This window comes from Nicotiana tomentosiformis, chromosome 1, assembly GCF_000390325.3.
Source record: "Nicotiana tomentosiformis chromosome 1, ASM39032v3, whole genome shotgun sequence".
Classification (NCBI taxonomy): domain Eukaryota; kingdom Viridiplantae; phylum Streptophyta; class Magnoliopsida; order Solanales; family Solanaceae; genus Nicotiana; species Nicotiana tomentosiformis.
The window spans coordinates 44,948,950-45,021,038 of NC_090812.1; the positions used below are offsets into that span (position 1 = coordinate 44,948,950).

The 72,089-nt window shown below is 40.7% G+C and overlaps 1 non-coding gene and 2 pseudogenes across 1 annotated transcript; 1 reads left to right on the top strand and 2 right to left on the bottom strand.

Annotated features, from left to right (window-relative positions):
• Window positions 1–8,316: 8,316 nt before the first annotated feature.
• Window positions 8,317–8,390, top strand: TRNAM-CAU (transfer RNA methionine (anticodon CAU)). The gene has a single exon. It is a non-coding gene; the product is annotated as a tRNA-Met (tRNA).
• Window positions 8,391–13,752: 5,362 nt separating this feature from the next.
• On the bottom strand, window positions 13,753–21,838 carry LOC104087309 (uncharacterized; annotated as a pseudogene).
• A 9,369-nt stretch (window positions 21,839–31,207) lies between these two features.
• On the bottom strand, window positions 31,208–31,818 carry LOC138904159 (uncharacterized; annotated as a pseudogene).
• Window positions 31,819–72,089: the final 40,271 nt, after the last annotated feature.

Here is a 72,089-nt window from a genome sequence, read left to right on the forward strand (position 1 = left end):
TTATATGGTGTAATTCTAGATCTTATTCATATTCTAGTGGTTTGGGCTTAGATGTAGCCTTTCATTCCTTAGGGAGTGAGAAGGTAAAGGGGAAAGGCTGGGTAGCCCCCTACAAGTTCTTGAAGTCGGATGGAACGAAAGCGCATATAGGAAACGAAACTCAGACCTATGGTGCCATAAAAGATAAGCATTTCCTGATCGGGGTAATGATTTCGAGATTGGAATTGAGTGAGGGCAGCGGTTCCTCCATAATAGCTATGAAAAAGGGAAGTGGAATTTCACCACGAAAGGTAAGAAAGAACTGTGGTTCAACTCCACAACGGGGTTAGAGTAGCACCACAAGCCAATCAACCAAGAAATAGATACGCTTCACAGAAGGAAGAGATAGAATCCAGTTTTTGGCCTATCGCTAAAGGTTGCTGACCTATCGCTAACTCGAACAGACAGATGCAAAGCTTTTTTTGCAAGTTTTAGCAGAATTGTGCTACGTCCAGTAGCTACACCCGGTTGGCACTCACAAAGTACCCCATATAGTGGTACTCCTCCAATAACACATTGATCCTTTCGGCCATCTTCCCTCACGGAAAGGGTGATGAAGACTCGTGGAGAAGTTTAGCTTTGATTTGACCCCAAGAGTTTGAATACTTATGTTTAGAATCTTCATGTGAACCTGAAACATTAAGTCGTTCAGTCGTGTTGCATCATGAGTCTACAAGCCTCATGTTGAGGAAGAAAGATTAGTTTCAATTTGGCATGGAAGCGAAGGAAGCATTTCAAGAAATCAAGGATGAGCCCTATTTGCCTTTCGCCCAAAGATTTTTTACTATTCAACTTCATCAAACAAATTGGAGTTAGGCCAACTTTCTTTTCTGGGTATGGCCACATCCGTTGGTGCCATATTTTTCCTTATGCTCGGTGGGTTCCATGGGTGTTGTTTTGATTCGAATTGATTCTCATGTCCCTTCCTTGCGTTGACAAAGATTTTGACCTTGTTGGCCCAAAACTATAGCATGGTCTTCTATTTATCGAGTAATTCTCCACCCGCGGTCATCAGCTCCGCGGGACTTCGATAGTGTTTTGCTCCCGTTAGTGTGTCTAGAGTGCTAAAAGAAATAGATATAGTTCAAAAGAAGGTGGTGAGACTTGTTAAGTCATCAAATGAACTTCTTAAAAATGAATCCTTTCTCATTGGGAGCTGGCTATAATAGGACAACGAGCATTTTGACCCCTTTTGAATCAAATAGGCTCACCCTTTCCGAATGGTGAACGTCCTGCTTTGCCAGCAAATATATAGCCCCCTCCCCTTTGAGTCGTTGCGAGCAGGAAAGCATACCGGCTGTTTGAGTCATGAAAGGAACACACAACGGATTGATTAAGCGCTAACGTGCTCAAGCCTATAGCGTTAGCCTCGCGCATCCGTTTTCTTGCTTGCTTAATCTTAATATTAATATTAATATATATATATATATATATATATATATATATATATATATATATATATATATATATATATATAAACAAAGAAGAAAATCTTTTTTTAATCCAATTGTTCATTCATGGGAAGAGAAAGAAGTAGATAGAGCAAGGGTCGCTACAATTGCTTTAGCGTTAGGTCTCTCGAGCCTTGCTTTTTTCCATGTCTCCCAAAGAAGATTAAGAGCTGAAGCCGAATTCCCAATTATCTGACACTGGATCAGTAGAAAAACCATTGTCATTATAATAGGAAATAGATGCGAAGCTGTTCATTTATCCAGTTGAGACTGCAATAATTTCTTTTGCGAAAAACGAAACAAGAGCTTGAACAGGAGCTGTTGTCGATATTGGCAACGTTTTTAGGAAGCTCTTTGGGAGCAAAATGACCGACTCGCTAGGAGTGGTCTTTAAGAGCCTGCTTTCGAGTCACCCGGTGAATTTACCAACCCTGTTCGACTTCATCGCTATGACCCTTATTTGAACTCAAGTTTCTTTTATGTTATTTGGAGCAAAATTCACTAGAACTAGAAGGACTGAATAGCTACAATTGTTGTAGTGAGTCTTAGGACCCTAACTGGAAATACACTATTTGGACTACAATGACTTTTGCACCAACTCTTCTGGAAGTATGGGCCGAAACAGTGCTTTAGCGATAGGAGCGGAATCCCCTTTTGGTTTAGAAGGTTGATATAGCAGAAATTCAAGTTTTAGACCTCTCCCTATCAGTCCCATAAACAGGCCTTTAAACGCGATTTTATGGCCAATGCTAAGATTCTTTAGTTCGACAACCCAGGCTTTGTATCGGAATGCTAAGATTGAGAACACTCCTAGCCCCACAGCTCTTTGACCTTCCATCTGTTAAACAGCTCAGCAACTTGGGAAAGAGATTGCCCATTGCACACTGATTGATCCGATAAAGCAAAGCAACCTGGCCCACAGCTCTTTGTGTTGGGGCTTGATTCCCAGGCGAGATAACCATTTCATACCTCCCCCGATCCTTGAAATTGCCAGTTGCCAAGGTTTGCTTGCTTGCCTTCTACATCTTAATCCGCAAGCGAAGGAGCAGCAGAAGAGCTTTTGCAGTAGCAGGTCTCAAGGGATATTAGCTCTACCGAGCCTTACTGCTTGGGATAATGTGCCATAAATGGGAATAGGTCCATACGATCGAACAGGGTCTCTGCCAACCAGTGAGGAGGGCTTTACGACTGTCCTTGAAGGTTTTCAGTACCGGTAAGGAAAATGACCTCCACCTTTGTGTCACCCTTTAGAGAAATAAATACATTTAGGTTAGCTTTCTTTCTCTACTCTCATTGCCCCTCTTCTTATTTGTAAAGTGCCATTCTTTGCTCAGCGCAGTCTGGGCCTTTCTGAGTTAGGGAGGTTTCTTTCCCTCTCTTCGAAAAGTGATTCAATGCATTGTATCTCTCCTTAATCCTTTATAGAAGTAGGGAAGATATAATAGTTGATGCTACGCTTAGGATAGGTTCCTCTTTGCTTAGCTTGGTCTATTCTAGCTAAGCATTCACGGTGCCATCCTCGTCTGTAGCTCCAACTGCATTGTGTGACTAGGCTGCTTTGGGAGACAGTGAGGTTGTTATGCTTGGGGAGTAGCCCGTCAAAGAGTCTTTCTATCTACTAAAGCATGTAAAGGAAAAATCTAAGATTGAGGTGAGCTTATAGGTGTATTCAGAATCGTGGAGTGCATTAGCTATGATATACTCTATTAATAGAACATCCACTCTTCGTATTGGCTAACATGATGGAGCCCCTGTTTAGTGACTTGGCGAGGGTGTGATTAAATAGAATCGTCTTTCCTTTTGCTATAAGCCTCGATCTGTGGAAGCCTTAGCGACTTGTTTGCTTGATAGGTTTAGTGTTTAGTTGATTAGCGTCAAGCTTTTCTTTGTTCCGTTTCTGCATTCTTGCATGACCTAAATTTCAGGTATGCCCTTTGCCTTGAAGTAACTCGCGTCCTTCTCTCGTGACTTCAGGAGCTCAAGTTTGCGTCATTCATCCGGTGCTAACGAGTCACGTCGTCCACAGCCTATTGCCCTACCTATGCCGTCATTCTTATGCTTCAGCTTAAACAGGACAAAAGTAGATATCTGGCACAATCGGGAGTCCTCAAAGTATGAGTCCATACACTTGCTAGATAAGACTAGATCGTCTAATACAATATTCCTTTTCTTAATACCTTCCTTATCTCTCCTAATGGTCTTGCCCTAGGAATAACCTATATACAAAGAGTTCCAACTATCAAATCAAAGTAAAGAGGAACCTTTCCCTAGTTGAGGAGAGAAAGAAAGGAAATGAGCCCATTGATTCACCTATCTGAAGCTCAAGGAATGAAAGAGGCCAAGAGTGACTACTCGATAGAAAAGGTGCTCCCCCTATGAATAAGGGAAGTGACTAGCCTTCTTTCTTTGTCCAGGGAAGGAATGCATAGTAGAACTAGCGTAGCGGGACATGACAGCGGTTGGGGAGAAGGAAAAGCTATCAAACATCAATCTATTGAACAGAAAAAGTGGCTTGGCTGAAGGGTCAGGAAGAGAGAATGACTATACTTTCTGATTTAGAACATTAGGAACCTTACACCCAAGAAAACAGCTAAAACATTAGAGAAGATTAGAGAAGGGTTTAGCGAGAAAATTATCTCACACCTATCTTTGATGAAAGAAGCCGCAAGTTTAGGTAGAAAGAACAGCCAGTGTCAGAGAGATGACTTCTGTTGAACTCTTCCTTTACATGAAGGGAATGAATGCCTTAATGGAAATGGAATGGAATATGGGATCAAAGTATATTAGGTTAAGGCAAGTATGAGTTCAACCCTTTTCTTATCAGGCCAGGTTCGATAGCCATTCGACCTGAGGAAAGTGCGGTCAGATTCAGAATCCCAAATGTCTTGGTCTTTACCTTCGCTTCGAGGGAAAAGCACCGCATCTAGGTAAGCGACATCTAATTGAATTTATTCACCGGATCTTCCATCTACGAAAATGGAAGAGATGTCTGTTAAGGTCGGCTTCATGAAACAAGAAAGGAAGCAAGTTTAGAGAACATAGAGATCGAAAGAGATGGTTTTTGCACAACTGTTGTAAGATCAATTCCCATTCATTCTTTAATGGAATAGGGAACGGGCAGAGCTGCAGCTATGACTAAAACCACCGACTATCTATGAATGACCAGGATTGGAATGCCAATCGACGAGATGAGCCTATGAAAGATTTAAAGTCCAGACTATGATGACTGGCATCCTCACTTACGCAATGAAATTGAGTTGATGGTGTAGCTAGTGCCCTTGAGTTATTCTCTTCGGTATCACCTTCTCTCATCGTTAAAGGCGCCACAAGGCACTCGACTAGAAGCAGTGGATGTTAGGCATGGAGGAAAGACTCTTAATATGCGCTGGCACTAGGATTCTTCTTTGATTGAATGAAAAGGACAGAAGAGAACCAGAACCATATCCTTCACACATTCAGTCTGATCTTATCTGCGCTATTGCCCGATCATAGCTGCACTGTATTAGATTAGTTATCCATCTCCCCTGCCCTGTTAGAATAGTCTGGTCTGTAACAACACAACCTGAAAGGAAGCCATTCCTTACAGGAAGTTTCTAGCCGTCTTTCTTGAGGAGCGAGAAAAGAGAGGAAATGGACTATATGGTTTGGCCATTATATTTTTATGAAAAAGGTATAGATGAATCCCCAAGAGCAGAAAGATCAGAAGGAAGTAGGCTCTTGATAGGGCATTCTCGCTTAGCCCCTGGCTTACCTAAACCGATGTTAGCATGTTAGCGCGAGAGTGGATCGGGGAATCGAAAATACTTCTTTGATTGTTGAGTAATGAAGCGTAGTAGGGGAAGGGGATAGCACCGGTCTTGACTCTAAGACTATTCTTTTTTAAGTAGATGTCGGCATAACCACTACTATTTCATCTGTAGCTCTTGCCATTGAAGGAGTAAGTATTGCTTTGGCTTGATTGCTTTCACCAGGTCTAGCTAGGCTGGAAGTCAATTAGCCCGAGTTGTGTTACGATAAGTGGCACTTGAAATGGAAGTAGCCATTAGCCCGGTCTTGGATAGCTCTCAAGCGGGCTTGAACTGCTTTATTCGGTCTTCAGCTGGCCTACGAGACTGCTAAAAGAGAAGAAAAGGAAAGGTGGTAATAAAAAGGGACTGCTACCAATTAGGCTAGAAAGAAGACAGTAAGCGCCGGTTAAAGTGACTTACATGAATTGTGAGCTATCCTATAATACTAAGAAGCGGGGAGAGAGAAGGATAACCTCTTTTAAAAGGATAGAGCCGCTTGGCCGCTACTTACACATCTTCCGTTCCGGATTGAACTAGGGAACGGAATTTAAGGGCAACGAAGGCCCTTAGATAGGTCTTCATCTATGAATAGAAGAGATTTTCTTTCTAGTAGAGCTCATCACGACCATCATAACCTAACTCCAAGACTGATATGGGCACTAATCATTCTATTCAAAATTTCCTTTCTCCTCTTAAATGTAGTTTGTCCTACAGCTCGCTAAAGTGAAAGTTATTCAGCAGTGTAAGCAAGTGACTCTTAACCCTATAGTGAATTCAGATATGTTGCGGTAGGAGCTAATGAAAGTCATCCATGTCATCTAACTAAATAAGCTACTGGTGCTTATTATGTTCCCAATCTATGAAAGAAGAGTTGAATTCACCAAAAGAAGATTCGCCGAACGGAGAATAAGCTGTAAATCATAGTTCTCAAAAGCGAGTGAATCAGTGTTCGTTATAGCTCTTTCCTCCATTTGCTTTGTTTGTGTTTAACTTCGGTTAAACACAAAGAAAGGGTTGTTTAGCTAATAGTAATAGTTTAAGCGGGTAGCAGTCTGAAAGCGAATGAGCTAACTAATATATAAGTATATAGAGCTGAGAAAGTAAGCAAGAAGAATATATTGATTGTACAAGCATTTCCCCTTCTTTCATCACCATTAAAAGTGCTTTGTCCCGCCTATCAGAAAGGCCCCCACCCATCTCTCTGACTTCGAAGAGCTGCTAACTAATGAGGATCGGCATCTGATTGAGCAACAATAGGAAAGGTTTGATTCGCTCGGTTTAGATAATTTCCATGGGCCAATAAGACGGTGTCTAGGATGGCAGCCAACTTTCCGTATGAATTATCATTTCCAGTCTAGCTCTCGAAGACTCAATATCAGAGGAAGGTTTTTAGCAAATTAGTCCCGCATTAGTATTTGAATTAGTCGAATAAAATTCTAAAATAATAGAGTATGGTTCGAGGCTCACAATCATAGGCGGATATAAAGTCCTATCTTGTTGTTACCGATGAAATAGATTTATCTTTCTCTTTGAAATCAATAGATGTTGAAGGTGCAGTTGACTTCCATCGAGTAGCTTTTGTTCTCTATTGTATTCCGTTTTCCCTCGTATCCTTGTGTTGGCTTCGATTCCAGTGATCAAGCGAGCAAGCACGTAAGAAATTATTTTCATTGAGATAGGAACAAAACTGATTTGGTTCAAAGAATTTCAACGCCAAGGTTCATTTTTTAAGAACCCTAAGTCTCGCATGAAGAATTCTTGTTGCAGCTTTATGATGAGAGCTTGAATGATAAAATTGGACGAAATAAAAAGTTGAAGCGTATTATAAAGAAAAGGGGGTTTAACTCTCAGCTGATTCAACTCAAGCTTTTATCTCTTCTTCTAACTCTACTCTTCTTGATGCAACTCAGTGTCTTAAAGAAGCTTCTTTACCAGCAAGGGTCGGGATCAACTACTATGCCATTCCTTTATTGACTGGTCTAATGAAATAAAGTTTTTATCATATTTTAAATCGTAAATAAAATGAACCGAAATGTTTTAGCATTCAGAATGCTCTTATGTGTAGGATTCAATTCCAGTATAAAGAGCTTCTTCAATAATTCTAGTTCCTGGAAAGCTTAGAAGTACTCTTCCTCTGGTGGACCCAGACTCTTCCTTATTAGGCTTCTGAGTTCATACCAGATCCATACCTATCTACACTGATAATTCATGAATCAATCCCAATCTCTGAGTTAACAAGGACAAGTATGGATGGATTTTGCTATGGAGTTAAAAGAGAGACACAAGCATCCTTATCTTATAGAGGGGCTGAACAAGTCTACCTCTCTTTACAAAAATAGTGGAATCCAGTGGTAGGGTACTTTATTCCGATATCTCCCCCCGAGGGTGAGTTAGACTTCCCTATCATTAAGGATAAAATAAGATATCTTGCTTTGTCTACAAGCCCTACTAGCGTAGCAAGTCTGGTCGCAGGTGTGTTGTTTGTTCTAGCAATCGGCTCCAAGCGCGATTCCGATTCTAAATTCAGTTTTCTGTTCTTGAATGAATTTTTTCTAAAGAAAGACCTGCCTATAATAAAGAGGGGCTGGTTCACGGTAATGAATGGTGGTATCGGTCGGGGCAAGCACAACACTCGTTCCCGCAGCCCTTGTTGCAACTGATAGACTCAAAAGTAAGTAGGGCTACCCTACCCTAAGATAAGACGGTTCCCGCCCTCAGGTCGGGGAATAGAGCTTACTGCATCAGATAAAATAGAAATTCCTAGTCCGAATCATGGACCTGGTTCACACTTGAAAGCAACAATTCTTCTTCCAATTTCGTACATCAAATTGTGTATATAAAGAAGAGTTCGTCCTTCTTCAAAGAGATAAAGTCACGCGACGCCTCAAGATAGAGGCTTTGGTCATCGTTAGAATCCCGGGGCAGGCCAAATTACATAAAGAAAGGAGACTTATTTCAAAGTGGTTCAGGTAGCTCAGTTGGACTGAAAATCCTTGTGTGGTTCGAATCCACATCCACTTCACAACAAAGAAAAAGAATGCGGGGTAGAGGAATTGGTCAACTCATCAGGCTCATGACCTGAAGATTACAGGTTCGAATCCTGTCCTCGCCTAATCAGTGGAACATTGTTCACCGGGATAGAAGGCCGGTCCCAACTCATCTAAAAAATGAGCCTAGTGTTCAGTCTTGGTTGGTTCCACCTCTTTGCAGCGTGATGACACCAGTAGCTGTTACGCACAGATGACCATTTCTTAGACTATTGAATTCCAACTTAGATCTCCTCTCCTTACAGTCAAGAGGCTTTCACTCCTTTTACTCTAAACTACTATGTGCCTATTTTCTGCTTTTCACAGTTAAAGTCAAAGGTTTGTTGGTGGCAGAATCGGCATGCCTTCTAATTGTTGTTGACTTTAGGCACACCTGAACTACCCATAGTCATCTATTTACGGGCTTGCACTCAATAGTCAATCAATTCATTTTTTTTCTTTCTATATCATGCTTCAACTATTTGTATATATGTGTGTGAAGTCTAACTAATGTAAAGTGCCTATGAATTAGTTCCAAGAAAGCGGCCATTCACGTCAGGAATAGAGGCCGGTAAGGATATACTTGCTTTTCCTTTTTTACGTCGAGATTGGGTTGGTGTTCTGTGTACTGCTTGTGACGCCTATGCTTTGCAAGCCTACATAGGGTACAAGATCGAAAAAATGCATTGAATGGATGCCCGGACATTGAGAAGGAAGGACGTTTTCAGAGGTGAAAGGCCATGGGGAGATACCGTCTGTGATCCATGGATCTCCGATCGGGAAATTGTATCCAAGCATAGTGGCTAGTCTACGCTCTTTGGACTTTACAAACTTAGCGAACTGAAACATCTTAGTAGCTTAAGGAATGGAAATCAACCGAGATCCCGTTAGTAGTGGCGAGCGAGAGCGGATTGGGGGTTTGAAGAAAAACAAACACGAAGCTTCATTCCTCAGCAAAGTGATCACTTCTTTTTCACCAGGTTTCATTCGATTTGTTATGGATTGGATGATGGAAAAACCAGCAAGCTACGGCTTCAAAGCTTACCTTATTTAGAAAAGGTGAAAGGGCTTTTTTTATAGATGTTAAGGTTGAGTAAGGGGTTGGAGCTTGAAAAGCAAAGCGAGCCGCGCTAGCGTAGCAATGATTTTCAGCAGCAAGCTACGGTCTAACGATCCCCTAACCTAGGTTGGGGCAAAAACTCCAAAATATAAAACATTGGTTAGGGTTCCAAACCTTTCTCTAATAATAAGGTAAGCTTTGAAGCCGCCGCCCTTTAAAGGAGCGGGCACAGTGAAATGTAATTGTTAAAAGATTGGAAGATCTGGCCAAAGAATGTGATAGTGTAACTGTAATTGTGAAAAGATTGGAAGAGCGGGCGCAGTGAACTGTAACTCGGCGTGTTTGAATTCTGATCGCTTTAACGCGAGAAAGGGGGACCACCCTCTAAGCCTAAGTATTCCTCAATGACCGATAGTGTACAAGTACCGTGAGGGTAAGGTGAAAATAACCCTATTTAGGGAGTGTAATCAATCGAACGAGCAGAGCTTAGAGCCTTTACTTTATGTAAAGCGCACTCACTCTAACAGCGTACCTTTTGTATGATGGGTCAGTGAGGAAATGGGGACCGATTTGACCCAAAATCGATCGATCTAGCCATGAGCAGGTTGAAGAGAGCTCTAATAGGACTTGGAGGACCGAACCCACGTATGTGGCAAAATACGGGGATGACTTGTGGCTAAGGGTGAAAGGCCAACCAAGATCGGATATAGCTGGTTTTCCGTGAAATCTATTTCAGTAGAGCGTATGATGTCGATGGCCCGAGGTAGAGCACTCAATGGGTTACGGTGGCCTAATTTTGCCTTACGAACCCCAGGGAAACTCTGAATACAGGCCTAGATCGTTTGTACAGACAGACTTTTTGGGTTCTAAGATCCAAAGTCGAGAGGGAAACACCCTAGATCGTACGCTAAGGTACCTAAGCAATCACTAAGTGGAAAAGGGAGTGATCGAGCAATGATAACCATGAGGTGGGCTTGGAAGCAACCATCCTTTGAAGAAAGCGTAATAGCTCACTGGTCTAGCTCCATGGCACCGAAAATATATCACGGCTCAAGTGATTCACCGAAGCTACGAGACCTTGAAAGCTGCTTTTTCAAGTGTTAGTAGCGGAATGTTCTGTCAATCGGGGAAGGTTTTTGGTGACAAGACCTGGAGATATCAGAAGTGAGAATGCTGACATGAGTAACGAAACATCCTGTGAAAAACACGATCACCTGCCACTGGAAGGTTTTTTGCATTTAATCAATCTACGCAGAGTGAATCGGTCCCTAAGGAACCCCCGAAAGTGTTGTCGTCTGATGGGTACACGAAAGTGACAAAGTTGCTTTGACTACAGAACCATGCCTGTCTGTTGGAGCGAATTGGATGATTGGGCCGAGGGCTGCCCCCTCTTCCCCTCACTCTCCTTTCCCTAATCTGAACCTTGAGTCATCAAAGCCTTTCTGTCTCGGCCTGGCCCGATCGCCGTACGTGACTGGCGCTTCAAAAGGCGAAACTCTCGGTCGTATTTTGGCGACCTATCTTTAGTAGGGGCCTTTAGTCTTTTGATTAGAGTAGGGGTCACGATAGAGCCGAGCGTACCGCCCTGCCATAGTCTCGAGTCTGTTTATAGTCGCGACTGTTGTCATAGTCAACAAGGTTGAAACTTCCAGGAAAAAACTTCGAATTGGGAGGGCGATCCTCCCGCTGAACTGACCGTACCCCAAACCGACATAGGTGACCAAGTAGAGTATACTAGGGCGCTTGATAGAACAATGTCGAAGGAACTCGGCAAAATGACCCCGTAACTTCGGGATAAGGGGTGTTCTCCTACCTTTTGATTAGGAAAGAGGCACATTCCAGGGGGAAGCGATTGTTTATTAAAAACACAGGACTCTGCTAAGTGGTAACACGATGTATAGAGTCTCACACCTGCCCGGTGTTGGAAGGTCGGAAGGAGAATTGTTATATTCTTTGAATGGAAGCCCTGGTAAACGGCAGCAGTAACTCTAACTATCCTAAGGTAGCGAAATTCCTTGCCGCATAAGTAGCAACCTGCATGAATGGTGTAACGACTGCCTCAATATCTCCGACATGGACCCGATGAAATTGTATTCTTCGTGAAGATGCGGAGTACCAACGGCTAGTGGGTAAGACCCCGTGCACCTTAACTATAGCTTCGTAGTGACAACCTTAATCAAATGTGTAGGATAGGTAGGAGGTGTTGACACACAACAACCAATCTTGAAAGACCACTCTTTCATCTAAGGATGCTTAACCGCCGCACCGATCATTTAGGGGGATGCGGGACACTACGAGGTGGGTAGTTTATCTGGGGAGGATGCTTCCTAAAGAGTAACAGAGGTGTGCGAAGGTAGGCTCAAGCTAAGATTCTTCTCGTTAGCGTAATGGTATAAGCCTTCCTGACTGTGAGACCGACTGGTCAAACAGTGATGAAAGTCGGCTATAGTGATCCGGGAGTCCCGTGTGGAAGGGCTCTAGCTCAATGGATCAAAGGTACACTGGGGATAACAGGCTGATGACTCCCAAGATCTCTTATTGTCGGAGTCATTTGGTACCTCGATGTCGACTCATCACATCCTGGAGTTGAAGAAGGTCCCAAGGGTTCGGTTGTTCGTCAATTCAAATGGTACGTGAGTTGGGTTTAGAACGTCATAAGACAGTTTGGTTACTATTTACCGTTGGTGTTAAAAGGAGAACTGTGAGGAGCCAACCCTAGTACGAGAGGACTGGGGTGGGCTAACCTATGGTGTACCGGTTGTTATGCCAATAGTAGTGCCGGGTAGCTAAGTTGGTACGGAAAAACTGATGCGAAGCGGGAAATCCTTCTCTATACAAGTTCTCGGATGAGGTTTTTGAACAAAATTTTGATAGGCGAGAGGTGTATGCACCCCGAGGTATGAAGCAATCTCGTACTAAACGAAATGACTTTCACTTTCCATAACAAAAATGAAAGAAAGTCAACCTATTCTTGAAATTGCGTTCAGTCTCGCTACCTCTTTAGTTGCCGCCCCCTACTTGCTCATTCGCAATTACTACCACAAGAAAGTTTCCCCTATATCTAAAGGGGCTTATGAACTCCACGACTTTCTTATGTTATGGGGTCTCGAAGACTGAATTTAGCTGCCAACCCTAGTCAGCAAGCTGAAAAAATCTCTTAAGAACATGGAGAGCGAGGACTCTTTAACTTGGCAAAATATAGATAAAGAAATGAAAAAATAGGGGGGGGGGGGGGGGGTCGTGGTCTATGCTGAATTTATTTTCTTAGATAGAATGAATGGAAAAGGGGTGCTTGTGTTGTGGTTTTCGTAGTAGGAAGAATTTTATTTTCGAGAAAAGGTCCCCTCCTTCAACATCATGATTGGGTCGACCAGGCCAGATCATGAGTGAATAGAAAACAAAAATGTACATAGCTGTTCTAGCTGAAATACTTTAAATAATTCTACCACTTCTACTAGGAGTAGCCTTTCTAGTGCTAGTTAAATGTAAAGTAATGGGTTTTGTGCAACGTCAAAAGGGTCCTGATGTAGTGGGATCGTTTGGATTGTTACAACCTCTAGCAGATGGTTTGAAATTGATTCTAAAAGAACCTATTTCTCCAAGTAGTGCTAATTTCTCCCTTTTTAGAATGACTCCAGTGGCTACATTTATGTTTAGTCTGGTCGCTCGGGCCGCTGTACCTTTTGATTTTTGTATGGTATTGTCAGACATGAACATAGGGCTACTTTATTTGTTTGCCATATCTTCGCTAGGTGTTTTTGGAATTATTATAGCAGGTTGGTCTAGTAATTAGGGGGCGGCCATTCGGTCGCTTATGATACTAGGACCAATAGGTTCAAAACTGGTTTGTGCCGCAGGTGTTGAATTATCTACTCTACACAGGTGTGGGCTTACAGGACTAGGGATCATAAACCCTTTCTTTCATTTATCAATAGGGCCCTGCCCTGATAGGTCACTTTTCTAGGCTGGGATCGATAAATGGAAGTCATAAAAAAGAAATCTTTCTCTTCGCACCTCAGATCAAGAGGAAGGGTTGCTTGTCAAGCTGGCCTATGTATAATAATAAGAAATTTCTTTCTATTTTATATTATTAAATAATTATAAGAAAAATGGAAAGATTTGCTTTCTTTTAACCGACTCCTTCTTCTTTGTCAACGCTACTAAAGACCTATAGGTTTGCCTACTTTACTTATTTAAGATAATGAGAATGGGTTATTCAAACAAAAAGGAAAAGGTCCTACTTAGTTGACTGACAATGAAAAAGGCTTGCGAAACTAAGTAGGGCCCGAGATCCCCTGCGAATCCGTAAATCTGAGTAGCATGCCGCAACGAAAATATGGTCCCCTATGCATTTCATTTTTTCCTTCAGGGAAAAAAAAGTACCCCCATCATAGTGAACCTCTCCTTGTGATCGGGATGAGGTAGATTCCTCTCAGCCGGGGGGTGGATCGAATTGGAATTTCCTTAGGTAGCCACCAACCTACAGATATTCTTAAACTTCTGTGCTTGGTGAGGAAGAAGCGAACAAAAGTACGCTTGCTTGCTGTCTTGTTCTCTGTCGCGAACTGGGATCGCTTGCCAGCTAGGTCAGGTTTACGCAAGACATTATGAGAACATATTCCCCATATTTTGGGACAAGGGGTGGAACAACCTCTCGATCTACTTACTACAGCCCAGGAAGAAAAATGACATCTAGGCGTTCCCTGTTGCTCTGATCTCCCCTATGCCTATGACGTTATCTGGGCCAAGAGCCATTGTTAGTTGTTGTTTCCATTTGGTTGTTTCTTCCTCATTGTTTATACCAGCAAGACCCAGCCAGATGATGTCTGCCGGTTGGTAGTGAGAGGACTCTTAGTACCTACATACCCAAAAGAAGGCGCTTGTTAAAAAAATAATCATTTGATTTTCTTTCTTGCTCTCGCTTAGTAGCGGGAAATGAGTCTATCTATCAGACGAGCTTTGGTAGATTTCCCCCAACGCAATCAATATAAATTCCACGAGTCCCTTGGTGGATAAGTCCGACGACTCAGCAGTAGTGCGGAATTGAGTTTCTTGTCCGGTGGATCTGATCTATAGTTTGGGGGCAATGCATACCAAAAGGTTCGAAGAAGGAAGGCACAAAAGAGTATATTACCAACCTACCCTTCTGTATAACCTATTCACATTAGTGAAGCGGTTGGATGCATAAGGAAAGTGCACGTTTGTGAGACCTTAGTCGGGATGCATAGGTGAGTCAACCTACGAGCACGAAAGAGCATGGTACCGCTACCCCTCTCTAAGTAAAGGTATGATTCTTAGCCCTGTAGATGACTCCATCTAAAATACAATAGGGACAACCATTTTCGGCTACTCGTTTTGTATCTTGAAGAAAGAGTAGGCTTAAGTAATGTAATAAGGGTGATGTCAATAATAGTTATGCTATTGCCCTACTGATTTAAGGCCTCCGCCCGATCCTGAATGCACATTTTTTCGGGTTCATCTTCAATTGATGTTTTCTTAACCTTTTGAAGACTTTGCATAAATTTTCGATGTGGTCGGTTCTTTCTTTTGAAAAAACTACCAAATAGTCCACGTAAGGCTCGCATATGTTATGTAGGAGGTCGTTGATAATTTGTGTCATCGCTATTTGATACGTTGTACTTTCTTTTTCTTTTTTTGGGCATATCGTAGTAAGGAAAGGAAGTGAGGGCACTGATTCGAATCGAATAGCTGAAACTACTATAACTCATATTTTTCTGCTTAAGAGAAGGCTTCTAGCTCATTTTAAAGCGTTGAAGAGAGATATAGGACATTCTAAAGATAGTTGTTGAGGAAGCATCTGATTTCTAACTACGAGTCCATTTTCAAGCTAACTGAATGCCTATCTGCTGCTAGTTCTTTTCTACTATCTGCTCTTACTGCTCTCGTTGTCGGTGTGACAGTCTGAGTAGACGGTGCTCTCTTTCCGATTGTTTTTGGGGTTCATAACTGGTGCTATTGAATCTGCAGTTAAGGGAATATCACCAGTTCTTGGAATAAGAGCTCTAGGATTTCATGGCTTTGAGGTAGGTTTAGCCTAGCCCTAAGCCTTTTTCAGAATTGAATGCTACTTTGACAGAGCTTCAAGCAATAAGTAGGAAGGCTCTCTTTTCGCCAATGGATTACTTAGTCGGAATAAGAGGGCATAGGTTGATGCGGAATAATCCATTTCTCCCTGTTTCCATCGAAAGGTGTCGAATGAATAGGCACATTTAGAGATGTGGGACTTGAAGGAATAGAATGCCCCGTTAGAATGGGCAGGGACAGTCGATCATTGGCTTAATTTACTGGGAGACTGACGTATCAAAAATTCTCGGTATTTCGTCGTGAAAGTGTCACATTTATATTGTTCTTATTAAATGAAATAGACGAATAGACAAAGGATTCACATGACCGCTCGCTTTGGACAAGATGCCATAGTATAATAAGAAGGCCTTTGTTTGCAAAGATGACTTTCCCGCTTTCCTTTGTGAGGGAGGTTTGTACACATGAATTAATAGTCTAAGTATAAGGACGATGGCATAGAGCATAGAATGAAATTGATGCTTCGAATGCCCAGTTTTTAGGGGTTGTTATAGAAGGAGCTGTGGCACTTTCGGAAGGGGGAATCAGACTAGGCTGTCACTGTTCTAGAAGAGGAAGAGTAGCTGGCACGTTGAACCATGTCTGTCAACGGTGAAAGATAGCCCTAAAGTGAGGTCCCCGGAGGCAGTATTTCTCAACTGTCGATCGATGTTACAATCATTCCTGCTTGACAAAGACTTTTTTATTCAGTCTCCCAATAAACAAAAAAGGATTTATGGTGACACGAAAGTTGTGCTCGACGCTATCTTTCCAATTCCACTGCGTTAAGTGGTCTTTCCCTTTCTTACTTGATGACTACTATGTAAAAAGATAACGACTACTCCCAGACTCTTGTCAATCCATGTTGTCGGGAAAATGAGGCTGTTGCGACCAAACACACTCACGCAAGTATACGCGGTCGTCAAGTAATAAAGTGACTAAAAGTCGGATGTCGAACCCACTAGGACTTATGATTAGCTATTAACTAAATTAGACTATCCTAATTATCTAAACAAGAATTAAATCTAAAAATATTTTATTCTAACTAATTAAATAAGAAAAATATAAATAATAAACTTTGAACAGAGAAAGAGCAGATTTTAATGATATCAATGTAATGAAAACGATCTAGGGTTATGGGCTATCTAACAATCCTATTGTATTCTTCAATTGAATTGACCGACTAATTTATCTAGCTTATTGGTTGACAGGGTTAATGCTCATAAGAATCTGTCGAGTTCTTACTCGCCTATTCAAGCTAACCTAACGCCTATATGTCTATGGAGTTAGAATCAACAAGAACGCATTTATAATTCCTGTAAATCAACCAAGCAAGGCAATTAGGTATATGTCTATCCTAACCACGAATCCGTTCCCCGATGCCCGAGTTCAAGAACTTGCCCTACTCAATCCTATATGCAATATAGAATTCCCACTTTCGAGTTCAATTCTAGATTCGTAGATAATATTCAATTGGTGATCAAGCAATTAAATAATTAAGTGCAAGATTGAATAAATAAACTAATATGATAAATCAAGAAGTCAAAATCAATATCCGAATAACAATAGTCATGAAAGAACCACAACCCTAGAACGTGAAGTTTAGCTCCACATAGACATGGTAGCCAAACAACAAATCATATAAAGAAACATAAAAATTACTAAGTTTGGTGGGAGAAAGATGGAACTTGATGAATTCCGGCCTCCACAGCTTTGTCGTGGCTTTTTTTCCTTTCCAATATGTTAGATAACCTAAAAGAGGCGTTTTTAGCTTATATATTGCGTACAAAAGTCGTGGGCCAAAGCTCTCCTATTCCTAGTCCAAATCGGCTTCAGGGATTGATGCTAAGGTGGATGCAACGCATCCACCTTGTCCTCCATTTCAATTTTTGCCTGCGAAGGTGGATGCGACGCATCCACCTTGTCCTCTATTTCTCAGCTTTGCATGCGAGGGTGGACGCGACGCATCCAGCCTTCTCTTCTACTTCCCAGTTTCGCACGCGATGGCGAACGCTATGGCCCAACTTCACTGCTAAGGTTGCATGCAGGATGATGTTTTCCTAGGTTGGATGCGACGCATCCAACCCTTCTTCCTCTGGCTAAACCACCTTTTCTTCATATTTTGCACTCCGAACACCTTAAATCGTCACACATAACTTAATTAGTCATCAAACCAATAATTACACCATGTTGGGCGTTTTAAAGATTAAATAACATCAAGAAGTGGTTAAAACATGGGCAAAGTAACATCAACACATATCGAAATATGCCAAACATCACTACCCCACACTTAAACCTTTGTTCGTCCTCGAACAAACCATCACTATAGTAAACAAAATAAAATTAAGCTCTTATCATTCAAAGCACACTACATCTATGACCATGGTTATTTGCTACAATTTGGCTCTAGACTATGCATCAACACACTTCCCTTTTCTTATGCCCTTCTTTAAACATATTCGAACAAAGACAACATGCTCACAACAATCCTAACCTCAAAAACCGACTCAATGTCACAATGCACTCATGGCTTGAACAACCAACATCATAGAGAAGTCTAATAACGTTACCTATCCCTCGTGAAACCATGTGCCCTCACAACAAAAGCAGAGAGAGTAAAATCAATCCACACATTCGAATCTCATGCTCACAAAGAAAATCGCTCACTCTCACAAAAGAAGTCACATGCATGTAGTTGGTACCATAGGCTTGCCCTTAATGTAAATCTCTACTAATGTAAGCTCGCTCGATCTAAAATCAATTAGGACTTTTTCATGGTTGTAATGTGGGCTAAGGGACGGGTAGGATATATTTAAGGAATAGTGACTCACCCTCCTAAGCACTTTAACACATCATCAAATAACTTAAGCGCGAATTCTTCAACACCCTTTCAATTTCACCAATAATATCACTCCAAACAATATTTCCTCTTTCTTTAAGCACTACTTTAATTCATACCCACTAGCAAGAACAAGACAACAATTTATTCATTTATATTTTTCTTTCTTTTTTTTTTTTTTTCACTTTCCGCTAGTGGTGTATTATTTTACAAAATAAGTGCACCCTTCTTTCTTTCATTGGTTCCACTCAAAAGTCACCCCACACTTAGTCCCTTCTTACTTCTTTTAGCGCTCATCTAACAATTAAAGTGCTTTAAGAGGTAAAAGGATCAAAACAATGTCAATTAAGAATAAAAAGGGTATAGGCTTGTAATGTGGGTACCAAATAAAAGGTCTACAGGCTCAAAAGGGTTAACTAGGGATAGATTTTATTTGTGATAAGCAATAAGCTCAAAAAGATCAAAGAAAGCCTAAAATCATTTTTCAAACCGAGCATCACCTAAAATTTCGCTTCAACTCACATACTGGGCAAGTTCTAGACACAAGTACACTACATGGACTACACAAAAACCTTACCACACATGGCACATGACTCATTAAGGACGGTCACATTCCGACTCTCAAACAATGCAAGTATTCACGGAGCAACGAGATATTAAGCATTAAGCGCAAAGTGAACACAAGTCAAGAAAATGAGAAATAGGCGCCACAAAACATGCTATCCATTTTAACAAGGCATCATCAATAATTTCAGAGTGAGAAGGGAAGATATTACATATGTAAAAGCCTAAATATGCCATTATCAACCAAGTCAAGGTCACCTAGGTTCATCATTCTTCCTCCTTTTATTCCCTACATTCCTACTCTACTCTAAAAAGAAAACAAAATTACCCGGTTCAAACTACATCCCATGGAAAAGAACCGAGGCACAAAGAAAAACCACAGGGGATTATTACTATCTACAAAGATACTATATATATATATATATATATATATATATATATATATTTTTATTTTTATTTTTATTTTTTTTTATTTTTTTTTTTTGATAATGATAAACTGATAGATAAACTGATAGTTACTCCATATAGATGAATTTACTGCTATTTTATGCCATTAATCCAGTGAATATTTTAGTACATTCATCCATACATCAAAACATGAATCACCCCCACCCCACACTTAGGACTGTGCGTTGTCCCCAACGCACACAAACAAGGTAAAGTAGGGTGAGAAGAACTCCCTCAAGTCAAGGTGGAGGGCTCATCCGCAGTCTGTGGAGGAGCATCTGCATCCATAGCATTCCTATCATCAACAACTGGTGCGGATTCTGTATCAGGTGTTACAGCGACCTCAGTAGGCCTGTTGAGTGGAGCCTCAGTGACTATGGGAGGAACAGGAGTGGATGGTCCGGCAGTGGATGATGCAATCAGCTGGGAGATGTCTGTACCTGCACATTGAACCAGAGCTCTGAGGAGTAATGATATCTCCTTCATCATCGTGGCCTGCTCGGTCTGAACTCGGCTTAGATCCGCACGAGTCTGTCTCAACTCATCCCTGGTGGCACTCAACTCGACACGAGTCGCTATCAGCTCAGCCCTGTTCTCTTGCATATCTGCTTGCATATGCTCAAATAATTGTTGAATGGTGAGCTTAGAAGACCTTCCTTGTTCGGCTCTAGAACATGAGTGACATCATATGGTCCTGGAGCTTTAGCCTCAATGTCGTCATTCTCCTTGTCCCATAGTACTCCCATCTCTGTTAAAAAAGCCGTTAGGGTATTAGCAAAGAACAGCCTCCACTTGTAATTCATCCTGGTTCGCTGCATTTGATCATGCATGATGGCTCCGAAGTTGAAGTGGTATCCCCTCTAATAAAGCATATAATACGAGTGCGCGGTAACGAGGGACATCAGTTTTATGTTGGCATGGCAGCAGGCGGTTACAAATGAAATTTAGAGCCACACGTGCTAACGCACTCATGAATTCCTTGGCTATAGAGTGGTACTCCATACTCCCATGCTTCCATTCTGCATCCTTCCTGGTAGGGCATAGGACAGACTTAATGTGTGCATAATCTGGTGTTTTGCATATGGAGTCAAACCTGTCTGTAAGTGTGTGTGGCACCCTTAAGAAGTTATTCAGAGCTTCAGCTGACACATTAATATCTACCCCTCTTACTCGCACAATGTTTCCCCTTGCGTGACGCCAATTGGCGTAGAGCTCTCTAACAATGGTGAGGTTGGCTTTGCCGTGACCTTTCAGAATGGGTCCCCATTTTTGCACCTCTCGAATTGACTTTAGAAACTCTGAGTACTTTGTCTTAAGTGGTCCGATGTTTATCGGCTTTTCCGGAATATACTTCTTTGAAACCAGTATCTTCTTATAGGCTCGGAATGCCTTCTCATTAACAAAGTATTTCTCCCAATCAACTCGGTCTATGGGTTCACCCTCGTCTTCATCACTCATGTTGACCTGTAGGTGGTCATTGTCCGAATCGGAATCGGATTCAAATTCTGTAGTAATCTTCTCCTTCCCTTTATCAGTCGGATCACTCATTTTCGAAGCTTTTCTTTGGTATGTCACAGGCTCTCTTATCTCTATTCCTTTGCTTGGTGTAATACCCTTCTTCACTGTCCTCCTGACTAATGGTTCCTCCTCCTCTTGCTCTGAATCATCACTTAACTGCCTAGGCAGCAGTTCCATTTCCTTCTCCGTCCGCTTCCTTTTTTCTGTGGATTTGGACCGCCCGCTGCCCTTCCGGTAGGCTTTTTGGGCGGTTGCTTGTTACCATCTTTGTCTTGTTGCTTGGATGGTTTACTCACTGCTGTCATTTTACGAATCTAAGTACCTGCAATGCAAAGAATTCAACAATTAGCAGATGAAACAGCGAAGTTCAGCTTGAAAGCAATTGCAACAGCTTGCAGACTTCAATTTATTCGTAAAGTCATGCCATTCACTACTTCATGGAATTGTAGCTCATGACTTTCAGCAAGTATGTGATAACTCTCTTCAAAAATTCAATTTCACATAGCCCCTCACTCGACCCCACACTTATTCTCAAGCATACACCAATGTTGCTCGGTTACTCAGACTTCACCGACGCCTAAATTTTCCTCAGGGACAATTCGTCGAACATGTGGTATGCAACAAGTGTGCCTAGTTCATTCTATCAGTTGAGCAATGCAACTACCCTCCCAAAGTTTGACGAGATGAAGGGAATTATAGTTTATCATCTCGCAACCATTACAACGACCAAGAACGACAGCCCTAAAAAATTTTGAAATTGCAAAACCTACTTGTTGCTACCATTGAGGGAGGGAAGAGAGAAGAATTAGGAGAGAAGCCAACGGAAGAACGAAGAGGATGATGCATACCTGTCGTGTTTGTATGCATTACAATTTCGATTAAAGAATTCTGTTCTGCGTTCGTAGGCGTCGCCAAAAAGAGACGAGTGGATGCGTCGCAAGAAGAGTTTTTAACGAATTCGTTATCTTAAGATGTGTTAAAATATATATTACTTACCTGTGCGTGCGAGCTTTGACGCGACGCATCCCCTTGTCTTCCTTCAAAAATTTTCGGACGCGACACGGGCGCGATAGGCAGACTTCACTGCCTTGAGCAATTGGCCCGTCAAAAAAAATTTTTTTTTTTTTTGCTGAGGGGGACGCGACGCATCCGCCTCGTTTTCTCATATCTGGGGAACTTTTTATTTATTTTTTTCTTTATTTTTTATTTTTATTTTTATTTTTTTTAAGATCTATGTCCTACAAAAAAAAATAAAAATAAAAATAAAAATAAACTAACTAACTTGGGTGGCCTCCCAAGAAGCGCCTGATTTAACGTCGCGGCACGACGCAACATGTTCTTCATGCCTCCACTAAATCCATTGTGGTCTTGTGACGTGCAATGTCACCACCCCAATAGTGTTTTACTCTTTGGCCATTTACCAAGAATGTCGTATTGGACCCCTTATCACACAATTCTATCGCACCATGAGGTTTCACACTAACCACTTCAAACGGACCCGACCATCGAGATTTAAGCTTTCCTGGAAAAAGCTTTAGCCTTGAATTAAACAGTAGAATTTCTTGACCTGGTTCAAACTCACGATGTTGGATATGCTTATCATGCCATCTTTTGGTCTTCTCTTTATACAATTTGGCATTTTCATACGCATGCAATCGAAACTCATCAAGCTCGTTGAGTTGTAGCAATCTCTTCTCACCGGCCAAGTCCATCTCCATATTTAGCTTTTTAATCGCCCAATATGCTTTGTGTTCAAGCTCGACGGGCAGATGGCAGGCCTTCCCATAAACCAACCTGTACGGAGAAGTGCCTATTGGGGTCTTGTACGCAGTGCGATATGCCCATAATGCGTCATCCAGCTTCCCGGCCCAGTCCTTTCTATTCATACTTACTGTCTTTTCCAAAATCTGCTTGACCTCTCTGTTGGAAACTTCTACTTGACCACTCGTTTGGGGATGATAGGCAGTGGAAACTTTGTGCTTGACTCCGTATTTTGCAAGAATATTATTCAGCAGTTTGTTACAAAAGTGAGTTCCCCCGTCGCTTATCAACACTCTTGGGGTCCCAAAACGTGTGAAGATGTGCTTCTTTACAAAGCCTACCACAACCTTTGCGTCGTTAGTAGGAAGAGCTATGGCCTCTACCCACTTAGAAACATAGTCGACCGCCACCAAGATGTATCTGTGTCCGTTAGAATATGGGAATGGTCCCATAAAATCAATCCCCCAAACATCAAAAAGTTCTACCGCCAGTATATTTTGCAAGGGCATCTCGTGCTTCCTCGTGATAGTTCCAGTTCTTTGGCATCTATCACAATTTTTAACGAAGGCATGTGCATCCTTAAACAATTTTGGCCAATAAAAACCTGATTGTAGCACTTTTTGGGCGGTTCTATCCCCGCCGTGATGACCTCCATATGGTGACGCATGGCAGTCATGTAGTATAGCCTTCATCTCTTCCTCAGGAACACACCTTCTCACCAACTGATCTGCACACTGCCTATATAGGAATGGCTCATCCCACACGTAGAACCTTACATCATGTAGGAATCTTCTTCTATTGTCAGCTGTCCATTCTAGTGGCGTCACCCCACTTGCGATAAAATTCACATAATCTGCATACCATGGGGCTTCACCTGAGGTGATTGCTAATATTTGCTCATCCGGAAATGTTTCTTTAATTGACCCTCCTTCAGCTACATGGTCCCGACTTTCTAATCTGGACAAATGATCGGCCACTTGATTTTCTGTCCCTTTTCGATCTCGGATCTCTAAGTCAAATTCTTGCAAGAGGAGGACCCAACGAATCAGCCTCGGCTTGGCATCTTTCTTTTCAAATAGGTATCTGATAGCTGAATGATCTGTGCAGACGATGACTTTGGTTCCCACTAGATAGGATCTGAACTTGTCAAACGCCCACACCACTACAAGCAACTCCTTTTCAGTCACTGTATAATTCATCTGAGCTGGATTCATAGTTTTGCTTGCATAATAAATGGAGTGAAAGATTTTATCCCTCCTTTGCCCCAACACCGCTCCAATTGCTATGTCACTTGCATCGCACATCAACTCAAATGGTTGTGCCCAATCGGGGCCAATGATAATTGGTGCAGTCACCAATCTTCCCTTCAGCTCCTCAAATGCTTTCAGACATGCATTATCAAACTTGAAGGTAACATCTTTCTCTAGAAGCCTGCACAAAGGGGAAGAAATTTTCGAAAAATCTTTAATGAAACGACGATAAAAACCTGCATGACCCAAGAAACTGCGAATGCCTTTGATGGATGTCGGCGGGGGCAATTTTTCAATCGTCTCCACCTTTGCTTTATCCACCTGTAGACCATCTTTTGAAACCTTGTGCCCCAAAACTATACCTTCACGTACCATGAAATGGCACTTTTCCCAGTTTAGCACCAAGTTCGTCTCTTCACACCTAGCTAGCACTTTATCAAGGTTCATCAAACAACTATCAAAAGAACATCCAAACACAGAAAAATCGTCCATGAATACTTCTACAAATCTTTCAACCATGTCAGTGAAAATAGCCATCATACACCTTTGAAAAGTCGCAGGTGCATTACAAAGACCGAAGGGCATTCTCTTGAACGCATACGTGCCATAAGGACATGTAAATGTAGTTTTCTCTTGGTCTTCTGGGGCTATAGCAATCTGATTATACCCCGAATAACCGTCCAGGAAACAGTAGTATTCCTGGCCAGCTAATCTATCAAGCATTTGGTCAATAAAAGGAAGGGGAAAGTGGTCTTTCCGGGTGGCATTGTTCAGTTTTCTGTAATCTATGCAAATTCTCCATCCAGTTACAGTTCTTGTAGGAATTAAGTCATTATTTTCATTAACTACTACGGTTATCCCCCTTTCTTCGGCACACATTGAACGGGGCTTACCCATTTACTATCAGAGATTGGAAATACAATACCTGCATCAAGCCACTTAATCACTTCTTTTCTTACCACTTCTTTCATGATTGGATTTAGTCGGCATTAGTGTTCTACACTTGGCTTGTGTCCGTCCTCCATGAGGATTTTGTGCATGCAGAAAGCTGGACTAATGCCTTTAATGTCAGACATTGTCCACCCAATTGCTCGCTTGTGCTCACGTAGCACCCTTAATAGCTTTTCTTCCTGTAATTTAGACAAGTGAGCAGAAATAATAACAGGTAAAGTGTCAGAACTTCCCAAATAAGCATATTGAAGGTGAGGGGGTAGGGGTTTAAGTTCCAAATTTGGAGCTTTTTCAATTGACGGCTTTGGTGGGGGGCCACTTGGCCTATTCAGGGGCTCAAACGGGATTATTCCTTGCATGTAACCACATGATGTATCTAGGATATGCATCATCTCCTCAACCTCATCATCCATCTCCAAGCTATCAAACATCATGATTGCTTTTTCTAAACAGTCGTCTAGATATACACTCGTGTCAAGAAGTTTCTCATCCACCTCCATCACAGATATCATAGAGAGCTCCTCATAGTGGCGGGGAAGTTGGATTGCTTTGTAGACATTGAAGACTGCTTCCTCGTTGTCCACTCTCATAATCATTTTCCCTTCTCTCACTTTAATTATTGCATCGCCAGTAGCCAAGAGAGGTCGTCCCAATATGATTGGAACTTGTTCATCAGCCTCGAAGTCTAGAATAATGAAGTCAGCTGGGAAGATGAATTTTCCAATTTGCAGCAGCACATCTTCAATCACTCCTTCGGGGTAGGCTATGGACCTATCAGCTAATTGCAACATCACGGTGGTTGGTCTCGGAGCTCCCAGACCTAATTGCTTAAACAAGGATAAAGGCATCAGATTTATGCTTGCACCCAAATCACACAGAGCACGTCCCACGTCAATATTACCGATTTGTACTGGAATGGTGAAGCTGCCAGGATCCTTAAGCTTTTGGGGAAGCTTGTTTTGGACCCTTGATGTGCACTCCTCAGTAAGTGCAACCGTCTCGAACTCAGTCAATTTCCTCTTATGAGCCACTATGTCTTTTATGTACTTAGCGTACTTTGGAATTTCACGAAGTACATCCACTAATGGAATATTTAATTGAACCTGACTCAACATGGAGAGAAATTTGTTGAACATGCGATCGTCATTCCTTTTCTGCAATCTTTGGGGGAAAGGTGGTGGTGGCCTTGTAACCTCCATTCGCTCTGAACTTGCATCATCTTCCTTTGACTCTTGTGTTGCCTTAGGTGTCAACTCCCCCCAGGTATAGGTTTTTCTTTTATCTTCCTTGGCACTTCCTCTAGTTCCCTCCCGTTTCTAAGTGTAACTGCATTAATTTGAGGGTTCTTCTCTGTATCACTGGGAAGTGAGCCTGTAGGTCTAGTATTTTGGTTTGCTGCTAACTGCCCCATTTGCCTCTCAAGATTTCTGAAATCGGTCCTGAGCTGTTGATTGTCTAGTAACAACTTTTTCAGCAAGTCATTCGTACTTTCTTCCATTTGTTGGGGTGGCTTCTGAGGTTGAGTAAAATTCCCTTGAGGCCTATACTGATTCTGTTGACTTCCGCCCCATGAGAAGTTAGGATGATTCCTCCAGTTTGGGTTGTAAGTGTTCCCATATTGCGCATGTTGATTCATAGGACCTCTGTTTTGTTGCCCCACATAGTATATAGATTCAGGATTCGCGGGGCACATGTCAATCATATGACTGTCTCCGCATAGTTCGCAACAAATAGACATCTGTTGTACATGTTGCATTTGTTGTGTTGTCATTCTATTCATCTGATTTGCCAATTTTGCTATATCGGCTCTCATGGCGGAAAAGTCATCAAGCTCAATCAAACCGGCGGCCTTCTGTTTAATTCCCCTTCGTGAATCCCCCTCTCCTTGCCAATTATGGTCATTAGCAGTGAAATTATTTAGCAAGAGTTGTATTTCACTATACGGTCTTGCCATGCAACTACCCCCACAAGCTGAGTCAAGATTCATCTTTGATGCTTCATCTAACCCATCAACAAAAGTGTGACCCAATACCTCATCAGTTTGACAATGATGCGGGCAGTCTCTGAGTAGCTTCTTGTATCTTTCCCAAGCTTGACGAAGTGTCTCGCCATCCCGTTGTTGGAACCCAAGAATTTGGCTCCTCAGCGACTTTGTCTTCTTAGTTGGGAAAAACTTGATCAGGAATTTCCTTGCTAGATCATCCCAAGTGTGGATAGAGTTCGCGGGCTCCTTTTGCAACCATTCTTTAGCTTCCCCCAACAGTGAAAAAGGGAATAGTGTCAGCCTGACATAGTCCTTGGAGACGTTCGGATAATTGTAAGTGTCCGTGATTTCCAAGAAGTTCTGAATATGCCTCTGCGGGTCCTCATGAGATAGACCCACATATTGTCCTGTGGACTGAATCAGCTGTACCATGTACTGTTTGAGTTCAAAATGCCCAGTGATATCAGGCTTCACAATAGCCTGAGTCATATTCGCAAGATTGGGCCTTGCGGCTTCAATTACCGGACGCTCTTCATTGCCTGCCATATCTATTGGCTGTGGTTGGACTGCGATGTCCAACTCTCTTTCTATTCTCGTTCTAGCTTCGTGTTCCCTTCTCACTCTATGTAGTGTTCGTTCGATTTCTGGATCAAGAGGAATGAGGTTGTTTGCACTTCTACTCCTCTGCATTCGAGAGAAGACCCTGCGTTGACACAACCCAGGCAAACTGAAAATTAAAACTTGAAAACAAATATCTAATAAAAGCTTAACTTAGTCACGTAGCTAATTTTTAAGTCCCCGGCAACGGCGCCAAAAACTTGTTGCGACCAAACACACTCACGCAAGTATACGCGGTCGTCAAGTAATAAAGTGACTAAAAGTCGGATGTCGAACCCACTAGGACTTATGATTAGCTATTAACTAAATTAGACTATCCTAATTATCTAAACAAGAATTAAATCTAAAAATATTTTATTCTAACTAATTAAATAAGAAAAATATAAATAATAAACTTTGAACAGAGAAAGAGCAGATTTTAATGATATCAATGTAATGAAAATGATCTAGGGTTATGGGCTATCTAACAATCCTATTGTATTCTTCAATTGAATTGACCGACTAATTTATCTAGCTTATTGGTTGACAGGGTTAATGCTCATAAGAATCTGTCGAGTTCTTACTCTCCTATCCAAGCTAACCTAACGCCTATATGTCTATGGAGTTAGAATCAACAAGAACGCATTTATAATTCCTGTAAATCAACCAAGCAAGGCAATTAGGTATATGTCTATCCTAACCACGAATCCGTTCCCCGATGCCCGAGTTCAAGAACTTGCCCTACTCAATCCTATATGCAATATAGAATTCCCACTTTCGAGTTCAATTCTAGATTCGTAGATAATATTCAATTGGTGATCAAGCAATTAAATAATTAAGTGCAAGATTGAATAAATAAACTAATATGATAAATCAAGAAGTCAAAATCAATATCCGAATAACAATAGTCATGAAAGAACCACAACCCTAGAACGTGAAGTTTAGCTCCACATAGACATGGTAGCCAAACAACAAATCATATAAAGAAACATAAAAATTACTAAGTTTGGTGGGAGAAAGATGGAACTTGATGAATTCCGGCCTCCACAGCTTTGTCGTGGCTTTTTTTCCTTTCCAATATGTTAGATAACCTAAAAGAGGCGTTTTTAGCTTATATATTGCGTACAAAAGTCGTGGGCCAAAGCTCTCCTATTCCTAGTCCAAATCGGCTTCAGGGATTGATGCTAAGGTGGATGCGATGCATCCACCTTGTCCTCCATTTCAATTTTTGCCTGCGAAGGTGGATGCGACGCATCCACCTTGTCCTCTATTTCTCAGCTTTGCATGCGAGGGTGGACGCGACGCATCCAGCCTTCTCTTCTACTTCCCAGTTTCGCACGCGATGGCGAACGCTATGGCCCAACTTCACTGCTAAGGTTGCATGCAGGATGATGTTTTCCTAGGTTGGATGCGACGCATCCAACCCTTCTTCCTCTGGCTAAACCACCTTTTCTTCATATTTTGCACTCCGAACACCTTAAATCGTCACACATAACTTAATTAGTCATCAAACCAATAATTACACCATGTTGGGCGTTTTAAAGATTAAATAACATCAAGAAGTGGTTAAAACATGGGCAAAGTAACATCAACACATATCGAAATATGCCAAACATCAGAGGCTCTTATAGCTTTACCTACACGGAAAGGGAAAGATCAAAGGCGAGGTGGGAAATGCCCCGCACAAACTCTCTGATCAAGTTTTCTTTTTCCTATCACAGGCAGCTAGCAAAGCCGTGTTTGATTGTCGAGTACATGCTCCATTACAGCTTCGTTCATGCGCCAATCAATTGACAGTGAAGTAGAGAAGGAAGAGTTTTGATCACCGTGTGGGTAGTCTCTATTAGAGTTTCCGTTTCATGTGTACTAAAAAGGAAGGAAGACTGGTGCGACTATAGTAATACCAAGCATACGAGCAAAGGACTTTACCTACCTCATAATGACGAATGAAAGAAGATCATAGCAGATTATAGGACAAGCGATAGCGATTCAATTCTTGCTCTTCCTATCCCATACCATAAACGGACACCTTTGATTCATCGACATTGGCGCTAAAGGCTCTACCCCCACCCACCAGCCCTTTATGGAGTAAGCGGACCAAGAGAAAAAATTCCCCGATATAATAAAGAAAGTAAGAAGGGTTCCAAACCATTAAAACAGAAAGCACTAAAGACTGTTATGACGTGAAAGAAATGATTACAGTCAAGCACAAGATTCAAAGCTGGAATCTTCCTACTCTTGTTAGTTGGGACAGAGCATCCTATCTCGTTGATTCTCTTTTCCCACCGCCTCGAGCTCTCTCTTTAAGGGTGGATACACAAGAAATTCACTATGAAAATTGACATGACACAATCCCTAAAGAATATGATGTGCCCGACCTTGCTTCTCTTGATCCCCACCTACCTCCGGTAGAGGAAGTTCAATATCAATATCTATACCAGAGATTGCTTTTAGCTTTATCTTTTCAGAGACAGGAGAATTCCTTCTGTACTTACAAGAACGCTACTTAGGGAGAAGAATCTCTTGACTCAGAAGCACCTGAATCTATTATTTCTGTGTCCCACATCCGCCTATGTTAAAGCATCCGCCCATTACTCAGTGAAAGGAAATGCTACTCAGGGATCAAAAAAGAAAGTCGGTGCCTCGTCAGAAAGACTTGGTTCGTAGAGTAGAGGCCTTTCCCCAAGATATTGGTTTTAAGCTCCTGTTGGTGACTTTTCGTCTTACGAGACGGCATGGTAATTGATCGAGTGCGCTTTCCTTTATCCTACTCCCACTTCAGGAAGGGAAGTGCTAAAGGCGGGCATGATCGACTGAAAAGAGAGGAAAGCTTCTTCACTTTTGGCACGGGCGCGGACTCCGCGGTCTCTAGGTCACCGAGGTTCCTTTTCTTATGCCTCTTAAGATCCACTATCTCTATGATTTGATCCTTCGCGTATCGGCCCCATACTTATTTGATCTCCCTTTATCCTAACATAAGAAAGTGACACAGGCTTGGCCAGCTTTTTTCAAACTTGATGGTCAAGTTCCCTGCTACTTCCGTAAATAGGCCTTGGATTATCCTAACAGTCGTGTACCTAGAAGAACTTTTGTTTTCAACCGCCAAATGGTAAAGGAAGGCGCCATCCCTCATTTCTCTCATAATCACAATAGCCGTAATGTTGAATAGTTGAGTTAGACGGGGGACAACGTTCGAACTATCAAAGAGGTCCGCTACCAAAGAATTAGAAGTTATAACATTCATAAAAGAAAGAAAAAACCAATATAGGAACTTCAGCTAAGAAAGAATAAGAATAAGAAGAATTGCGTAAGTAAGGTAGTCGCTTCTTTTTTTTCGGTATACCGCTCTGCGAGCAGAGCGAATGAACATAAATCTTTACGAATATCAAGAATATCCTTCGCCCCTTATCTCCTCATCTTCCTATTTATAAGCCACAACTTACTTCGACGCTTTAAATTTCCCATAGAATCTTCGGAGCTTTCCTAGCCACTATAATTTTCTTTTTTTATCTTCTTTGTCTGAAAATTGGTTTGATCTATTTCATTCAGGCCCCACTTGAAAAGGTTGGGTTCTCTGTGGGGCGTCGATCCCTCGCCTTATTTTGTAGTAGGGCGATTGGATGGGAGGGGGAGCTTGGGCCCTAGAGAATCCACGTACCGCCACGGGAGGGAATTCCTTGGAGAAACTCCATACCCTTCTTTCAGATCTAGAATCGAGGGGAGTCAATTCTAAGTCCTTCTCTCAATTATAAGGGAAGGTACCCTTGCGAAGGGGTGGGGATGAACACTCTACCACATAATGGAGTGGATATCTAGGACTACTAAAATGGAGATCGTGTACAAAAACAATCCTATATTTGATGTCGATTCATCCACACTTCCATTCCTTGTAGAGGAAGGCTAACTACTTGCTGGCTGGGAGCTGCATGAGCGGTAACGTCCACGTATGGCTCCGTGAGAAGGACGGTGGACAGAAATGGCCTTGTTGTACCTCACTCTCGTCTTCAATGGGGTCTGCTCTTTCTTTTTGGGAGAGTATGCCAATATGATCTTAATGAAGTGCAGGGCTTTGCATCTGACATTTGTTGGGCTTCTCTTTTCGGGAGCCTGCACCCCGGTGCTTTTGTGCAATAAACCCCTACGGCCGAAGACTAGTGGTAGGTGGTCCTGTGGAGCTTTCAGAAAAGGGTAGTCTTGTGTGTAAGCACAACAATGAACCGCGGCAAACCCTCAGACGATCTATCTAAGATTATGGAGGGATCCTCAGCAGTGGTGACCCTTTCACTCTTCCACGGACTGATACATGTACCGAATGCTCATACGAGAAAGTTGACTCCTGGGTCTGGAACCTGGGGGGTTGCTCCGAGAAATCCTTTCTTTCTCGTCCACTCAGGGGGGTGTGGACACACCTGCGTGGATTACAGGTGACAATTACAAGAACTGAGGGGAAGTTAACAATCATTCAGGGATGGATGTAGACCTATCGGGAAGGGATAATCATTTCGGTCCTGGGAGAAGTGGCGACCATTCTCAAGAACCAAAAATACTGAGCTGAGGGAAGCCCTATGAGTCACTGAAATGATGCCAGGAGTGCCCTTTTTCTATCAATAGAGGGAGAAAAAAATGGGTTTTGCTCCCCTTTACAATATGAAGAAAGAAATAAGGGTCGAAGTTTAGACCGCTCACAGTAGTTCTACCTATAGAAAGGATCATGAAAGAGGCAATCAGAATGATACTCGAATCCATTTACGATCTCTAGTTTCCATAAACATCGCACTTCCGCTCGGGCCGAGGCTTCCACTCCATCCTAAGACTGATCAAAGAAGAGTGGGGAACCTCTCCCTGGTTTTTGGAATTCGACATCAGGAAGTGTTTTCACACCATCGACCGACATCGACTTATCCCAATCTTAAAGGAACAGATCAACGATCCCAAGTTCTTTTACACCATTCAGAAAGTCTTTTCTGCCGGACGACTCGTAGGAGATGAGAAAGGCCCTTACTCCATCCCATACAGTGTATTACTATCGACCCTACCAGGTACCATCTACCTACACAAGCTCGATTAGGAGATAGGGAGGATCCGCCAGAAGTACAAAATTTCGATTTTTCAGAGAATAAGATCGGTTATATTAAGAACAAGTCGTATTGATGACCAAGAAAAGTCTTCCGAATAAGCAAGCTTCAACGCTCCCCAAGAAAACAAAGCCATCATTGTGGGGAGGTTAAAGAGCATCCAACGCAAAGCGGCCTTTAATTTCCTTGTTTCGTCGTGGCACACCCCCCCTCCCACAAGCACCCCCCGGCTTAGGGGGACCAGAAAATGCCTTTCGTTTTCCACCTTTCGTCGGCCCTAGACTCCTTACTTAATAAGCCCTTGAGCCTCCTTTGTGCTGCCTTCTTCATAGAAGCCGCCGTGTTTACCCGGAAGTCCAAATTCTATGGTAGAGAATGCTGTAATAATAATTGGGCCTTCAGAAACTTTTTTAAGTATTGCAAGAGAAACGGTCCGCTGATAGAGCTGGGCGGGGAGGCGATACTTGTTATCAGGTCAGAGAGAGGCCTGACCCGTAAGTTGGGCCCCTTCAAATCCTATTACTTAATAAAGATTTGTTACGCGCGATATGCCGAGGACTTATTACTAGGAATCGTGGGTTCCATCGAGCTTCTCATACAAATACAAAAACGTATCACCCACTTCCTACAATCTGGCTTGAACCTTTGGGTAGACTCTACAGGATCAACAACCATTGCTGCATGGAGTACGGTAGAATTCCTTGGTACGGTCATTCGGTAAGTCCCTCCAAGGGCAACTCCCACACAATTCTTGCGAGAGCTGGAGAAGCGTCTACGGGTAAAGCACTGTATCCATATAACTGCTTGCCACATATGCTCCGCCATCCATTCAAAGTTTAGGAACCTAGGTAATAGTATCCCGATCAAAGAGCTGACGAAGGGAATGAGCGGAACATGGAGTCTACTGGACGCGGTTCAACTAGCGGAGACTCTTGGAACAGCTAGAGTAAGAAGTCCCCACAGCTCAGGTCGGAGCAAGGGAGATCTCGCTGTTGCATAGCTTAGTTCGAAGCAAGGTTCCATCAAACGTTCAATAGGTAGTCTTACGATCGGGCACTCATGCCCCGACATTGTCATTGTATACTCCCGCGGGTCGGAAGGTGGCGGGGAAAGGAAGGGGACACTGGGCGAGATCTATCAGCAGCGAATTCCCCAAACAAATAGAGGCACCTATCAAAAAGATACTTCAAAGGCTTCGGGATCGAGGTTTCATTAGCCGAAGAAGACCCTGGCCAACCACGTGGCCTGCTTGATAATCGTCAGTGACAGAGACATCCTAAATTGGTCCGCGGGCATCGCGATAAGTCCTTTGTCCTACTACAGGTGCTGCGACAACCTTTACCAATTTCGAACGATTGTCGACCACCAGATCCGTTGGTCTGCAATATTCACCCCGGCCCACAAGCACAAATCCTCGGCATGGAATATAATCTTAAAGTACTCCAAAGACTTAAATATAATCAATCAAGAAGGTGGTAAGACCCTTGCAGCGTTCCCCAATAGCATAGAGCTTGGGAAGCTCGGATCCGGTCAAGATCCGAATAACAATGAGCACTCAACTACTAGTAAAAACGGAGAAAGTTGACTTTGAGAAAGAAGGTGCTTATTGCCGTATTATTAGTAATTAAGCTTGTTTTATATCTACTCAATAAAGGTGAAAGATCACTCCTAAAACCAAGCTTTCTCTTATATACGATACCATACCACATAATTTCATTTGCCTTCATGCTTAAGGCACTAGTTCGGATGGAAACCCTGATCACGCAGGTGGCCTAGCTAAAATAGCTACCCGTCAGAAATAGCTGCATTCTACTGCAGGCTACTATAGAGGCATATAATTTTTCGAGTGTTAAGAAAGATATTGAGTCTAAAGTGGACATGCTTGCTCACTGGCTAGACCGGGTTGTCTGTACCTTTGCTAACTACTCTGCCTGTAAGGAAGCTTGAAAGAGGCAATTCTCTGATCTATGACCCCAAAAGAAAGATAGTCTTTTTCCGTGCGTTGGAACTGAAAAGGGCTATTCATCAATAGTCTTCCTCGCTTCTTACCTCTTATCTTATTGTAGCAGATAATCGGAGAGAGAAAAGTCTTCCTATCAATTCCTTTTGAATAAGGCTAGGCTCCTTCAAGCCTTTGAAACTATTGAAAAGAGAATCTTTGTTTTAAGGATGGTTTTTTTCTCCACTAACAACCAAGACGCATGAAAGCGGTTTCCAGCACTACTGGGCAGAAAGACATGATGGCATGAAACTCGATTATGTACGCTGATTGTTCGTCCACTTCAAATGCTCAAAACAGACCATTTTCCGCGTGAAATAACAAGGATTGGTTAGGTTACATAGGGAATCCCAAGCAAAGCAGTCTACGCAATTTTCGGGTTCCGTAGTAAGAAAGAAAGGGACCTCTCACTCAATTCAATAACATGTTCTAGGGCATATTATTATAATAATAATGTTTGCATTTGACTAGGATTTTTGGACATTCCATGATTAAACTTTCGAGATGCCACCTTGTTTATAAATATAAAAAAAGTCTTTTCAATTCCATTTGACTCGGGGCGTGAGGGACCCTCCAACAGAAACCTCCCTCAGTGCCCTACTATTCATAAGCAATACTGATTGTTGAGAGACTGATTTATGAAAGCCCTGTGAGGCCTCAACCGACAGCGTTGCTTCATTCTACGGCGGTTTTCAAGCTAGCACCCGTTTCAGCATATCATTTTGCTCGTTTCCAAAAAATAAAAGAGGCGTTATTTTTTATTATCCAGTTCTATATCGAAAACGAGCAGTTGATCCCACATAAGCAACATAGGATTTGTTGAGGGTTCAACTGGAATTGTAAGAAGTGAGGTAAATTGCCTTTCTTCCAGCCGCATATGCCTCCTCTGCCTACGCCAATGGTGATGAACTCACTATGGCTATTCAACGTCAAACTCATAGTTTTTCTTACTACATAGGTGGGTAAACGAAGCCCCAATATTGATTTGTCAAACCCCAACCCCCTTATTAGTAGCCGAAGTAAAGGCCAACATGAGATAAACGTCACTTGCCATCCGTTCGCTCTATGTTCAACAAAGGCCATCAATATTCCCTTACTTCTCAAGTTTTGAATTTTATGAGCCCTTCGATTGTATCCCATAATAAAATCTCTCTGATAAACATCTTGTCGATGATTCGATTTTAATATATTATTTATAATCTTCGTGTGCGATTTTTGCCTGGATTCTTTGCAAAAGAACCTAACTCATCTGATGTTAAGAAAAATGAACTATTTAGCCTTTTAACTAGTGTATGCTAAGTAGTGGCAATAAGAATCCGAACTTTATGAAATTGGAAACAGAACTTGAATAGGAAAACAAGTGGATACACCTGCAAGGAAACCCATCTCAAAACCAGCGAGTTGCCTAAAACCTCTCTTGTTGTCTTGCTTGCTTTCGGATAAGAAAGACTAGTCACTTTAACCTACCTTCGTAGCTTTTGTTTCCTTAAGGCTTGTCTTTCTTTTAGAACCTTGTTACTTTTAAGCTGTTTTTTCGCCTGAGGCTTTTGGACAAGACTACTTACTCCAGTAGGTTAGTCAGCTACCTCTTCCGCTTTTAGGCAAGGGTAGCTCTGAAGGGAGAGTTGAGCGGAACCAGGCATAAGGAGCAACAATCGCTATTGATAGTTCCCCTGCTAGAGGAACGTCAGGAGGGGGACATGCTCTATGTACACTGATTCTATTTAGTACAGTATAGGAAGCCCTTGTTTGAGTGAGAGCTTCTAGAATGCCATTAATTTTGCAATCAGAAACTTTTCCACATAGAGGTTTCAGCTACTTAAAGCAAGAGTGCATCCAAAAATTCGAGAAGAGTGCTCGGCCTTGGTTGAAATAATTATAGGTGTCAATAGACCGATTTCACTGGCAGAGCACTTTCTCCTATGTGCGCAAATAGAGATGCCACTTTCAATGATGGACACCGACCTTTGTGTTAAAGTAGCATCGAGTTTCGCTTGGAAACTGGCAAGTTACTAGTTTCCAAATAAGTGGTACCCTTTCTTTAAAGTCTGGTAGATCAATTAAGTTGCCTAAATCTCTTCCTTATCTGCTGCTTTGTAGCTGCCTTCCTCACTTCGTCTTTGACTTTCAGAGTTGTGAGCTAACCTCTTCCTTATTTATCTTTCAATCTGGACTTGCATGTGTTCCACATATGACTATTTTGAGTGATTGCTGCTATCTGGCTTGAGTTAGACAAGCAGAGAAGGATCGTATGCCACCGGTGATCGGCCTGTCTATCTAGTATCTAGTACTAGGACTAGTAGAGTAGAGGCACTACTAGGCAGGGCTTCTTCGATCACAGCTTCTCGCATAGCTAATTGCCAGACAAGGATGCAAATTAACTCCTTATATAGAATGCAAATCGACACATTCAATGAAGCAGCTAGTACGACAGACAAGCTACTTTCTCATTCTAGGACCGGAAGATCCTCTATCTATTAGCATACCTGTATCGACAGCTATACTAGCACTCTCTCCCCAATCAATCGCATTAACTGGTTGTAAGAGAGCTGACTGTCTACTATCTATGTCATACCTTGGCAGGTGAATATGAGAGAGAGGCAGTGAGTGAATTCTATCCTTCTCCATCTTCTGGAAAGCACTCTTTGAGCATGCTGACAGAATGATTGACACTTACATCTCTCTCATTTCTAGTGATCTCGCTACAGTTTACTAGCGCATTCCTAGACTAAGACTACGATATTGAACAAGGAAGCTCACTCTCATTCCAGGAACCGGAGGAAGGCATTATGTCCGGTAATGAAGTTAGACATTTCCGGCTTGCTTTATCGCTTCTCTTGCAGTTGGCAGTCTTAGTCAACCTTGTTCTGGTCCTTCTCTTCTACTCTATCTGCTTATTTGATTGGTAGGAGGATGTAAGAACCCATAAAATTTTTCCTAAAACCCAGGTTCCGTGATGCCAAAGTAGGCGTAGAGGTTAATAATAGTAGAAGTAGAAATTCTTCGCGGCTCGCAAGCTCGTCGCGGTTCCGACTTTTTGGGTTGAACAATGCATCAAAAAATAAAGGAACATATTTGACAGTGATATGCGTTTCTGCGGTCCATTATGCGACTGGAGAATCAGTCTACGGACTGCATAATGGCTGCAGAGTAAGGCAGTTAATTGGGCCAGTTTGGATGAAATTTTGCAGTTGACTATGCGATTGCATAATTGTTCTACGGTTCATTATGCGACCGCAGAACAGGTCTATGGGCTGTATAGTGACTTCAGACACGGACAGGTTTTTGGCTATTTTGGTCACCGATTATGCGACCGATATGCATTCCGCATATCAATTATGCGATCGTATATGCTATTGCAGACCTTGTTCCGGAGCTTCATTTTTGGGGTTTTTAAACCTGACCCTATTCCGTTAAAACACACCCATGGACCATTTTGAGCATATTTTGAGATATGTTTAGAGTGAGAGAGATGGTCCTAGAGGGAGAAGTGATCTTCATCAAATTATTCTTCAATTCTCACTTAAAATCTTGAAGATTATCAAGAGAGGCACCTAATTCTTCTTCCTAAGAGGTAAGATTCTATCACCTAAACATTTAATTTCAAAATGTAACTAGAATGGGCAATTAGTAAGGTAATTCATGGGGATAAGAGTGATTACCTTGCATGCATGTATCCTTGTAGTATGTGGGAAGATTGTAAGCTAATAATTATAGAGAGTGGGTTGGGAAATGATGGAATATTCCACAAAAGATCCTTAAAACATTGATTCACACCTAGTGTTTGATAGTATGCTCAAATGAGCTAAAACCATGTTCATCTTCCTAATTTTGGTTCAATTTTGTTATATTGCTAAAATAAATTGAAGTGGCTAATATTCTGGAACATCTTAGAGTTTTAAGAGGCTCAATTAAGGTATTTTGGCTAAACCCCCTTCTTCTTAGAATCGAACCCCACGATGATCATGTAATTGGAGTAAGCCCTTGATCATTATAGAATTGGCAATTTTTAATGTGTTTGTGTTGAAGGATGTAAGCTCAATATTTATTCTAAATGCTTCATCATATTATCTTATCATTGAGGATGTGTTTAAAAATGTGAAATATGTATTAGAAATATTAAGACTTCATGTCAAGATCGAAATAAAGATTGTTATGCCAAATTGTATGAAAAGCCTCTATGTGCCTAAGATTCCCAAATTGCTCATATGTAAATTTAATGTCATCAATGGGGAGCCTTATTGATTTGATAATGATATTGAATGTGGAAAATGGGTCTGCAACTATGAAATACGGCTAAGTGCCAAGAACGACTTTGTAATCGTAATCACTAGTGTCAATGAATCAAAAATACATGAAAGAAGTACGATGTGAGATGATTGACTGAAAAAGGTAATGTCTCAAATGAGATGGCCTAGCCGGTCGGGTCGAGATCGGACACCGTGTAAGAACACGGTGGTATTGTGGATGAAATTGTGAAAAGGGTTGATGTCTCAAATGAGATAACCTAGCCGATCGTGCCGTGATCGGACGCCATGCCACACACATGGTGGTACTATGCTTGAAAGTTATAATGTAATTGTGGTAATGTCTCAGATGAGGCGGCCTAGCCGATCGGGCCGAGATCAGACTCCGTGTAAGAATATGGAGGTATTGTGAATTGTGGAACATCGGTGCTAAAGGTCACCCAACCTAGTAATATGGAAATTATGTTGAAAATATATATGATCCTTAACTTGTTGTTTTACTATTATTTGAAGCCCTTATTGAATTCCTAACTGTTCCTCTTGTATTATTATTCATTCTATCGAGTTGGTGTTTAGCTATACATACCAGTACTATTCGATGGTACTAACATCCCTTTTGCCGGGGGTGTTGCATATTTAAATGAATGCAGGTGGTTACATAGCGGACAATGCGGATCACAGATAGTGCTGCATCCTATTCTCAGCGGACTCGGTGAGCCCCATTTCATTCCGGGGTATATTATAGTCACCTTTTGAGGTATAGCCGGGGACTTGTTGGCGGTACCATCTTTAGTCTCTTTTGTATTTTTAGAGGCTCCGTAGACACTATGTGGGTTGTATATGGGTGTTGGGAATGTTAAACAAGTCATGTTGTGTTTGATCACTTATTCCACTTGAACTTTAAGAAATGTGTATTTTGAGATTAAAAGGCGCAATGACTAATGAAATGATTTAGGATTGTATGAATGAGATTCCTACTGTATAATTAATGAAATCATGTCTTCTCTTGATCATGGGTTAATTGGGTAGAAAGTATCTAACAGGCTTGCTCGGCGGGGTTCACTCGGTTGAGCACCGGTCGTGCTTCACGAGGATGGGCCGTGACAAACTTGGTATCAGAGCCTAAGGTTTTAAAGTGTCATAGGATGTCTCGGAGCCGTGTTTGGTAGAGTCCTTTTATCGGTGTGTTGTCGACCACATCTATACGTTGGAGGCTACTTGGAAATTTCGGAATTATACCTTTTTTTGATATTCTGGATGGTGCGATGAAACTAATTATGCAATTGTTCCTCCTCTAACTCGAGAGTTCCTTTAACTTTTGGTATATGGCACCTAAGAAGAGAGGAAGAACTGGTCAAGGAGCCAACGCCGCCTTAGGAGTGGAAGTTGACCCTTTATTTGATAAAGCGGGTGAAAACCATAAGGGTGAGGATAATCCCCCGACTGCTACACTACCAGATTCCACTACACCGGCCCATGCCACACAAGTTCCTACAACTACTGAGGGTGCGACGGTTCCTCCACCTGACATTTTGATTCCACCTCTAGCCCCAGCTTCTGGCTTTGGTATTTCTGATGGGGATCTTAGGGGAGCTATTCAGATGCTGACTCAGATAGTGGCTTTTGAGGCCCAAAGGTCGAATGTTGCACCTACATCCTCTAGCCAGCAAAGGGATGCTAGTGGTTCCAAGGTGAACAGGTTTCTACAGTTGGATCCTTCGGTGTTCACGGGTGCAAATCCCGAGGAGGATCCACAGGAATGCATTGATGAGATGCATAAGACTCTCCGGGTTATGCGCGCTACTGAGACGGAGGGAGTGGAGTTGGCCATCTACCGCCTGAAAGGGGTGGAATATTTGTGGTTTGAGCTGTAGGAGGACTCTCGGAAGGTGGGGAGCCCTCCAGCAAGATGGAGTGAGTTTGCTGATGCCTTTATATACCATTTCTTACCTGCCGAGACTAGGGCAACCCGTGCCACAAAGTTTGAGAATCTTAAGCAAGGGAGTAGGAGTGTGTGGGAGTATCACATGGTGTTCGCGCGCCTATCAAAATATGACATTCTCATGTTTCCTACTATGGAGGCTAGAGTGTGCCGGTTTGTGCAGGGCCTTAGCCCCTTGGTTATCAATGAGGCCGCTACAGTTGCCTTGATATCATACATGAACTATGGGAAAATGGTAGCATTTTCTCAAGATACAGAGGACCGCAAGTTGAAGAAAAGGAGGAAGCGAGAGGGCACCGACAAGGCGCGGTCCGTGGGCAACTTTGGGGAGTCATTTGGTGGGGAGAGATAAGCTTTTACGGGACGGTCATCAGGGCCAACCCAGTCTCATGCTCAGTCTTTAACCAGTGCACCGCCAGCGGGGCAGAGTCAGCAACAGGGGAGTCACTCCAATCCCAATCAGGGCAGCAGGGGACCATGCCATCAGGGCCGATCAGGAGTGAGGTTCCCGCAGCAGCGGAGGCCTCCATGCTCTAAGTGTGGGAAGATGCACTCAGGGATTTGCTATATGGACTTACCTATATGTTACAAGTGCGGATTGGCGGGTCATATTCAAAGGGAGTGCGAGCAGTGGCACAACACAACCATCCAGTGCTACATCTTCCGCACCCACTTCAGCTCGAGGCCCTCAAGCACCAGTAGGGCATGGTGCTGCTAGGGGTCGTACGCAGAGTGCAGAAGAACCCAACCGTTTCTATGCTATGAGTGGTCGCCAGAGTGCAGAGGCTTCACCAGATGTCATCAAAGGTATATTGATTGTCCAATCTCATGATGTATATGCTCTTATTGATCCCGGTTCCACTTTGTGATATGTCACACCTTATGCTGCTATGAAATTTGGGATAGAACCAGAACAACTTCCTGAGCTGTTCTCTGTATCTACTCTGGTTGGCGAGTCTATTTTGGTCGCACGAGTTTTTAGGGGTGGTGTTGTCACGGTGAGTGGCCGAGACACCGTGGCCGATATCATTGAATTGGGGATGGTTGATTTTGATGTGATTATGGGGATGGATTGGCTTTATTCATGTTTTGCTAAGCTCGACTGTCGAACTAGAACTGTGAGGTTTGAAATTCCATGTTAGCCAGTTGGTGAGTGGAAGGGGGATAATATGGTGCCGAAGGGTAGGTTTATTTCATACCTTAAGGCCACGAAGATGATTAACAAGGGGTGTATCTATCACTTGGTCTGGGTTACGGACACCACTGCTGAGGCACCTACACTTGAGTCAGTGCCAGTTGTGAAAGAATTTCCGGAGGTCTTTCCTGATGAGCTCCCTAGGATTCCGCCAAATAGAGAGATTGATTTTGGGATTGATGTGATGCCAGGCACGCAACCTATATCTATTTTGCCCTATAGAATGGCACCAGCAAAATTGAAGGAACTAAAGGAACAGTTGAAGGATTTGTTAGAGAAGGGTTTCATCCGACCGAGTGTGTCTCCATGGGGCACACCGGTTCTCTTTGTGAGGAAGAAAGATGAATCACTGAGGATGTGTATTGACTACCGGCAGCTCAAAAAAGTCACAATCAAAAAACAAATACCCACTACCAAGAATAGATGATTTGTTTGATCCGTTACAGGGTGCTAAATACTTCTCCAAAATTGATTTACGATCCAGGTATCACCAATTGAAGATCACGGAGCAGGATATTCCGAAAATAGCTTTTAGGACCCGGTATGGGCATTTTTAATTTCTGGTGATGTCTTTTGGGCTAACAAATGCCCTAGTGGCTTTCATGGATCTTATGAATCGGGTTTTCAAACCTTTCCTCGACTCCTTTGCGATAGTGTTCATTGACGATATTCTAGTGTATTCACGAGGTCGGGAGGACCATGCCGATCATCTCAGGGCAGTGTTGCAGACTCTCCATTAACACCAATTGTATGCGAAATTTTCAAAGTGTGAATTTTTGCTCGAATCTGTCAAATTTTTGGGCTATGTTGTCACTAGAGAAGGAATCATGGTTGATCCTCAAAAGATTTCAGCAGTAAAGAATTGGCCAAGACCTACAACGCCCACCGAGATTCGCAGTTTCTTGGGCTTAGCAGGGTATTACAGGAAGTTTGTGGAGGGGTTCTCTACTCTTGCCTCTCCGTTGACTAAATTGACTCATAAAGCAATTAAGTTCCAATGGTCCGATGCTTGTGAAAAGAGCTTCCAGGAGTTGAAATCGAGATTGACTACAACGCCGGTGTTGACCTTGCCAGAGGGTATAGATGAATTTGTGGTATTTTGAGATGCTTCAAGAATTGGGCTTGGGTGTGTGTTAATGCAACACAGAAAAGTTATAGCATATGCTTCTAGGCAACTTAAGAATCATGAAAAGAATTATCCAACACATGACTTAGAACTTGCGGCGGTGGTTTTTGCATTGAAATTTTGGTGTCACTATTTGTATGGGGTCCATGTGGATGTATTCACGGACCACAAGAGTCTTCAATATATTTTCAAGCAAAAGGAGTTGTATCTGAGGCAGAGAAGATGGCTTGAGTTACTCAAGGATTACAACATCGATATTCTATATCACCCGGGGAAAGCCAATGTTGTGGCGGATGCACTTAGCCGGAAATCTATGGGTAGTTTAGCACACTTGGAGGTATATCAAAGGCCATTGGCCAAGGAAATCCTTCGATTGTCTAGTTTGGGAGTTCGTCTTACGGACTTTAATGAAGGAGGGGTAATTGTGCAAAATAGGGTCGAATCATTGCTTGTTGTGGAAGTCAACGAGAAGCAATACAATTATACATTTTTGGTGCAATTGAAGGAGGGGATTCAAAAACATAAGACTACGGCTTTTGCTCTTCGAGAAAGAATCATGACTGAAGCTCTCGCTTCTAGATATTCCGTGCATCCAGGTTCTACGAAGATGTATCACGATCTCAAGGAAGTCTATTGGTGGAATGACATGAAAAGGAATGTGGCGGACTTTGTGTCAAGGTGTCTGAACTATCAGCAAGTGAAGACCGAAAATCAACAGCCTGGTGGGTTGGCACAGAACATAGAAATTCCAATGTGAAAGTGGGAGATGATTAATATGAAATTTGTGGTAGGATTACCTTACACTCCCCGCAATTTTGACTAAATTTGGGTGATCGTGGACCGACTCATGAAATCAGCACACTTCTTGCTAGTTAAATCTACCGATACAGCAGAATAATATGCTCAGTTGTATATCAAGGAAATAGTCAGGCTACATGGCACTCCAGTTTCTATCATTTTCGATCGAGGGGCTCAGCTCATGGAAAATATTTGGAAGAAATTTCAGCAAGGTTTGGGTACTCAAGTGAATCTTAGTACATATTTCCATTCACAGATTGACGGACAAGCAGAGCAGACTATTCAGACGCTTGAGTCCGAGGTATGTCGGTCTGGTGGCTTACAAACTTGAGGTACCACCTGAGATGTCATTAGTGCACCCGATATTCCATGTGTCTATGTTGAAAAAGGTAGTTGGAGATCCGTCAGCTATTGTGCCAGTTGAGACCATTGAGGTTAATGAAGAATTGTCAGATGAAGAGATTCCAGTTGCCATTCTTGATAGGCAAGTCCGAAAGTTTAGGAACAAAGAAATTACCTCCGTGAAAGTGTTTTGGAGAAACCAGCAGATTGAAGAGGCTACTTGGGAGGTTGAGGAAGAAATGAAGGAAAAGTATCATCACTTGTTTGAATAGTTGTGTAATCCTTTCTTTTACAAAACTGTCGCCTAAGAATTTTGTATCACTTGATCAGTTAATGTAAAGATGCTCCTTTTGATTACATGTTGTCTACATGAGGCCACGGTTGATGTGGTTCTGAGTTATGCTATGTCGTTGGGTTCTATACATATTTGTAAGATGTGTTTCCAGGGATCTCTAACAAGTGGATATGCCTAGTTACGAACGAAACTCTGGTAAAATTTTTGAAAATTTAGAGAGTTAGTTAAATGTGGATTTGCTAATGTAGGATATGTTAACTGAGTTGCACAAGGTGCTAATAATGGACTTTGATCCTCATTCGAGGACGAATGATCTTAAGTGGGGAAGGATGTAAGGTCTCGTAAACTTTTTCCTAAAAACCCGGATTCCGTGATGCCAAAGTAGGCGTAGAGGTTAATAATAGTAGAAATTCTTCGCGGCGAGCTTGCTCACCGCGGTTCGAACTTTTTGGGTTGAACAATGCACCATGGAGTAAAGAAAAATGTTTTGTAGTGTTATGCGTTTCCGTGGTCCATTATGCGACCGCAGAATCACTATGCATACCGCATAATTGCCACAGAGTGAGGCAGTTAATTGGGCAAGTTTGGATGAAAGTTTGGCCGCATAGTGACCGCAGACACGGACATGTTTTTGGCTATTTTGGACACTGATTATGCGATCGATATGCGGTCCGCAAAATGATTATGCGATCACACACCTTGTTCCAGAACTTCATTTTTGGGATTTTTAAACCCGACCATATTCCATTAAAAGACAGCCCATGGACCATTTTGAGCATTTTTTTTGATATTTTTAGAGTGAGAGAGAGGGCCCTAGAGGGAGAAGTGATGTTCATCGAATTGTTCTTCAGTTCTTACTTAAAATCTTTAAGATTATCAAGAGAGGCACCTAGGTCTTCTTCCTTAGAGGTAAGATTCTATCAACCAAACTCTTAATTTCAAAATGCAACTAGAATGGGCCATTAGTAAGGTAATTCATAGGGATGGGAGTGCTTACCTTGCATGCATGTATCCTTGTAGTATGTGGGAAGATTATGAGCTAATAATGGTAGAGAGTGGGTTGGTAAATGATGGAATCTTCCACAAAATAGCCTTAAAACATTGATGCATACCTAGTGTTTGATAGTATGCTCAAATGAGCTAAAACCATATTCATCTTCCTAATTTTGGTTTATTTTTTTATATTGCTAAAATAGATTGAAGTGGCTAATATTCCAGAACATCTTAGAGTTTTAAGAGGCTCAATTGAGGTATGTTGGCTAAACCCCCTTCTTCTTAGAATCGAACCCCACGATGATCATGTAAATTGGGTAGGCCATTGATTATTATAGAATTGGCAATTTCTAACGTGTTTGTGTTGAAGGATGTAAGTTCAATATGTGTTAGAAATGATAAGACTTCATGTCAAGATCGAAATAAATGTTGTTATGCCAAATTGTATGAAAAGCCTCCATGTGCCTAAGATTCCCAAATTGCTCATATGTGAATTTAATATCTTGAATGGGGAGCCTTATTGATTTTGATAATGATAATGAATGTGAAAAAGGGGTCTGGAACTATGAAATACGGCCAAGTGCCAAGAATGACTTTGTAATCATAATCACTAGTGTCAATGAATCGAAAGTACATGAAAGAAGTACGATGTGAGATGATTGACGAAAAAAGGTAATGTCTCAAATGAGATGGCCTAGCCGGTCAGGCCGAGATCGGACTCCGTTTAAGAACACGGTGGTATTGTGGATGAAATTGTGAAAAGGGTTGATGTCTCAAATGAAATGACCTAGCCGATCGGGCCGTGATCAGACGCCATGCCGCACACATAGTGGTACTGTGCTGGAAAGTTATAATGAAATTTTGGTAATGTCACAGATGAGGAGGCCTAGCCGATCGGGCAGAGATAGGACTCCGTGTAAGAATACAGAGATATTGTAAATTGTGGAACATCGGTGCTAAAGGTCACCCAACCTAGTAGTATGGAAATTGTCTTGAAAATGTATATGATCCTTAACTTGTTGTTTAACTATTATTTGAAGCCCTTATTGAATTCTTGATTGTTCCTCTTGTATTATTATTCATTCTATCGAGTTGGTGTTTAGCTATACATACTAGTACTATTTGACGGTACTAACGTCCCTTTTGTCGGAGGCGCTACAACTTTAAATATATGCAGGTGGTTACATAGCAGACAATGCGGATCACAGATAGTGTTGCATCCTCTTCTCAGCAGACTCGGTGAGCCCCATTTCATTCCGAGGTAATGTATTGTACCTTTTGTTTATATTATGGTCACCTTTTGAGGTATAGCCGGGGCCTTGTTGTCGGCACCATCTTTACTCTCTTTTGTATCTTTAGAGGCTCCGTAGATACTATGTGGGTTGTATATGGGTGTTGGGAATGTTAAACAAGTCATGTTGTGTTTGATCACTTGTTCCACTTGAACTTTAAGAAATGTGTATTTTGAGACTTACAGGCGCAATGACTAATGAAATGATTTAGGATTGTATGAATGAGATTCCTATTGTATAATTAATGAAATCGTGTCTTCTCTTGATCATGGGTTAATTGGATAGAAATTATCTAATAGGCTTGCTTTGCCGAGTTCACTCGGTTGAGCGCCGGTAGCGCTTACCGAGGATGGGGTGTGACAGTACAGTCTTTCTTCTAGGCTTCTAATTGAACTTTAAGGTAATGGGAGAGAAGGCAATCGACAGATAACTGGTAAGTAAAGCTATGGACTGGGTTCTCACTCTAAGCTAGTACCAGTAATTTGAAAAAATGATAGACATCTAGAGCATTCACTCATTTTTTCTTTCGGGTAGGCCAACTCAAAGAGGGAAATGCAAGGGGCGTTAGCAGTCTTTTTTGCATCGCCTACTACTGGGAAGAGATAGCCGTTGTCATTCTTCTCTTCGTTCGAAAATCAACTGCACATGAATAGGCTCTTCCTTACGCCTTCAAGGAGGAAGCGGCTTTTTTCCAAAATTCCCGGGAAAATGAAATGAACTTCTTTTCGTAAGGCAAGAAAGTCGGCAAAGGAAAGTAGAAGTCTATGCACACTAACCGAATCTTTAGGGAAGGATGGTGGTGCAAATTGGCCTTTTACCTTCTCCTTTCTAAAGCAAAAAAGAATGTCATCATTCTGATCATGAGTTGAAAAAAGAAAGAAGAGAAGGAACTTGGAGTTGGCGCCCACATAACGGATTGCTTGCTTGCCAAGCCATCATGGCTTTTCGCTCCTTTTCTTACAGTCAAGTGGCTTTCACTCCTCCAGTTCTATTATTATTGACTTGACTTATTATTATAAAAACTACTCAATATCCATATGAATGACGATCGATTATCTACCCAAGAAGATAGAGAGTCCCACATACGATAAAAGGTCACAAATAGAGTTAAACCAAGTAACATTGCGAAGGCATAATGATAGTAGGGTCGTGTCACAACCCGGAATTTCCCACCGACGGGACCGTGATGGCGCCTAACATTTCACTTGTTAGGCAAGCCAACGTTAGAGAATTATTAAACCAATTCCTTATTTCCATTCAGTAATTAACAATAATTAACTAAGATGAAATATAATAAGTGCGAAATATCATAAAAACTGTATTCATTACTACCACCCGGATCTGGAGTCACAATTCACGAACATTCTAGAATTTACTACAAGCAATAGTTTGAAGAAACACAAATGTCTAAATGAAAGAAACAGTAGAGCAGAAAAGATAGACGGGGACTTCAAGGTCTGTGAACGCCGACAGATCTACCTTGAGTCTCTGGACAACGGACCAATAGCAAAATAATCTCGATCAACCCGAGCCGATATCAAAATCTACACAGAAAGTGCAGAGTGCAGTATCAGTACAACCGACCCCATGTACTGGTAAGTGTCAAGCCTAACCTCGATGAAGTAGTGACGAGGCTAAGGCAAGGCACCTACAAATCAACCTGCACAATTTAACAGTGTATATACAAATAACAGAAATGAAGAACTAAACAGTAAATGTCGGGAGGGGAACATACTGAGGGGAATACAAGATAAAGAACTACAATAGAATGATCACCGGAGCAGTCAATATACCATGAATCAACAGGAATAGTGAATACAATAAGGAAAAATGCACGGTATCAACCTTCGTGCTTTTACTCTCAATCTCACCATAAAATCAATAGAAACGGCACGGCAGCACCCTTCGTGCATTAACTCTCATATCATGGCACGACATCACCCTTCGTGCTTTTAAACTCACAATATGGCACGGCATAACCCTTCGTGCTTTTACACTCACAATATGGCACGGCCTCACCCTTCGTGCATTAACACTCACAATATGGCACGACATTACCCTTCGTGCATTAACACTCATATCATGGCACGGCATCACCATTCGTGCATTAACGCTCTCCCTTACCATAATGCAATGCATAAATAACAACAGGGAGATAGAATAACAAGTAAGAACCTCACTTCAACATTTGGTTCCACAATATAAATCTCAACATTTAAATAAATACTCGATTACAAACAGAAACTCCTTAAACATGATAATGACGATCAATTTAACAACACTAGTATAAACATGTAGCAATTAGGCATAGGAAGAGACAATATAAGAAAATGGAAGAAACATGGAAAAACAGGTAAATTGGCAGAGCATAAGTACTCGTCACCTCACATATACGCCCCTCACATGAATTTCACTTAGCAAATAATCCAAGGTTCCTAATTCCCTCAAGTCAGGGTTAGACACAACACTTACCTTGCTCCAAAGGCCACTTAATTCTCAATCATAGCTTTTCCTTTGGAATTCACCTCCAAACCACTCGTATATATTCAAAAATGACTCAATAACATCAAATATTGCTAAAGGAATCAATTATATTTCATAAATTAAATTTTCCAAATTTTCCTCTAAAAAGTCAAAAAATCGACCCCGGGCCCGCTTGGTCAAAACCCGAGGTTCGGACCAAAATCCATTTACCCATTCACCCTCGAGCCCGAATATGTAATTACTTTTGGAATCCGACCTGAATTTGAGGTTTAAATCCCCAAAATTCCGAAATCCCTAGTTTCTACCCAAAACCTCTAATTCTGCCATGAAAACCTTAGATTTTAGGTTGAAATCTTGTAAAATATAGTAAAATATTGAAAGAAACCTGTTTAGAATCACTTGCTTATGATTTGGGGAAGAAATGGTCATTGGAAAAATTGCCTCTTGTGTTTTCGGTCTTGAAAATTAGGGAAATGAATGAAAATTCCCGTTCAAAAGTCATTTTGATCAGCTGCAGGTGTCGCATTTGTGACCTGAGCTTCGCAAATGCGAAGCTCACAAATGCAAAGGAGTCATCGGAAATGCGAAGCCCTTCACGCCTTAGCTGACTTTGCAAATGCGAAGATAAGTTCGGAAATGTTAACCTTGAATCTTCGCAAATGCGACTAAATGATCGCATTTGCGATCGCTGCCCTTCCCCGACTCCCTTCGCAGATGCGAAATAAAACTCGCAAATGCGAAAACTATTGGCCCAGCTTCTCTTCGCATTTTCGATTAAAAGATCGCAAATGCGAACCTCTCAGAGGTTGCAATTGCAATGCCTAATCTCGCAAATGCGAGATCAGAGGCCTGCAATAATATCATATGCCCAACAGTGTTTTGCAAGGCAAATCTCACTCCGTAGCCTATCTGAAACTCACCCGAGCCCTCGGGGCGCCAAACCAAACATGCACACAAGTCTAAAAACATCATACGAACTTTCTCACGTGATTAAATCGCCAAAATAACACCTAAAACTACGAATTTAGTACCAAATCAAATGAAATTCTCAAGAACACTTTAAAATTTCTATTTTCTAAATTGGACGTCCGAATCATGTCAAATCAACTCCGTTTCTCACCATATTTCACAGATAGGGCTCTGGAACCAAAATACGGACCCGATACTAACAATGCCAAATATAATCAATTCTTAAAAACAAATAATTTTCAAACTTTTAATTTTCATCAAAAATTCATAACTCAAGCTAGGGACCTCCGAATTTGATTCTGGGCATACGCCCAGGTCCCATAATTCGATATAGACCTACCGGGACCGTCAAAGCACGGATCCCGGCCCGTTTACCAAAAATATTGACCGAAGTCAACTAAAATTAACTTTTAAGACAAAAAATCTTATTTTCATTAGTTTTCAACATAAAAGCTTTATGGAAACTTGTCCGGACTGTGCACGCAAATCGAGGAGGGTAATAATGTGATTTTTAAGGCTTAAGAGTGCAAATTCAAGTTCTAAAACATAAGATAACCTTTTGGGGTCATCACAGGTCGTGATATCCCCGCCCTCCGAACCGGACGTGAGGGTCTCCCCTCATCGGGCTCTTTGCAGGGGAATCTACACTCACTGCATCCCCTAATATCCTACCTTTACCATATAATAGGGGTTTACAAGAGATCCCAGAGGCTCGCTAGGAAAGGCTGTTATACCATACCTTCTGACTTAATTCTAATCTAATAGTCACTAAACTCACTATAGGAGTCCATCTAGCTGCTCTTTCTGAAATCATTGCTCTTAATTCTCCTGTGCTCTAGAAATTGTGCTCCCTAGACCACTACCATGTAGTTAGGTAGGGACAATCAGTCCGTATTTATGGGAATCTAGGAATGAATGGGGATCCCTATCAATATAAAAAGAATATCTAATTAGAGTTTTCTCCCTTTCTCTCACTCAATAGATCTATCTGGTCTGATATGGAATACTACAATACGAGATGATGGAATATAATGGGATATATGGTAGAGGTCTGCGTGCGCCCAAAAGCCATGATTCACTTGTCCCCTTATCCATAGGGACCTCGTGGCATACACCCGAAATGACTTCCGCTAGATAGCCGTCCCTTTCTCTCTTTTTATAGCCTTGTGGACGGACGAAAGAAGGGAAGTTACAGAACGGGGCAGTGAAGGCTCACGAAGTAGACAGCAAGCCGCAAGCAAGAGCCTCTCAGCCCCCTAACCTTTCTCTTTTTTAATAATACTTCTTTTTATAATCAGGTAAGCTTTGAAGCTGGCTGCTCTGCTATAGTATACTAGTTGTAGGGTGCTAGTGCTTGACTAATATAATAGAAAGTAAAGGGACTCTATTATGATCTTACGAATCTAAAAATCTCAAAATGGAAGAACGAGCTCTTTTGCTCGCCCCTATCTCTAAAGGGGCGTAAGCACTTCACTCGCTAGGGGATGGGATTCCTTCACTTGCTTTCCTGCTAGCACTACAAAAAGCTCTTATTTTAACGCCCCTACTATTTCTGTGCATCCTTTCCTCGGGTTCGTAGAGTCGGGTATCCCATTTACCCACAACGGAGGAGACGCTCCCACTAGGCAGGTGGCCATATCGTGTGATATATGGGCATCTGTGTTCATTCGGTGAGACATTCTTGGGATTAGAAAATATTATGATTTTAGTTCTAAATAGGTGAACATGAGTACAGTTGAAAGTTGTTTGAACTTGTAGATTGGTCTAAGTCAATTCTTCTGTGTCAAAACTTTTCATGATTTCACTAAAAGTGTTTAGTTACTATGTTCATTTATTTTCTTTGCTCGAGGATGAGTAAAAGTTTAAGTATGGGAGAATTTGATAAGTGCATTTTACTAGATATTAACCACATAATTTCTCTCATAAAAATATATAAATTATCATGTTTCCTCCATATTCTTAACTTTATTTTGCAGGAATAATTATAGAAAAATTGTTGTGCGCAACATAAAAAAAGAAAAATAAATATTCAAGAAAAATACAACAAAGAAGTGTAAGATCGAGCTATGATTTATTACTGGCGTGATAATGCACCAAGTCTCGATTTGCCATGATGAAATCGACGAAATCTAAACTTAGAATGACAGAATTCTCATCTCTGCAAATTCAAAATCTAGATTTGCCATGGAAATCTAGAACCAAATCGAGAAGTCATCATTAAATTTTCTTATATAAGAAGAAGAAGAAGATGTTGCCAGAGGGTATCGGAGTGGAGAGAAAGCTTAGAGCTAGAAGTCTGAATCCAAATTCTTAATAAGCTTCTCTGTTTTATTTCTTTCACTAGTATCGAGTTATCTTTTCTTTCAAATCATAATAGTGGTTTAGTTGTTATTTCTAAATAAATTCCAACTTAGAAAATTACTCTAGTTCCTGCTTTTAATTAAATATGAGGAATTATTCTTCTTGAATATTTCTTTCTATTTTCTTATTTAATGAACAAGAATATTTCCATTGTTAGTACTAATTCCAGTATGGAGTAACTTATCTTGTGTTGGGAGAAAAACGGATCTTAATATTTCTATATAATAGTAGTTATTATTCCTCAAATTCACATGCTTGAGCTAAAACTTTTTATTTAACTTTTATCTGCTTTTACAGTTAGATGTTATTTGATTTATTAACATCTATCTATCTTGTACTACATATTAACTATTTATTAATTTTGTAATCGAGAGAGGCGGAAGAAATAATATAGTTAATTATGGTATTGATAGTTGTTAATATTTATTCAGTAACATCTATCTATTTTATGTTATAATTAATTTTACATTTATTTGTAATCGAGAGAGGCGAATAGTGTAATAATCAGTTATAACAAGTAGGGTAACCGAAATGGATTTACTAACAAGAGCATGTTTTAGTTCAATCATATATTTCTGTTTCTTTAGTATTACTATTTTGAAGATTAATTTGTATAACTGAGAGAAGTACAATTAATTATTCAACTTGAGTAATAATATATATATATATATATATATATATAATAATTATTCAACTTGAGTAATAATATATATATATATATATATATATATATATATATATATATATATATATATATATATATATATATTTGTAATCGTGAGAGGCATTTATACATTTTTGAAAAATAAAAATTGAAGAATAATAATTCTACTACTCTCTCCATTCCAGTTTATGTGAACCTATTTTCTTTTTGGTCCATTCTAAAAAGAATGACCCCTTTCTAAATTTGGAAGCAATTTAGCTTAAACATCCAATTCTACCCTTAATGAGAAGTTTTTATAACCACACAAATACTCTGGACCCCTTTTTGACTTGTTTAGGACCACAAATTTCAAAAGCCTTTATTTTTTCTTAAACTTCATGCCCAGTCAAACAAGTTCACATAAATTAGAACGGATGGAGTATTTAATAGAAATATTAAGTAAAGTTAGGATCCCAACACCTTTTTAGTAAATTTGTGAAAAGTAAAATATTTTCTATTGCTCTATTCGTGCATTTTTAGTTAGCTAATTCACAACTCAACTCTTTCTGATTTTCTCAAATAGTAATTAAAATAAGAAACGTCTATAGAGTAGATAAACCAATCTTTGTGGGTTCGACATCTTTCTATACTATTATTTGACAGAGTACGAATTAGAATTTTATATACGCTAGACACTCGTCATTGAACTTCTTAAGTTTAATGCCAATTGTTTTGCGTGGTCGCATGTGGAGGTATCCCGACGGAAGTGTCCATACACAAGTTAAGCTTGGATCCCAACATTTCTCTGGTAAGACAAAAGAAACGTCATATTGCCGAGGCCAGAAATAAATTTGTTAAGGAAGAGGTAACTCTCTTACTTGATATCGGTTCGATCCGAGAGGTAAAGTATCCAGACAGGCTAGCTAACGCAGTAATAATTCTTAAGAAGAACAACAAGTTTCGCATGTGCATAGACTATAAGGACTTGAATAAGGCATTCCCAAAGGACTCGTTCCCACTGTCAAACATCGATCAAATGATTGATGCAATGGCCGGGAAAGAGTTAATGAGTTTCCTCGATGCTTATTCCGGGTACAAGCAAATTAAGAACCCGAAGGATTAGGAAAAAACTTTGTTCATAACGAATTTCGGCACATATTACTATAATGTGATGCCCTTCGGGCTAACGAATACCGGAGCCACTTATTAGCGGCTCGTAAACAAGATGTTTGAAAAACAAATAGGGAAAACCATGAAAGTTTATATAGACGATATGCTTGTTAAGTCTTTGAACGTAGGTGATCATCTTAAGCATTTGCAAGAAACTTTTGACATCCTAAGGAAGCATAACATGAAGCTTAACCCCGAGAAGTGCGCATTCGGGGTCAGCTCCGGCAACTTCCTAGGATTTCTAGTGTCACAAGGGGGGATTGAGGTAAACCCCGATAAGATCAAAGCCATCGAAAACATCCCGGACCAGCTATGAAGCGTAAAAGAGGTTCAAAGGCTCACAGGGAGATTGACCGCTTTGAGCAGGTTCATTTCCCGGTCATCAGAGAAGTGCCACCGTTTCTTCGCGCTGCTCAAAAAGAAGAAGAACTTCAAATGGACCCCGTAATGTTAGCCGCTTTGAGGGATTTGAAATGGTACTTATCAAACCCTCTGTTATTATCAAAGTCGGATACAGGTGAAAAATTATTACTCTACCTAGCAGTCTCAGAGGTAGCGGTAAACACCGTTTTAGTCCGTGAGGATAAAGGTACGCAATCTCCCATTTATTACGTTAGTAGAATTTTCACGGAAGTAGAAACTCTCTACCCGCATTTGGAGAAGCTGGCCTTAGCTCTCGTAGTTGCCGCTCGAAAGTTGAGGCATTACTTCCAATGTCACCTGATAGCTGTGGTGACCACCTTTCCCCTGCGGAATATCCTTCATAAACCCGAACTCTCGGGTAGGCTGGCCAAATGGGCCGTCGAAATGAGTGAATTTGACATAGAATATAAACCTGGGACTACGATTAAGTCACAAGTTTTGGCCGACTTTATGGCCGATTTCAGTCCGGGATTGCTGCCTCTGGCAACCAAAGAAGCAGTGATGGTGTCAGAATCGACATCGGGAGTTTGGACCCTATATACGGACGGAGCTTCCAACTTAAAGGGGTCGGGCTTGGCATAGTATTAACCACACCTTCGGGAGAAACCCTAAGGCAAGCCATAAGAACGGTCCCTTTGACTAACAACGAAGAAGAGTATAAAGCTTTGATTGCAGGACTCGAATTGGCCCGGGGACTAGATTCCGGGGTCATAGAAATTTTCCTGGGGACCATGTTAAGTGATTGCATAATAGAGTGATACATGGAGCCAAAGGCAGAGGATAGCTAAAACCGAAAATAACTATTTCATTTATTACCGGAAAGAATAGTGCTCATAAAGATGAAATAAATGCCTACCACTCGGTAGCATTTAATGGAGAATATTCTACAGGATTTAGTACACTGCCCGTTATAAAGAATTTTCCATTCATGCCCGCCGTTATACATTCTTTAATGGCCCTCATAATTGACATTAAAGAAGAGCATGACCCTAGGATCTTGTTCCCTAGGTGCAGCTATAAATAGTGAGCTATGTTGTCATTGTAAGGGAGACGAATTTTCTGGCAAACTTATGCCATAATCTATTAAAAGCTTTATACAATTCTATCCTCTTGCTTTTTGATTTCAATGTTGTTGTGCCCGGAAGCCCTTCATCTTCATCTCAAGGCTAAGTGTTGCATATTTATTCAATCATTCTATTATTTCAGTATCAAATTAATTCACTTGCCTAGAAATCACGTATAAATTCAACTGTGCCATTTTACGGGTAAATATGAATGTATATCTTATATCTAAACAATTTTCGATGTTGATCAAGCACATTATGAGAATCGTTTTTTGGTTAAGCACGTTCTGAGATTTATTCCCTACTCAATTAATCAAAAAACTATTCCCTACCCGTGTCATTATATATATATATATATATATATATATATATATATATATATATATATGTTGCACGTTAATAATGGCGATCTCAACTGGCGAACTTGCCGGGCTAGAATTGCCAACGGCTCCTCCTCGTAAGTCAAATCCTTATCCAACTGGACAAAGCTGAAATCTAACACGTGGAACGGGTCACCATGATATTTCCGAAGCATAGACACATGGAATACCGAATGAACTGAGGATAACACTGGAGGCAACGCAAGTCTATAAGCTACCTCCCCCACTCTCTCGAGGATCTCAAATGGCCCGATATACCTAGGGCTCAACTTGCCCTCTTTTCGAACCTCATTACACCCTTCATGGGTGATACCCGAAGTAACACTCTCTCTCCGACCATGAATACAACATCACGAACTCTACAGTCGGCATAACTGTTTTGCCTGGACTGAGCTGTACGAAGTCGATCCTGTATAATCTTGACCTTGTCCAAGGCCTCCTGAACTAAATCTGTACCCAATAACCGAGCCTCCCCCGGCTCAAACCACCCAACTGGCAACCTACATCGTCTACCATATAATGCCTCATAGGGAGCCATCTGAATGCTCGACTGGTAGCTGTTATTGTAGGCAAACTCCGCTAATGGCAAAAACTGATCCCAAGAACCTCCAAATTCAATAAAACAGGCGCGAAGCATATCCTCCAAGATCTGAATAGTACGCTCGGACTGCCCGTCCGTCTGAGGATGAAATGGTGTGCTCAACTCAACCCGCGTACCCAACTCACGCTGAACTGCCCTCCAAAGGTGCGAGGTAAACTGCGTACCTTGATCAGAAATGATAGACACGGGCACACCATGAAGACGGACGATCTCACGAATATAAATCTCTGCTAACCGCTCCAAGGAATAGGTAACTGCCACAGGAATGAAATGCGCTGACTTAGTCAGCCTGTCCACAATGACCCAAACTGCATCGAACTTCCTCTGAATCCGTGGGAGTCCAACAACAAAGTCCATAGTGATACGCTCCCACTTCCACTCAGGAATATCTAACCTCTGAAGTAAACCACCAAGTATCTGATGCTCACACATTATCTGCTGGCAATTTAGGCACCGAGCTACATAGGCAACTATGTCCTTCTTCATTCGCCTCTACCAATAATGCAGCCTCAAGTCCTGATACATCTTGGCGGCACCCAGATGAATAGAATACCGGGAACTGTGGGACTCCTCAAGGATCAACTCACGAAGTCCATCCATATTAGGCATACAAATACGACTCTGCATCCTCAAAACTCCGTCATTTCCAACAGTAACCTGCTTGGCGCCACCGTGCCGCACTGTGTCTTTAAGGACAAGTAAATGAGGATCGTCATTCTGCCGATCATTGATGCACTCAAATAAAGAAGACCGAGCAACTGTACAAGCTAGAACACGGCTGGGCTCAGAAACATCTAACCTCATAAACTGGTTGGCCAAGGCCTGAACATCCAATGCAAGCGGTCTCTCACCAACTGGAATATATGCAAGGCTACCCATACTGACTGACTTTCTACTCAAAGCATCGGCCACCACATTGGCCTTCCCGGGATGATACAATATGCTGATATCATAGTCTTTCAAAAGCTCCAGCCACCTTCTCTGCCTCAAATTGAGTTCCTTCTGCTTGAACAAATACTACAAGCTCCGATGATCAGTGAATACCTCACATGGCACGCCGTAAAGATAGTGCCTCCAAATCTTCAGCGCGTGAACAATGGCTGCCAGCTCTAGATCATGAACAGGGTAATTCTTCTCATAAACCTTCAGCCGCCGTGAAGCATATGCAATAACCTTGCCACCCTGCATCAATACCGCACCCAGACCAATACGAGATGCATCACAATATACTATATAAGATCCTGAACCTGTGGGTAACACCAATACCGGTGCCATAGTCAAAGATGTCTCGAGCTTCTGAAAGCTCACTTCACACTCATCTGACCACCTGAACGGGGCACCCTTCTGGGTCAATTTGGTCAATGAGGCTACTATGGATGAAAACCCCTCCACAAATTGACGGTGATAGCCCGCCAAACCCAGGAAACTACAGATCTCTGTAGCTGATGTGGGTCTAGGCCAGTTCTGGACTGCCTCAATCTTCTTAGGATCCACCTGAATACCCTCTGCTAATACAACGTGACCCAAGAAAGCAACTGAACTCAACCAAAACTCACATTTTGAGAACTTATCATATAACTAGCTGTCTTTCAGAGTCTAAAGAACGACCCGAAGGTGCTGCTCATGCTCCTCTCGACTGTGGGAGTAGATCAAGATATCATCAATAAACACAACCACAAAGGAATCCAAGTAGGGTTTGAACACCCGGTTCATCAAATCAATGAATGCTGCTGGGGCATTTGTTAGCCCAAATGACATCACTAGAAACTCATAATGTCCATACCGAGTCCAAAAAGCTATCTTAGGAACATCGGATCCCCTAATCCTCAACTGATGGTAGCCAGATCTCAAATCAATCTTTGAAAACACCTTGGCACCCTGAAGCTGATCAAATAAATCATCAATCCTCGGCAATGGATATTTGTTCTTGATGGTGACTCTGTTCAACTACCGATAATCTATACACATCCTCATTGATCCATCTTTCTTCTTCACAAACAACACAGATGCACCCTAGGGCGAGACACTAGGTCTAATGAAGCCCTTATCAAGCAAATCTTGCAACTGCTCTTTCAATTCTTTCAACTCTGGCGGGGCCATGCGATATGGCGGAATGGAAATAGGCTGAGCGCCCGGAGCCAAATCAATGCAAAAATCAATATCCCTGTCGGGTGGCATCCCCGACAGGTCTGCAAGAAACACCTCTGGAAACTCAAGAACAACCGGCACCGAATCTATGGAAGGAACCTCCGCACTGGAATCGCGGACATAAGCCAAATAAGCTAGACACCCCTTCTCGACCATATGCCGAGCCTTCACATAAGAGATAACCCTGCTGGCAGAATAGCCAAGATTCCCTCTCTACTCTAATCGAGGCAACCTTTGCAAGGCTAAGGTCACTGTCTTGGCGTGACAATCTAATATAGCATGATAAGGTGACAGCCAATCCATACCCAGTATGACATCAAAATCAACCATGTCGAGAAGTAGAAGATCTACACGAGTCTCAAGACTCCTAATGGTGACCACACACGAACGATAAACACGATCTACAACAATAGCATCTCCTACTAGTGTGGACACATACACAGGATCACTCAAAGAATCACGGGGCACAACTAAATAGGAAGCAAAATAGGATGACACATAGGAGTAAGTAGATCCCGGATCAAATAGAACTAAAGCATCTCTACTACAAACTGAAACAGTACCTGTGATAACAGTGTCAGATGACTCAGCCTTAGGCCTAGCTGGGAAAGCATAACACCGGGGCTGGACCCCACCACCCTGAACTACGTCCCTGGGACGGCCTCTAGCTGGCTGGTCTCCACCTCTAACGGCCTGACCCCCACCTCTAACTGTCTGGCCCCTACCTCTGGCTGCCTGACCCCTGCCTCTGGCTGGCTGATCAGGTGGTGCAGTAACTGGTTTCGGAACCATGGCATAAGAGCTCTGATGCTGTGAGCTGCCCGTTGCCCGAGGGCAAAATCTGGCAATGTGCCTCGGATCACCATAAGTATAACATAACCTCGGTTGCTGTGACTGCTGACCTTGAATCTGACCCTATCGACCTGAATAACCACCCTGATAACTCTGGAGTAGAGGTGCACTAATAGGAGCTAGTGGTGCACTGTAGGCTAGCTGGTCGGAATAATGCATCTGAGGGCCAAGACCACCTGAGGTACCGTGGGATGCCTGAAGCGCTGAATGAAATGGCCTGGGAGGATGGCCTCTACCAAAAGTACTCCTGCCTTTAGATGAGGCACCGCTGAACTCACCGGAATGACGAGGCCTCTTGTCAGACCCCTGACCTCCCTGAGTAAGAACCATCTTGACTCGTCTTGCGACATTAGCAGTCGCCTGAAAAGAAATCTCACTCCCAGTCTCCTTAGCCATCTGTAATCTGATAGGCTGAGCAAGTCCATCAATAAACCTCCTCACCCTCTCTCTCTCTCTCTCTCGGTGGGAATCAGAAGAATGGCATGACGGGCCAAATCCACAAAACGGGTCTCATACTGAGCAACAGTCATACTGCCCTGCTGGAGACGCTCAAACTGACGGCGATGCTCCTCTCTCAATGTGATAGGCATAAACTTCTCTATGAAGAGCTGAGAGAACTGGTCCCAAGTAAGAGTAGGCGACCCAGCTGGTATGGTCAACAAGTAATCTCTCCACCATTTCTTAGCGGAACCAGTTATTTGAAATGCAGCAAAATCGACCCCATTGGTCTCCACTATACCCATGTTCCGTAGAACCTCGTGACAGCTGTCAAGATACTCCTGGGGGTCCTCTGAAGGAGCACTACTAAAGTGAACAGGGAAGAGCTTGGTAAACCTGTCCAATCTCCATAAAGCCTCAGAAAACATAGCTAGACCATCTCCGACCTGTGCCGCAATAACCGGCTGAACTAATCCGATTGGCTGAGCTGCTGGAGCCTGATACTGGGGAGCTATCTGCTCCGGAGCGGGAGTGGTAGGAATCTGGGCTCCTCCTCCAGCCTGAGTGACTGCTGGTGCCATGGGAAATGCGCCAGTCTGGGCCACACTCTCCATAAGGCCCACCAAACGGACCAAAGCGTCCTGAAGTACTGGGGTAGCAATGAACCCCTCCGGAACCTGAGCCGGTCCGACAGGAACAGTCTGGGCTGGAACCTCCTCGTCAATCTATATCTGAGGCTCCACTGCTAGGGCTGCTGCTCGGGCCCTAAGCTGAGCCCTGCCCCTACTTTGTCCTCTGGCACAGCCTCGGCCTCGACCTCTGCCCCATGTAGGAGCTATCACTGGAGGCACTGGCTGCTTCTCAGCTGAGGAAGCGGTACGTGTTCTCACCATCTGCGAGAGAATAAGAGTAGAAGAGTTCAATCAGTATTGAGAAAGCAAAATCACACGACAAAGAAGAGTAGAAGTGAAACTTGTTCCTAAACTTCATAGCCTCTGGAAGATAAGCACAGACATCTCCGTACCGATCCTCCAGACTCTACTAAGCTTGCTCGTGAATCGTGAGACCTATGTAACCTAGTGCTCTGATACCAACTGTCACGACCCGAAATTTCCCACCGACGGGACCGTGATGGCGCCTAACATTTCACTTGCTAGGCAAGCCAACGTTAGAGAATCATTAACCAATTCCTTATTTCCATTCAGTAATTAAAAATAATTAACTAAGATGAAATATAATAAGTGCAGAATATCATAAAACTGTATTAACTACTACCACCCGAATCTAGAGTTACAATTCACGAGCATTCTAGAATTTACTACAAGTAATAGTCTGAAAGAAATACAACTGTCTGAATGAAAGAAAAGCAGTAGAACATAAAAAGATAGACGGGGACTTCAAGGTCTGTGAACGCCGACAGATCTACCATGAGTCTCCGGACAGCAGACTAATAGCAAATCTCGATCAACCTGAGCCGATATCAAAAATCTGCACAGAAAGTGCAGAATATAGCATCAGTACAACCAACTCCATGTACTGGTAAGTGTCGAGCCTAACCTCGACAAAGTATTGATGAGGCTAAGGCAAGGCACCTACAAATCAACCTGTACAATTTAACAGTGTATACGCAAATAACAGGAATGAAGAACTAAACAGGAAATATCGGGAGGGGAAACATACTGAGGGGAATACAAGATAAAGAACTACAACAGAATGATCACCGGAGCAATCAATATACCATGAATCAATAGGAATAGTGAATATAGTAAGGAAAAATACACGGCATCACCCTTCGTGCTTTTACTCTCAATCTCACCATAAAATTAATAGAAACGGCATGGCATCACCCTTCATGCTTTACTCTCATATCATGGCACGACATCACCCTTCGTGCATTAACACTCATAATATGGCACGGCATCACCCTTCGTGCATTAACACTCACAATATGGAACGGAATCACCCTTCGTGCATTAATACTCACAATATGGCACGTCATCACCCTTCGTGCATTAACACTCTCCCTTACCATAATGCAATGCATAAATAACAACATGGAGATAGAATAATAAGTACAAACCTTACATCAACATTTGGTTCCATAATATCAACCTCAACTTTGAAATAAAAACTCAATTATCACCAGAAAAATCCGTAAACATGATAAGAACGATAATTTGAACAACACTAGTATAACACGTAGCAATTTGGCATAGGAATGAGACAATATCAGAAAAATAGAAAAATAGAAAAACATTGAAAAATAGGTAAATTGGCGGCGCATAGGTACTCGTCACCTCACATATACGTCGCTCACATGAATTTCACTTAGCAAATAATCTAAGGTTCCTAATTCCCTCAAGTCAGGGTTAGACACAATACTTACCTCGCTCTGAAGGCCACTTAATTCTCAATCACAACTTTTCCTTTGGAATTCACCTCCAAACCACTCGTATCTATTCAAAAATGACTAAATAATATCAAATATTGCTAAAGGAATCAATTGTATTGCATAAATTAAATTTTCCAAATTTTTCTCCAAAAGTCGAAAAATCGACCTCGGGCCCGCTTGGTCAAAACCCGAGATTCGGACCAAAAATCCTTTTACCCATTCACCCCCGAGCCTGAATATGTAATTAGTTTTGGAATCCGACCTCAAATTGAGGTCTATATCCCCAAATTCCTGAAATCCTTAGTTTCTACCCTAACCCTTAATTCTACCATGAAAACTCTAGATTTTAGGTTAAAAATTCAAGAAATGTAATGGGTAATTGAAAGAAAATGGTTTAGAATCACTTACCAACAATTTGGGGAAGAAATAACTCTTGAAAAATCACCTCTCACAGTCTGGTTTTTGAGAAAAATGTGTTTTTGGCTAAAATCCCGTTTTTGGGTTCTGTTAAGTGCTGGGCGACAGTGTTCATCGCGTTCGCGAGAGCGAAGTGTATGGGCTGCCAAGCCTTCGTGTTCGCGTAGGCTACCCTTCCCTGGTCTTCGCGTTTGCGAGACATTGCTCGCATTCGCGATGAAGAAAAGGTTGACTCCCCCTCCCCGGTGCCTAACGCTACACGTTCGCGATGGGCTTGTCGCGTTCGCGAAGGGTAACGCCCCCCATCGCTTCGCGTTCGCGACCAAGACTTCGCGTTCGCGAAGAAGAAATCCTTAGCTGCCCAGTTTACTCTTCACGTTCGCGAGAGTACCTTCGCGAACGCGAAGAAGGACATGCCAGAACACAGATTCTGTAGAAAAAACCAGATTTCCAAAGTCCAAAATATCTTGTGGCCTATCTGAAACTCCCCCGAGCCCTCGGGGCTCCAAACCAAACATGCACACAAGTCTAAAAATATCATACGAACTTGCTTGCGCGATTAAATCGCCAAAATAACACCTAGAATTCTAAATTTAGCACCAATTCAAATGAAATTCTCAAGAACACTTTAAAACTTCTAATTTCTCAACTGGACGTCTGAATCATGTCAAATCAACTCCATTTCTCACCAAATTTCACAGACATGTCATAAATATCATAATGAACCTGTACTGGGCTCCGGAATAAAAATACGGACCCGATACTAACAATGCCAAATATCAATCAATTCTTAAAAACAAATAATTTTCAAACTTTTAATTTTCATCAAAAATTCATAACTCAAGCTAGGAACCTCCAAATTCGATTCCGGGTATTTGCCCCGGTCCCATAATTCGATACGGACCTACCGGGACTGTCAAAGCACGGATGCGAGCCCGTTTACCAAAAATATTGATCGAAGTCAACTAAAATCAACTTTTAAGGCAAAAATTCTTATTTTCATTAGTTTTCAACATAAAAGCTTTCCGGAAACCTGCCAGGACTGCGCACGCAAATCGAGGAGGGTAAAAATGAGATATTTAAGGCTTAAGAGTGCAGATTCGAGTTCTAAAATATAAGATGACCTTTTGGGTCATCACAATTACATTAGCATAATACATGAATTTAAAATAAAAGGACATCATCAAAACTTACACAAATGATCAATTTGTCATGTTAGTTAGATAATTATATATTATAGTTTAAAAGTATTTAATGTGATGGTATCTTAATGAACACTTCTTTGTGGACAATATTTTTTTGTGTATGTTTCCTCCTAATGTGTTGGTTGCTCTGCTTTAATCAAAACACTTGTTGTCGATCTTTATATCCCTCTTGAAAGTGCAACATACAGTTGTTCGTGCAAGAAAACATATTGTAGTAAATATAGTCCAATATCTAGAATGTTTGTCCTTATGCTATTTATTATATTTACAAAACATAAAGATACTAAAAACTATTTTCACACAAATTTAAAAGGACATTCCTTAGTTTCGGAAAATGAAAGTTGAATTCAGGGATAAGAATATACTTAGAAACATATTAACCAGTATCATAATTTTTGCATGTATGACGTCATTGTCAAAACTTCTATATACCATATGTGTGCTATTACATAAGTGTCACGACCCGAAATTTCCCACCGACGGGACCGTGATGGCGCCTAACATTTCACTTACTAGGCAAGCCAACGTTAGAGAATCATTTACCAATTCCTTATTTCCGTTCAATAATTATCAATAATTAACTATGATGAAATATAACAAGTGCATAATATCATAAATCTGTATTAACTACTACCACCCGGATCTGGAGTCACAATTCACGAGCATTCTAGAACTTACTACAAGTAATAGTCTGAAAGAAATACAACTGTCTAAATGAAAGAAAATAGTAGGACATAAAAAAAGATAAACGGGGACTTCAAGGTCTGTGAACGCTGACAGATCTACCTTGAGTCTTCGAACAGCGGACCAATAACAAATCTCGATCAACCTGAGCCGGTATCAAAATCTGCACAGAAAGTGCAGAGTGCAGCATCAGTACAACCGGCCCCATGTACTAGTAAGTGTCAAGCCTAACCTCGACGAAGTAGTGACGAGGCTAAGGCAAGGCACCTACAATCAACCTGTATAATTTAACAGTGTATACGCAAATAACAGGAATGAAGAACTAAACAGGAAATGTCGGGAGGGGAGACATACTGAGGGGAATACAAGATAAAGAACTACAACAGAATGATCACCGGAGCAGTCAATATACCATGAATCAACAAGAATAGTGAATACAGTAAAGAAGAATGCACGGCATCCCCTTTCATGCTTTTACTCTCAATCTTACCATAAAATTAATAGAAATAGCACGGCATCACCTTTCGTGCTTTTACTCTCATATCATGGCACGGCATCACCCTTCGTGCATTAACACTCACCATATGGCACGGCATCACCCTTCGTGCATTAACACTCACAATATGGCACGACATCACCCTTCGTGCATTAACACTCACAATATGGCACGGCATCACCCTCCGTGCATTAACACTCCCCCTTACCATAATGCAACGCATAAATAACAACAGGGAGGTAGAATAACAAGTACAAACCTTACTTCAACATTTAATTCCATAATATCAATCTTAACTTTGAAATAAAAACTCAATTATCACCAGAAAATTCCGTAAACATGATAAGAACGATAATTTAAACAACACTAGTATAACACATAGCAATTTGGCATAGGAATGAGACAATATTAGAAAGAAAACAGAGAAACATGAAAAAAATAGGTAAATTGGCGGAGCATAAGTACTCGTCACCTCACATATACGCCGCTCACATGAATTTCACTTAGCAAATAATCTTAGGTTCCTAATTCCCTCAAGTCAGGGTTAGACATAACACTTACCTCGCTCCGAAGGCCACTTAATTCTCAATCACAGCTCTTCCTTTGGAATTCACCTCCAAACCACTCGTATCTATTCAAAAATAACTCAATAATATCAAATATTGCTAAAGGAATTAATTATATTGCATAAATTAAATTTCCCAAATTTTCCTCCAAAAGTCGATAAATCGACCCCGGGCCCGCTTGGTCAAAACCCGAGGTTCGGACCAAATTTTTTTTACCCATTCACCCCCGAGCCCGAATATGTAATTAGTTTTGGAATCCTCAAATTGAAGTCTAAATCTCCAAATTTTAGAAATTCCCTATTTTCTACCCTAACCCCTAATTCCACCATGAAAACTCTAGATTTTAGGTTGAAAATTCAAGAAATATAATGGGTAATTGAAAGGAAATGGTTTAGAATCACTTACCAAAAATTTGGGGAAGGAATGACTATTGAAAAATCGCCCCACACCGTTTGGTTTTTGAGAAAAATGAGTTTTTTCGCAAAAATCCCGTTTTGGATTCTGTTAAGTGGTGGGCGACAGTGTTCATCGCGTTCGCGAGAGCACTGTCGCAATCGCGAAGGGTACTGGCTGCCAAGCCTTCACATTCGCGAGGCCCAGCTCGTGTTCGCGATGATCACTCCCCTCTAGCCTTCGCGTTCGCGAGGAATGTCTCGCGTTCGCGCTGAAGGAACGACCAACCCCCCTCCCCACAGGTCCCCACATGCTTCGCGTTCTCGTTGAGCCGGTCGCGTTCGCGAAGGGTAAATCCCCCATCACTTCGCGTTCGCGAAGAAGAAATCTCAGCCTCATCAGATTACTTTTCGCGAACGCGAAGAAGGATATGACAGATACCAGAATCTGCAGAAACTGGATTTTTTCCCAAGTCCAAAACATCTGTGGCCTATCCGAAACTTACCCGAGCCCTCGGGGCTCAGAAGCAAGCATGCACACAAGTCCAAAAATATCATACGAACTTGCTCGCGCGATCAAATCGCCAAAATAACAACTAGAACTCTAAGTGTAGCGCCAAATCAAATGAAATTCTCAAGAACACTTTAAAACTTCTAATTTCTCAACTGGACGTCCGAATCACGTCAAATCATCACCAAATTTCACAGACATGTCTTAAATATCATAATGAACCTGTACCGGACCCCGGAACCAAAATACGGACTCGGTACTAACAATGTCAAACATCAATCAATTCTTAAAAATAATTAATTTTCAGACTTTTAATTTTCATCAAAAATTCATAACTTGAGCTAGGGACCTCCGAATTCGATTCCGGGCATACGCCCAAGTCCCATAATTCGATACGGACCTACCGGGACCGTCAAAGAATGGATTCGGGCCCGTTTACCAAAAATATTGACCAAAGTCAACTAAAATCAACTTTTAAGGCAAAAATTCTTATTTTCATCAGTTTTCAACATAAAAGCTTTCCAGAAACCTGCCCAGACTGCGCACGCAAATCGAGGAGGGTAAAAATAAGATTTTTAAGGCTTAAGAGCACAGATTCGAGTTCTAAAATATAAGATGACCTTTTGGGTCATCACAATAAGCTATTCGGCGTATCTAAGTTTTTCAGTAGCATGACAAGCTTATTTTTCTTCAAAATTAACCTATATATACAATGGAAGATCAATTTTAACTTAGTCTACTATATATACGGTGTCACTAACATAAGTAATAAATAAGAAACTTGACAACAAACATATATGGTAGAAGGTCATTTGGTATTAAAGTATTTAAGTATTCTTCTTGCTACTAATTATTAGTATCATTTTCTGCTGAGTCAAAAACTAAAAAATATTTTGTTTTTACTATAAAATTTTGCAATCAACATTTTATTTAGTTGATCAACATATTCATTTTTGTTATCTATGATATCTTTTTAATTCTATCATGCGATTTGCACAAATTGTGTTTTAATCTAATGATAGAAATATTTCTCATATTAAATGCACTACTATTACCATTGGGATTGATAACCAAGTGTTCAGAAAGAACCAAATCATCTTTTATTGGATGATCTTCTTCGTTTCCAACACAAAGTAAGAAGACACTGAATATTGGATCTGTTCTTACTTTATATTTCTTGTCAGTTGAATATTTTTCGTTGAGGCCAGAAGTATAACTTTGGTAAGCTAGCTTTTACAGTCTCTACTTTTGTCTATTTTGGAACTACTGGTAGTACTTGACAAAATCACCTCTCAAACCATTAATTTTTCACCAAACAGTTTATTAATATCCAATATATCTCTAGAACTCCATGTAATTATTTCGATCGTTTGACACTTAATTATAAGTGCTTCATCCCATATTATCAATTTTGCTTTCCTTATAAATTTAGCACAATTGCGCTGCTTTGATATATTTGTGATGGTTATTTAAGTTGTTTGAAGAGGTATATCAAATCTAAAGTGGGTGGTCTCACAATAAAATCGTTGTTTGTACACCACTTGTTATTATTGCTAACAGTTTCATGCATGTTGCTATGATATTTGCAAGTAATACATGACATAGAAATATTATTTCGATTCCGTCGGAGGCATCTACAAAGAATAATACCGTTATACCAGAGTCGGCTCTTTATAAAATAGTCTTGAAAATTTGTTCTTATTTAGAATTTAGCTTTGATTGTGCTTCCTCAGACACTTGTATAGCATTTTGATTCTTAATAATATATTAACCTTTTTACTTTGTGTTCTAACGCTCTTTTTATGAAATAAATTTATGTACCCGGGATTTTTTTTAACTTGAATAAGAATTTTACTCATATGATGAATTCAAAAAATAATTGAATTAGATTCTCTTGCTAAATAATTAATTCAACGATTTAATTATTTGATTTTAACATAAAAAATAATTTATTCTATGTTGATTCAGATCTTAATATTAGTTCATCTCTTGTTTTAAATATTTAATCTTAATTATAATATTATCCACCATAAATTTTATTTTCAAAGAGTAAAAGATTGATATGACATTTCACTTTTAGATCTTTATGTTGATAGAATCATTAGTGGTATTGACTCTTACCAACTATTGTTTTCTTTTTCTCACAAATTTATATTCTTAAATATTTTCTTAATTGTTGTTTAATAATTGGGTATTTTTTAATATTACAACAAATTGATAAAAAAATATTATTTGAGTAGAAAAATAGTTCAAATATAATATAAAAATATATTATCGTGGGAATATTTTTTTCCTCTCAATTTTAGCTCTTTATGTGTTCTATTTAATATTACTTTTATTTTTTCTTCGTATTGGACATTATGTAGTGGTAATGAATTGTCAATACGGAGGATTCTTATGAAATTGATTTTATTATACCTTTCTACATATTTTTAAAAAGAATTTAATAGACAAAAATTTATTAATTTTAAAATTTTAAATATTAAAAATTAGCATATAAGATATTGTAGTCCAAAAATAGGTTATTGCAGTTATGTCCTTTCCTTATGAGTTCTGCAGTTTAATATTCTAGGGCAATTTGATATATTAATATTGTATTTATGCTTTTATAATAATATATGCTCTCATTTTTCTTAATCGATTTGGACAATATAATACATTCTCAAATTAAATTAGTAATAGGACATTATAATACGTTTTTAAATTAAATTGGTAATAGGAATTTTATATGGATTAGACGATCCGAAAATATTTATACTAATAGGATTCCTAAAGTTAGTCATGTAGGATTCCTAACATGTAGTATTATGTCCTAAAATTAATAGGATTATAAGGCTAATATCTAGAATTCCGGTTATGTCCCTTTATTATGAGCTATTACGCTTAATATTATAAGGTTATTTTTGTAAACCGATATTGTATTCATGCTTTTGTAATAATATAGATATATTTATATTATTATATCTATATTATTATAAAAGCATGAATACAATGTCGGTTTTCAAAAATAACCTTATAATTTTAAGCATAATAGCTCATAATAAAAGGACATAACCGAAATTCTAGATATTAGCCTTATAATCCTATTAGTTTTAGGACATAATACTACACGTTAGGAATCCTACATGATTACCTTTAGGAATCCTATTAGTATAATTACTTTCAGATGGTCTAATTCATTTAAAATTAAACAAGTAAATATCCTTAGTCGTGTAATCCTATTGCTTTTAGGATATACTTCTTAAAAATTCCTATTACTAATTTAATTCGAAAACGTATTATAATGTCATATTACTAATTTAATTTAAAAATGTATTATATTGTCCAAATCCATTTAGAAAAAAGAGTCTATTTTATTATAAAAGCGTAAATACAATATTAATATACCAAAATAGCCCTAAAATATTGAGCGGAAGAACTCATAGGGAAAGGACATAACTGTAATAACCTATTTTTTGAACTATAATATCTTCTTTGCTAATTTTTAATATTTAAGATTTAAAATTAAAAAAATTTTATCTATTAAATTCTTATTAAAATTATGAAGGAAGGTTTAATAAAATCAATTTCATAAGAATCCTCCGTATTGGCAATACATTACCACTCCATAATGTCCAATACCAAAAAAAATAAAAGTAATATTAAATGGACTGCATAAATAGTTGAAATTGAGAAAACATACCACAACGATAATATATTTTTATATTATATTTGAACTATTTTCCTACTCAAATAATATTTTTTATCAATTTTTCGTGTAATATTGAAAAATATCCAATTATTAAACAATAACTAAAAAAATATTTAAGAATATAAATGTGTGAGAAAGAGAGAAAAAAATGGTTGGTAAGAGTCAATACCACTAATAATTCTACAAACATAAAGATCTAAAAGTAAAATATCTTATCAATCTTTTACTCTTTGAAAATAAAATTTATAGTGGATAAAATTAGAATTAAGATTAAATATTCAAAATAAGAGATGAACTAATATTAAGATCTGAATCAACATAGAATAAATTATTTTTTATGTTAAAATTAAATAATTAAATCTTTAATTAACTATTTAGCAAGAGAATCCAATTCAATTATTTTTAAAATTCATCATATGAGTAAAATTCTTATTCAAGTTAAAAAAATATCTCAGGATACATAAATTTATTCCATAAAAAGAGCGTTAAACACAAAGTAAAAATGTTAGTATATTATTAAGAATCACAATGTTATACAAGTGACTGAGGAAGCACAATCAAAGTTAAATCATAATCAAGAACAAGCTTTCAAGACTATATTATAAAGAGTCGACTCTGGTATAACGAGATTATTCTTTGTAGATGCCTCCGGCGTAATCGAAATAATATTTCTATGTCATACATTACTTGCAAATATAATATCAAGAGGCATGACACTGTTAGCAATAATAGCAAGTGGTGTACCAATAACGATTTTATTGTGAGGCCACTCACTTTAGATTTGATATACCTCTTCAAACAACTTAAATAACCATCACAAATATATCAAAGCAGAGCAATGGTACTAAATTTATAAGGAAAGAAAAAATGATAATATTGTATGAAGCACTTATGGCAACGTGTAAAACGATCGAAATAATTGCCCAGAGTTCTTATTAATGAACCGTTTGGTAGAAAACTAATAGTTTGGGAGATGATTTCTATCAAGTACTACAAGTAGTTCTAAAATCGTCAAAAGCAGAGACTGTAAAAGCTAGCTTGTCAAAGTTATACTTATGGCCTCAAATGAAAAAGATTCAACTGACAAGAAATATAAAGTAAGAACAGATCCAATATTCAGTATCTTCTTACTTCGCGTCGGAAACGAAGAAGAGCATCCAATAAAAAATAATTTGATTTTTCCTCAACACTTCGTTATCAATCCCAATGGTAATAGTAGTACATTTAATAAGAGAAATATTTCTATCATTAGATTAAAATATAATTTGTGCAAATCGCAAGATAGAATTAAAAAGATATCTTAATTAGCTAGCAAAAATGCATATGTTGATCAACTAAATAAAAGGTTGATTGCAAAATTTTATAATAAAAATAAAATATTTTTCAGTTTTTGACTCAGCTGAAAATGATATCAATAATTACTACCAAGAAGAATAATTAAATACTTTAATACCAAATGGCCTTCTACCATACATGTTTGTTGTCAAGTTTATTATTTCTTATGCATGTTAGTGTCACCGTATATATAATAGACTAAGTTAA